The sequence below is a fragment of the Aricia agestis genome, chromosome 10, assembly GCF_905147365.1.
Source record: "Aricia agestis chromosome 10, ilAriAges1.1, whole genome shotgun sequence".
NCBI classification, from domain to species: Eukaryota; Metazoa; Arthropoda; class Insecta; order Lepidoptera; family Lycaenidae; genus Aricia; species Aricia agestis.
The window spans coordinates 10322022-10383970 of NC_056415.1; the positions used below are offsets into that span (position 1 = coordinate 10322022).

At 36.7% G+C, this 61949-nt stretch overlaps 1 protein-coding gene across 1 annotated transcript; it reads left to right on the forward strand.

The window, feature by feature from the left end:
• The first annotated feature begins 35095 nt into the window (after positions 1–35095).
• Positions 35096–50471, forward strand: LOC121731205. Its single transcript, XM_042120560.1, has 3 exons — positions 35096–36463; positions 46977–46983; positions 50318–50471. Exons 1-3 carry the CDS (start codon positions 35096–35098, stop codon positions 50320–50322), a joined length of 1380 nt encoding a protein of 459 aa, XP_041976494.1. The 3' UTR covers positions 50323–50471.
• Positions 50472–61949: the final 11478 nt, after the last annotated feature.

Below are 61949 nucleotides of genomic sequence, written 5' to 3' on the forward strand. Positions count from 1 at the left end.
AAAAGTATCCCTTGTCCATAAACTGGACTCGAAGTATCTCCTTACCAAATTTCATCAAAATAGGTTAAGTGGTTAAAACGTTAAAAGAGATAAGATGGACAAACTTTCGCATTTATAACATTAGTATGAACTAGTATGTATTTGTAGGGTAACAATAATGTTTTAAGTGCAGAAAATTCCTCCAAAAATGTAAGCGTTCCTAATTCTTCCCACTGAGGGAATCAATTACCTGGATGTAAGACATTAGCACTGAGCATATTAATTATAATCTAGAATCAGAATAAAATACACCCAATACTCATCCATATAGAAGGACTGATATTATTATACTGGTCTTTGGACGAACCGGTCTCTAGATTGTTATTTTTGCACACTTTTTATTTGCTACTAAACTAGCAAGATTGCTTTGTTAGTATCTTGTCACTCCGGTATGTTTTCAATACTATAATTTATTGATGTACATCATATTGTTCATCATTATTATAATATTATGCGAGATGCAGATATATTATGCGAATGGGTACAGTACTTACAGTGCGAGCAATTTCATTGCGTCGAAATTTACGTATTTGCTACAAAAAAAAAACGTGTGCCACTCGAGGACTGCCATGACATTGCATTTTTTATAATTATGTAGTTTAGTAACGCCGCACCACTGTGCCGGTTGAAACGTGGGGTGTGTTAGGTTTTTTCGTTACGGAATTTCTTGATTCGGTCACCGCGTCACCGGTCGCGATAAAAGCTAGGGTTGCTGAGGATTCCTTTTCCGCTTCCTCATAATAAGGAAGTTCCGCAATATTTTGGGTTCCTCAACCGTTACCGCATCCTCATAAATGAATAAAAAAATCCTCTTCCGCTATCGCTGCCTCAAAATTTAATAGGAATTTATGAGGAATTTCATGGCCTCGCACACGCCAGAGCCAGAGAATTCACTCATCTTTTTTTTGTGTGAGTGTGTTGTGTATGTTACTGAACTCCTCCTTAATTGCTGGACCGATTTTGATGATTCTTTATTATGTGTGTTTTGAGAATGGTTTAGATTCATACTTTGGTACACTGGAAAATTAATTTTTGTGTAATGTATATACCTAGTTATGTACATACAGACAGGACAAAGACTTTTGCGTTGGGTCCGCTAGTATTTATAATTTCCTAACATCCTCCTCCTCATCTACTTACTCTTCCGCTTCCTCATCCGCATCCTCTTCCTCAAAAAATATCCTCTTCCTCATCCGCATCCTCTAAATTTGCGCGTGGAAATTCCTCCTCCTCTTCCTCATAATCACTTCCTCAACAACCCTAATAAAGGCTATGTAATAGCATAAAACTACCGGAAAGCTTAATATTTTTATAAGTATGTAGTACCTATTGCAATTGGCTCACCTCTCAGTGATGTGTTTTAAAATAAACGTGTTTAAAAAAAAAGTGGTTTAAAATAATCGGCCGAGTGCGAGTCGGAGCGCGCACGAAGGGTTATTGTTTTTCACAGAAACATAAAATGTGAGTTGGATGTAAAAATATTACATTATTTGTAAAAAAGGGGCGGGGCCGGGCGCCATTTTTTTTTTTTTTTGGATTTCTATTTTTGACAGATGTTTGCCAGTGGCGAGTTTTGCGATTGCAGATTTTTATATAATTAATGGTTATTTAGTTGTTAATTACATTTCCGTGTTATTTTATTAAATATACCTATAGTTTTTTTTAATAATTAGTTATATCCAAAAAGTTCTTCGGGGGCTAGATTTAACAAAACGACGGGTGCAAAGTAAAAAAAGTCATCTGCAATTTTGAGTTTTTCGTTTTTTTGTAGAAACTAGCTTAAAATATCATGTTCTACAACATAACAAAAACAAAAATTCAAATATCACTTTATTTCTGGTACTTTTGTCACGTAAAAGAAGACATCTACTCCTGTTTTGTGAAATTGCACGACGTAGATGCGGATAACTACCGCTGGTCGTCTATACGCGGGACGCGCGGGGTTAATGTTATGCGGCATAAGCGGCTATCTGCCATATAGCTTTTTCTACGTTGCGATTGTGATTTAGATGTCTCAATTTACTTTTGTAAATTAGTATTGTTTGTTATGTTTATGAGTACCTTTCTATGTTAATTCTTATTGTTATTATATTAATTGACTTCTAATTTCTTTCTGTTATTTTTTACTGTTGTTTCATGTTCAGAAAGTCCAAAACAACTTTTTAAAGAAGTTGAAAGTTTCCAGAACATAAACGATAGATTTATCGAGCAAAATACTGTGTTGCCCGATGAAGAATTATTGAACTTCTATAGAAAACCTTGATGTATCAGCGATGAATACAAATGAATATAAGTTAACTTCGTAAGATAAGTCCCCATGATCTGAATACTCTGGGCCAGTCACACCAGTTCACTCTCAGTCTAAAATATAAAATGATTTTGAAAATTTGGATGTCGATCTAAGCAAATTATTAAATACGCCAACGCCCTCAGAATACAATTCATCACTTCAAGTCCGCCGCGTCCATTATCAGTATTAGATCAAAATATTATGTCTTTTTTATTAAACAGATAGTTTGATCTCATATAATCTATGACCTGCTTGAGTTTATTAACTCATATATCGAGCCATCGAGTATATTATCCCTCTCAAACTGTGAATCTTCTAAAGACAACACCATTGATACTTCTTCGGCAGTGGAGGCATCAAGTGAATATTCTACGCCTTCCTCGTTAAACGGTAGAAAAAGACGTCAGTTCAGTATTGATCTAAAGAAAAGGCGATTGAGAAATAAAGACACGTGTATTGACACATGACGTAAATTACGACAAAATTTAGGTAAACAAAATATGCAAAACATCATATTCCGGCATTTGCAAGTTTAACTGTAGCGCAAAAATATCTCGCGAAGTTTTCCTTTTAACTTATCTTTGACCGGTTTTAGGATCTCTGTGATCATGAAAAGCAATTGAGAAATCGTTGAAATAAAATTTCATTTTGTGTTCTGAAGAATCGTATACATCCCTCCGATGGTGTAAAATGTCCGGCGATGCTTATGATGTTATAATGAACACATCATGATCACAATTCACAAGTGCCAAGTACAAAGACTTACTCGTAATAAGCCTCTGCCTAAATTATAATAATTTACAACATAGTTCCTGTACTGATAATGATACTGAATACTTTTTAAATTAGTTTTAAAGTAATTAAAGTATTGACACAGAATTTCATTTTTGTTGTGAGAAATTACGATTTGTACGAAAGTAAATGAATGATTCCTAAGTATATCCAAACTAATATTAAAATGGGAAAGTATGTTTGTTTATTTATTTATTTGTTTGTTTGTCCTTCCTTCACGCTCTAACTAAGAAACTAATCGTATTGTTTTTTGGCATAAACTTATTTGAAAAGATGAAACCGCCTATGTTACTAGGCTACTTTTGGTCTTGGAATAACATCATGTTTCTAAGGGAGCTTACAGGAATATTTGCATTTTACGCGATTTTCAAATTCCACGCGAGCGAAGCCGCGAGCAAAAGCTAGTATTTCATATTTTAACTTCCTTCTAAATCGTGCACCTTCCACCGAATCGACAACGTAGAAAAAGATATCTACGCAATTATGTTCTGAACTTGGTGTTTTTAAGGTGTAAAACGGGCATTAACTACATATTTTAATAATATAAAGTGTTACACTTTACGTAGGTACTGATAATCGCACTAGTAATCGGTAAAAATACTTTTATAAATATAATTTTTAGTTCCCACGTAGAAACGACCAAGTGGTAGTTAACTCAGTTGTCATATTTTCAAGCGCAATGTAGATGCAGACAACTACAATATCTCGTAAATTAAACATAAATAGAAGAAATTAAACATACATGTAGATTAATTTATAAATAATGAAACAACGATGAAAATTTCAATAAATTTGATTGGAAATTGACAAAATGGGAGCATTTTTTCCTATTATGCGCTCTCCTGAAAAGTAGCTGTTTTGTAGATGACTCTTTTTACTTTGCACCCGTCGAAAAGGAACGGGGCTTACCCCGTCACGTTTAAGTATTAACCGTTAATATTTGGTATTACAAGCAAGTTGGAGCTGCCACATCTGCCGAAAGAGGTACGTCTATAACTCTGGCGGCACTCCGGCAACACCAAATCCACCGATGTCCGAATCCGAGGATCACATTCAATTTTTGTTGCAAGTGGAATCCATAGGGGCTGGAAACAGCTCAGGTTGGACGACATAAAAGGAAATTTATGTTATTTGACAGAAGATCTCATTGTTTTTTAACATTTGTATGTCAAAAATAAATAAATAACCAATTTATTATTATGTTGTTCTCTTACTTCCATGGTTACATGAAATTCTAACAAGTTTACTAGCGTTAATACTTACCCCGTCACTGTTAATATTTGCCCCCGAAACGTGGCAAGTTTTAACCGCTGACTTTTAAAAAAAAAATCGTCTCCCTTCGGATCCAAGTAATTTAGATGAATTTTTACTGACATGACTAACATTGTAACTTGAGAAATTTACATATAAGATGCAGGCTTAAAGGGTAATTTGCGCTAGTCTGGGCTAATCGTTTGTCTAATACATTTTTTCTTTCATAAATACAGAAAACGAAAGAGATGACATCAGAATTCACAGTAACAATTGAATGTAACTAGCCATAGCATATCATCTATAAATAAGTTTTTTTGGTATCATAACCTTAATCTTGAGTATTTAATTGTAGCTCTATGAAAGCAGCATTCTTAATTCTTATACAGTAATATGTTTATTTTGATTTCTTTGGATATAATAAAAAATATAAAAATGGGTTATGGCCTATGGCCTATGTTTTTGTAAAAAAAATAAAATAGTTGTAAAATTTGCACGTGTTTTCTCTATTTTTTTTTTTGAACTTTATGCGTTTTTTAAACTCTTTGAATAAAAAATACATTTTTTGTGTTTTTTGTTATAGACTATCTAATTACCCTTCATTTAAGGCTATTTTTATGACAATAGAACGAAACCTCGCAAAGAAATAATTTTTTTTTGTTAATCGGGTAGACTCAATAATAAAGTGCCTGCCGCATAGAGGCGAAGGGGGCTAGACCACAGTAGGGTATGTTTTTTTTGCATAACAAGTATACATATACATGAGTGTTTCAAATATCGCTAGTACCTGACCAATACACTGTATAATACAAAAAGAAAAAAATATTCCACAATGAATCAGTTAAGGACAATAAATTAATTAAAATTAATCAAGAGTGAAATAAATTATTAACACAGACTAATCTATTCCATCTGAAGACTTGAAATATTAAGCAGGCTGCAGGAATCCTCGTTACAACGTAGGCGAGTACTAAAACAGGATTGACAAGGAGATACATAATTGTATGCTGACGAAATTTCTCGAAACGGATACTTCCTAAATTAAACGAAACTCTTGAAAGAATTAGAATTTTCAGAACTCTTGTGATACGGAGTTTTTATGTTATCACGCTGTAGCCAATTAGCCATTGATTTTACAAAAAAATCCTATGTTATGTCCCGAATGTTCAAATACGTCATATATTTAAAGCCCCACTTTTTACTTACTAGCCACTAGATTTTTACCCTGACGGAATGCTATCGCACCCAGTGTAAAACAAATAATGCAAGATGGCATTTTTAGACATGTAATTCGTTAAAGTGTTGTATACCGCCACATTGTAAAGCTGTTGACTGATACCCCCTTATCAGCACGTTCCACGTTCAAAATGTATCCCATTTGAAACTATCCATTCGCTGTAAGATTTGTCGTGACCTCTTTATCTACAAATAGATTGAAAAAAATCCGTTCCGCACCCTTTTCTATTTGATTCTAAGCTATCGGCTTTGTCATACTTTGTGAGTGAAAGAACATTGTAATCTTGTTGTGGCATTGTTATATTTTATTCGTGAAAGATTATTTATATTTCTATTTATTTTCAAATCAGTAAACTTGCTTTCATTAAAAATATAGAGACATTACTTTTTTTAACGACTTTACTTTTTGTATCACTTGCACACAATATGAATCACATTGAAGGTTCAATTTCACCCACATGTAAACGCTGCTTTACAGTGAAAGTTCATGAACACTCGCTGATGAATACGGGTTTATTAAATACTAAAAGATCGCATGTGTCAAGTGATATAATAATGAGATTACGCAAACCATCAGCCATACGAGCCGCGACACAAAACCAATAATTTCCGGTATCTGATGAACGCGATTCCAATTTTAAACCTCAGTAAGCACTTTCGATCTCTTGTTTTTCCGACTGCTGTCGAGGTACGCAATTAAGCCGACGATGCATAAAGCTAATTTCACAACATATCTGTACATTATTCGCATCCCGCGCAATTTGAGCTTTAAGCTCGGTCGCGAAAGCTCAGTTTCGCGTGAACCGGTTAGATTGCCTTCTAATGATAAAACTGTACTGATGGTGACAGAAATGGATCCGGTGTTAAAAAGGCGATTCTTTTTCAGGCTGTTAGCTATATTGATTTTTGGCGTTTACATTAATATCGCGATATGGAATAATGCTTTTGCATGCCTTAAAGCAAAACGCTATGTTTGCTAGCGGCGATTGTTTTGGTACTCCGTTGCAATTCTAGATTACAATATTTAAGCCGACCAAAGACTAGACCAGTCTGTACCTGTATAATTATAGTTATCAAATAGTTTGAGTTAAGGCGCAAGTTGTGGAGTCCACAAACAGCTAAGGATCAGTCAGACGCGCACTTGGTTTCAAACTTGGCACGCTAATCTTTTGTTGATTTGATACCTGAGTTAGTTATAGTTGCCTGTTGAATATGGCCATTAAAAAACCTGGTTTCTATGATCAAGTCAGTGTGTGTAGTTTAGCAATAAAGAATATTACGCAAAGGCAAAACGCTACTAGAACAAACATAATTAATTAATTAATAAAATTAAGTAATTAATAATAATCCATCATTTTGCATACGTCATATCAAAATATTGACAGAAATGTTGTCAAACGTTTCAGCATTTTAGCATTGACAGTGAAAAAAAAACTTTTTTTCTCTGTCAATGCTGGTGGTGCCCTCTAGCATTAACATATTGCATTATGAATATGATTAATGTAAAAATAAATAATTAATGTACCTCTCTAGCCCAAACGTAACAAAGTTATATAGCTTAATAGAAAAAGTACACATACATCTCTTAAAAAACAAAACTCAACAACAACTCAACAGTAAAAAGCGGAAATTTTGCAGGTGGATTCTAAACACTTCCGGCACTTCCGCACGTATAGAATCGGTCTTTTGCCGCGCACGTGTTTATATTGTGTTAATAAAATATGGTAAATATTATGTACGTAGAGGTATAATGTATATCTAGACGGTGTTAATTTGTGTATCATGCCACAAAAAAATTACTTATTGAGTTATGAATGCAGTACCTATAGTATTAGGGTTGCCATGTGAGTTCCAAAAAATTCCTCAAAATACCGGACATTGTTCTGTCCGGTATGACCGTTTATTTTTTACCGGACAAGCCTCGAAAATACCGGACTGTACGCTTAAATACCGGACATCTGGCAACCCTTTATAGTATACATTTTACTATTATAAATGCTTATATTAATATAGCTGCTAATGTTGTTTTTAGGGTTCCGTACCCAAAGGGTAAAAACGGGACCCTATTACTGAGACTTCGATGTCTGTCTGTCTGTCTCCAGGCTGTAACTCAATAACCGCTACAGCTAGACATCTGAAATTTTCACAGATTGTGTATTTCTGTTGCCGCTATAACAACAAATAAAAACAAAATAAAATAAATATTTAAGGGGGCTCCCATAAAACCAAGGTTATATTTTGGCCTTTTTTTGCTCGTAATCAATAATAGCAACACCTAGGCACTTGACATTTACATAAAGGCCTTAGTTATAGGTCTACTTTAGTAATCATAATAATATTGAAATAAAATAAAAAATAAGGGGGCTCTCATACAAAAAAAACATGGCCTATTTTTCCTCTATAATTATTCAACTAATGCACTTATTACATATTATAACAACTCGGACTGACGGCGACCATTGTTTGTGCGACGGGATAGCGACGGACGTTGCCATGATGCCAAACTTATTTTGTCACTTCAATAAAATAATATGGCCTAAATACTTTATATGGCAAAACAACATTTGCCGGGACAGCTAGTAGTTTATACAAAATGCTATATTTCCAAAGCTGTACTTGTATAACATATTGTATTAAACCTGAAATATACCAAAACGAGGTGGATGAATTTGTCAGTCGGCGAAACAAACATACCACGATTCCCTTCATTTGTCTAGTCCAGAGATAATGAATCTTAATCACGGAGTGCGCGACAGCCGCGGTGAGTAACGGGAGTGGTAGGCAATAACATCACTGTCACTGACATCTGTTCGTGTTCTGTGGTAGCAAACACCAAGCAGATACAGAGGGGTTTATGCCTATTTTGTTTTAAATAGACATAGATAATAATTTATTTATACCTATTTATTTTATTGTTATTGTTAAAGGGTTAATAGTTAGTTTAAATCATATTATATACTTTTTCTTCTGCTTGATTATAATAGAAATTGCTTAACTGTCGTTTGTTATAACGGCTCTAAGGTAGATCTATCTCTTGGCCGCTAGTGCGCGCCCGGGCTAAGAATGCTGTTGAAGACTGAGTGGAAGAACACAATAACTAAAAGTAAAAAAAAATGCCGTTTTTTGCATAATTAGAGGCTTTAGGGCCGGAAAAATTATTTGAAATAAAAAAAACATTTTATGTGTAGCCATATACATAAGCCAGGTAATGGAGTAGATAAGTTACAAAGTTTTTTAAAGTTATGAGGGAAAAAATGAGTAAATGTCCATATGTTACAAAATGTTAGTTATCGGGTTCTTTAACTCACGTCTTCAATTATTAAATACCTATTAATTGCATTCAAATATGAACATAATGAATCGAACCATTAATACTATATAATCTTATCAAATTGCTAATGTAATAATCGCTCTGCACTAAAAGAACCTTAAAAGAAATTAGCCAGAAATAGCTATAGCCTCAGAAAATGTTTTTATTTTGTTGTCGTGGTAATAGATTTTAATAGGAAACTATTACAAAAGTAATAGATTTTAATAGACATTTGTTCGAATAAGCGTTTATATATATTATGTGAAAATTGTTTTGGGCTTCTCAGGAAGCTTAAATGTTTAAATCCCAGTCCTTAACAAAGAATAAACAACTAGTTTCATAGACCTAACAAAGGGAAATTTACTTTTGATGTAAACTATTGCTTTCCGAACTTCAAAGTAATGAAACTTTTAACATAGTTCGTGCTTAAATTGTGGTGACTTTTGGACTTTATTTATTAAAGTTTGGTACTATTTATGGAAGGAAATTATAACTGGAAAATAGAATTCCAATTTCCGTTCAATGGAAACAATATAACTACTTTAATTGCATAAGTATAATTAAAAAATTGAAATAAGTTGGGATATAATATAGTATGTTAGTGTAAACACCGTTATCCTTGAAACCACCGAATGAGCCGGTCAAATTAATGAACAACTTTTTCTATGAGAACAATGCTGGTAAATCAAAAAAATGCCGTCTTCATACCCACACAGATGCCCGGATCGGCAATTTGTATGGGTATGAAGACGGATTTTTTTGAGTTCCCAGCATTGTTCTCATAGAAAAAGTTGTTCATTTTGACGGGCTCATTTGATAATACACATGATAATAAAACAAATTTTTTAAAACCTTTGAAACCTTCCAAATTCAAATCACATTGCAACCTCCACAAACACAGCTCGAAAACTCGCATTTAGAATGCAAACATTAATAAAATTTTCGAATACACAACGTCGCCTCTGTTTATGCATACTCTTTTTGTTGTTAAAATGACTTGAATGCATGTGAGTGACCCCTCTGGCTGTGATGTGTATCTGCAGTTTATGACTCTTTGTCTTTGCACTAGTCGAATTATGTCTGCCATACAAACAACTATAATTTACAGCGTTAATCTATACATCTATACATATAAGTAAAATTGGACTGTCTGTTTGTAACATTGAAAGAACCGTTTTTTACTACATGCATTTGAATCTATATACGATACATACACCAAAACAACATTTTTTACAATTCTTGTCTGTATGTCTGTCTGTCTGTCTGTTTGTTCCGGCTATCTAATCTCTGAAACGGTTGGAGCTATTTTGCCGGGACTTTTTTTGGTAGATAGCTGATGTAGTAAGGTGTAACTTAGGTTACTTTTTAACCGACTTCTAAAAAGGAGGAGGTTATATTTTACTTTTTTCATATTTGTTAGCGGACTATCCATCTTTGTTATTATACTATATTGACGCAGACGAAGTCGCGGGCAACAGCTAGTCTTGAATAAGATCTCAGTTTTGAACGTGAGTAAAACTTTGATTTTTATACAAATTAGTTTCACAATGATAAGTACTGGAATTTGTCTTTGAGAGTCAAACTTTAACATTTCGTCTTTTTTGATCCTTGAATATAGCTGGTAAATTATACAGTGTGTAACAAAAATAAGTGATAATACTTTAGGGTGTGTACGTGTTCCTTGTAAAGAGTTCACTGTGAAAGTAGCAGCGCTGAAAAACGATAAAAAAAATTCACTTTTGTATGGGCAACGGCCCGAGCGTCACAAGTTTCCCCATACAAAAGTGAAAAAAAAAATTGGTCTTTCAGCGCTGCTACTTTCACAGTGAACTCTCTACAAGGAACACGTACAGACCCTAAAGTATTATCACTTGTTTTTGTTACACCCTGTAGACAAAATTCATGTACGACATGATATTAATAATTTAATATTATTATTTATGATGATACACAAATATTATGTTAAGGTAACTTATTAAAAAGTTCTAAAATTCTTGACTATTTTCAAGTTCATATCTTTTGATTGTTTAATGTTTATTTATAACTTAAAAGCTTAAATAAATAAACGAGTTAATAAATAAACATAAGTGTGCAGCTGTGTTTATTTATGAAATTTTCATAGCAATTTTAGAAGTTAGTTTGTTATTTTTAAATTATTAATAATAGTTCAGAAATTACGACCTTGTCGTTTGATCTGGATTTAGTTATTAAATCTATCTAGATCTAGCAAAAACATCACAATAAATAATTTCTATTCCAATTTTTTAAGAATTAATCCGGATTATGGCTATATTTTTATTTTTTATATTGCTATTCAAGGCAGCAGCTGTTATATTATAACATTATATGATATAATGGAAAATAGTATGCACAATGTGAACATGACCTCATTCAAGAATGCAAATATTCCCTGTATCTTAGTAATAATAATAATATATCCTAACATTTGTAGTGTAAGTTTAGCACGAATACGTTATGACTAAACTTGCAGAAGACAAATCCTGGAAGTTCTTAAACAGAAAATACTACTATTGTCACAGAAATTGATGCTAGACTGTAAAGTTAGGACGTAGCCTAATTGCTAACTTCCGAGTGAAGTTGGTCTCAGTATGATTCCCTGGTTGACACCGAAAGATGCTTACAAATTATAATAATAATTATAACCTTTAATTTTTAATTTGTACTTATGTAATGATAAGTAAATAAAACAACTTGAAGGTTTTAGTGGGTTTGCATCCCCATTACCTAACCTGGCAAAGGGCCGGGACACAAAAACACGATATGACGACGCGACGTCGTTTAACGATGCGACGTCGTGTCGTGGCAATCTACGACGCGCGTCGTAAAAAACTACGACACGACATCGTACGATGTCTTACGACGTCGCGTCGTAGAAAATCACGTAGAAATTCAGTGATGACTAGCACTTGCTATGAATAATTATAATCTTATTTACCTTAAATTGAAAATAATTCTATCGAAGTTTCTATTACCTAACTCAGTTTCCTCTTGAACATAATAAGACGATAAGGTAGCGATATTGCTACCAACTCCATTGCTATCAACACCATTGCTAAACACTTTTTTGGCAAAAAATATTATCACAGATCGTCACTATTTTAATATGGCTTACCGCTTAACACCTTCACTGCGGCAAGTAAAATCTGAAACCTTCGTCTGCAGGTGCGGCGGCGGGCCAAAGTTTGCCCCCAATGATTGTTCAGCCAGTGCGTGGTAGGCCTCTCTCGACCCACCAGCACAAGGTTAGATTAAATAACTATAACATTTCGAAAACATAATGTAGGTGTACAGTTTTTGGACTATTGGAATAAACTTAAACCAAACTTCGCCCCAGGATCTTCCAAACCGGAAATGAGAAATAAACCAGGGAAAGTGGCGGGTCGATATCGACCTGAACCGCACTAGAAAGTATTTTTAGCAGTGATAGGAAAGACAAAAATATAGGGATATTGAAAATATATTTTTATGTATATATTTAAATGCTTGTATTTTAAACACAAAGCACACAATTTTGTTTGAAAACTCTGCAGAATGTTTTAATTTTTTTTTTCTTTTTTGCTTTGACACTCCTCATGGTTTCCCGCAGTTTTTCATAGCACCCCGTACAATTTCACCGTTTAACGTTCATCTCAAGGACATGATCTTTTGTTTCCTGCTATCGTGCGTTGTTAATTTTATGAAATGAACAATTGTATTTTAAAAAGATAAAACCGACTTCAAAATTGTACGTAATTGAGAATCAAAATTCCCTATCTTAAACACTACTGAACCGATTTTGATGAAACTTGCAGTATTCCCTAAGTTAAACAATACCCAGTACAACAAAAAAATAATACTTTAATCGGGCTAGTAGTTCTGGAAAAATGCGAATACAACAACATAAAAACATACATTCATACACTTAAGAAATTTGACACATTTGTTCAGATGCTGATAAAGACCATACCAAAACTGGGCAGTTCTGGAAATAATACATATACTTAAAGGTCGAATTGATAACCTCCTTTTTTTGAAGTCAGTTAAAAAACGTGACGTGCGTCAGTTACGATAGATTGCACAATACTAACTGGCGAGGCGGGCGCTCGGTGCGGTATAGGGTCGCCAATCGCCTGCTTGGACGGCGGGCCGCAATAGGCCCACTGCCGCACCGAGTTGATTTTTGACATCATCAGTGCGTGGTAGGCCTATAAAGACCTGCCGTGATGTTTTTATAGGGAATACCTATAATTTCGAACACAATCTCGAATATATATTTGTCTCTGTCGTACCTTTACAAACACCTGAAATAATCGTTCTGCACCGAGTGAGAGAACATAGTTTTCTTCGTCCGCACCAGCTGAAATTCCGCGGCGGGCCGATTTCGGCTTAATCCACAGTGAAGGTGTTAACTTAGCTATCATATCGACTAATATAAGAACTTCATTTAATTCTAAAAATTTAAATAGTAAATGCCTACATAATATATAACATTGATTTTACAACGTTTAAAACAAACGGAAAAAGAAATCTCCCGGTTGAAACGCTCCGCCATTCAATCCTCCCGGGACCGGAGCGTTGAATATAAAATTCTTTTGGTGTTTTAAATAAAAAGCTAAGAGTTCATGAGCGATTACGTCATAAAGGATGAAAAATGAGTGAAAATCCGGCCACCACTCCGCGGCACCTCGCCGCACTCAAGATGAATTGTTGAAAATTGACGTGAATGATCTCCCGTAAAGCGGCCATTTACAATTTCCACCCAACTTTAATGACGTGAGAATTATGAACGTTATGCTGCAGAGTCAACGGTGTAATATAGCTAATGTATTGTTAACAATGGAAATCTTTCTCGTTAAACTTGGTTGTGAGCTGGTAAATTGTTTTAATATCTTTGCTTTGAAAGATAACAGATTTTTGTGTGCCAAAGGCAATATAATATTATGCTGTATAATATGATAAATATAAAATAATCTAGTATTCTTCGTTGGTCTCGACGGCCTAAAATGTTAGCGGCAAAAGGTAGAGACAAGGATATAATTTTCTCTACTACATAGCGCTGGATGACTATTCTCCCGCCATCTTACGAATGTTCAATCATGTCAACTCCCGACGCGAGTTAATTTATACGCTTCCCAGAAACAACGCGCGCCGCCAAGAAAGCTTCAAAAACTTCAAAAACTCTTCGCAAGTACTTTGTTGATACACACTGCACACATTTTGAGTCACGTGAACAAGCTATTGCTATGTCATATACTAGGCTATTCTATGTCTTATACAACAGGCTATTGCTATGTCATATACGAACACTATAGGGTTAATGTAATTGTAGCTGTGGAGGCAGTCTGTCTGCGGCTACTATCACATTCTCCAGTCATTAGCGAGCACACAAATCATTAATGGACATCCAACATTTGTCACCAGACCCGATAACAGATACCTCCCGACAAATTACACCTAATATGAAGAGATAGCACAAATATTTCTGTGTGTGTAAAAACAAATACAGAATAATTAATAGATCCTTCTTTTTTGGTAGTAGGTAGGTTCCGTGCGATTTATAAGCGAACCTTAATGAATGTATCAGCTTACTGAAATACACTTTTTCTCATAAATTATAAGTTAAATGAAAACGTTACCAATTTACTACTATTACCTTTTAATTACATATTTTAGTCTATTTATTGTTACTTACATGATAATTGATCAGTTGAAATACAAATACACAATTACAAGTAAATTATTGTATAATAATTGTAATATTAGGTGCGGAATAGCAACGGATCGATTTTCAGCTTCATTTAGAACTAAAGATATTATTATTGTAATAATGCGTCTGTTAATCTATTTACTAACTACTTTATTTTTACATTGACTAACATTGTAATGTTAGTCAATATAAAAATAATTATTGGTAAAATCTTGGTTGATCGTATACCTAATAAGAATAAGAACCAATAAATTAACATTTTAAAGGATTATAATATTATGTACCTTTGTGCGAATCTAAAAAAATGCTCAACAAAAATAGTATAAATTATTTCTATAAACGTTATCTCTTTTTTATTCTATTGAGTAAATTAAAAAGATAAAACGGATATTTTTTTTAATATTTAGAAAACATTATTTGTCGCTAACTAGATTATAAGGACAGAAAAATAATATGCATTATTACTTAATAAAATGTGTATTTAAATAATTTTCAAAGGCTTATAGTTTATACAATAAATAACATAGAAAACAAATTGAGTGGTGCTCTAAAGATGCAGCAATAGAGACTTACCTGAGAGTTTTATAAAGGCTGTTTATAATTTATATAATATTGGTCCAAGAAGTTAATATCTTTTTTAAATAATATTTTGATGTCACTCTTGATTCTTCTCGTACTTAAATCGTTTATTTTGCAGTAATTTAAGATTAACCTAAGCTGTTCTTTCACGTCTTTCACAGCTTTCATCCGAACTTATTTAACGGCATAAGCTCGAAAACAGACAGACACATCTCGAATTTACTTATAACATTAAGGATGCTGAAGGGAGAAGGCTTTAAAAAATGAGAGGCTTAAAGTAGAAGCCACAAGGTGAGACCTCTGAGTTTCTGAAAGTATCAAAATTATGTTTATGTGGATTATAGGCAAAATATACTACGTCAGACAGAAATTGGATTACTTAATACATATTTATTTATCAAGATACAGTAAAGTTTAGTGTAAAGTGGTTTAGTTATGATTATATACGCTGACCGTCAATTTACATAGAAACGTATTTAACATGTAACGCCAATCTGCGCGAACAATTTCAGGACAGGGCCTGAATAAATTATTTCATTTAAACAGAATAATAAAGTAGCTAACGACCTGCAAATCGCCTCCTCAAAATATTTTCAAGAAAAAAACCTCGAAACAAAAGATAAAACAAATTTTAGACAAATTAAACGACCTCATTCTTTTACTCTTGACGATTTATGTGCTCGATGATGATGACTATTCAGAAACGAAATTAAATAATAAAGTATACAATTGTTTTGTTTCCATTTCGCCGGGTCTTGGCGTATATTTTATTTGTTTTATTAAAACTCGTTTATAAGGAAGCCCGCAAGATATTATGGTTTATGAAAATCCCTTTTCTGATTTCGCTGAAATGTAAAAATAATGAATAATAAACTTTGTTATTATTTCCTTATGGAAACCGTACTTTTAAATACGTTTAAGAAAATTACATTACATTTCTTAATAAAGTACAGATGAAATGCTAACATTTCAACGAGTAAAAATATAACGACTAAAGAAATACAATATCAAATACGCAGAGAGAAGTTTGCTCTTACTATTGTCGCAGACAGATTGTACTTTTCTACCGATTAAAATAAAAGTTAGTTATTAACACATCTTTATATTTACTGAAGTACACTGAATTTTCACATAAGTAAGTACGTACAAATGACCCAGCGGGGCTAAAATGGTCGCTATGGAGAATCATATGATGAATCATAAAATTATTCTTTTTTTTTTTTAATCGCAAAATGCAAGTCTGCTTGCAATTCATATCTAGTAATTCGTACTAATTTGACATTTGTTAGTTTGACAGTTTTGACAATTAATTTGCTGAATTGATTGAGGGGAATTGCTAAATGTGACCATATTTTTAGCCCCGTCGATGAGTTTCTGTACAATAATTAGAAATCACGTAATCTTTTATGTTCTATATTAACATGTGCCTAATCGACGGAGAGCTGGCGACCAAATCGGTCATGTGTTTTTTTTTTAATGAAATAAGGGGGCAAACGAGCAAACGGGTCACCTGATGGAAAGCAACTTCCGTCGCCCATGGACACTTGCAGCCTCAGAAGAGCTGCAGGTGCGTTGCCGGCCTTTTAAGAGGTAATAGGGGAGGGTAGGGAAGGGAAGGGAACAGGAGAGGGTAGGGAAGGAAATAGGGTAGGGGATTGGGCCTCCGGTAAACTCACTCACTCGGCGAAACACAGCGCAAGCGCTGTTTCACACCGGTTTTCTGTGAGAACGTGGTATTTCTCCAGTCGAGCCGGCCCATTCGTGCCGAAACATGGCTCCCCCACGTTACGCAGTTTAAATAAAAAAAATTAACGCAGTTTTAATAACGGAGTTTTAATACGCTTCAGCTGTATTAAAACTCCGTTAGCTACTTCCCAGAACAATCTTTTCTGATAATCTGCGTGCTGGCAGGACGTGGGCGGTGGGTGTGGGTGTAGTGGGGTGGGGAAAAAATGGAAAAAAGTAGCTAACGTCGTATGACGTCACAGTAGGTATGAAAAAAGAGTCACGCTCGTGCTCATACAAATTGGAGCGACATGGCGCTTCTATCTTGGTCTATTTCTGTGGTTTGTACGATAGTCGGCCAACTTGAAATTGTAAGTCTGCGTGTAGACTTACGGCCGTTCCCAATATTTGATCTATCTCTGGTTTTGCCCTACTAGAGATAGGAATAGCTCACAATTGACATAAAATATATGTCCCTAATGTCTAATGTGAGCTATTCCTATCTCTAGTAGGGCAAAACCAGAGATAGATCAAATATTGGGAACGGCCGTTAGTCGATAATGCCTAGGACCACAATATCCACATATCTTCAACGCTAAACGTCATTAGTATGTCATCGTAGTACATATCTACATCATTAGGTACTTATATTAACACTCTAGCCGCTAAACTAGGTGAAACTTTAGTTCAAATTTCGATATTAATTTTACTAGCAAGTTGTATTTGCTTTCGTAGCGAGACTTATTTCAACTTTTTTTTCTGTCTTACTTCAACAAGATTGTAGTACTCGTATAATGCTGTAAAAGTATATTGAATTATATATTTTTTTAGCCTATAGTGTCCCACTGCTGGGCAAAGGCCTCCCCCAGGATCTTTCACTGTTCTCGCTCCTGCACCACCGATAGCCAGCCTGGCTGGTATGCCTCCAGCTCGTCACTGCATTAAATAATATTCAGGTAAAATCTTACAATAATGGCATAAAGTTAAAGTTCTCAAAAGAATGAAGTCATATAAAAGACATATTTTTGTGAAAAAATTACATTACACTCGGAGTTACAAAAATACAGTCTTTGAACCAAACGAAGAAGGTATAATTTGTAATAAACAATAAATTGAGAGTTCTCATATAGCAGCGAATAAACCCTGTGTAGTAACATCTCCCACGTTTATGTGACAAGGAAAATCAAGATATTAATGCCTTAAGGGGTTTTTATTTCGCGAGCTTTACATAACATTAGGGGAAGCAACTTCCAAGTAATGGTATAAGAGATAAGACGAACGTATGCTCACAATAAAACACAACAACAATTTATATCTGTCCATGCTTGTTATTATAATATTAAAATAAAGTTAGAGGGTCATCATCTTATATATAAAATTCTCGTGTCACAATGTTAGTCACCGTACTCCTCCGAAACGGCTTTACCGATTTTTACCAAATTTTATTTGCATATTTAGTAGGTCTGAGAATCGGCTACTGGGTACTTTTTATATTGATAAGTGCATTTGTTGAATAAATAATAGAAAATTATTACAACTCGAGACTGACGGCGACCATTGTTTGTGCGACGGGATAGCGACGGACGTTGCTATGGTAATATACGGTACTAATTTAGTCACTTCAATAAAATAATATGGGCGAAATAGGTACTTTATATTATGGCAAAGCAACGTTTGCCGGGACAGCTAGTATTAAATATAAAAAACTTTATTAATTTTAACAAATACTTTATTACTAATTATTTCTTTTTGAATTAATAGGATGTTGTTTAGCAGTTTCACAGTGTGTTTGGAGATGATTCGGAGAATCTATGCCATGGGACGCTGATGTTCTTGGCATTAAGAAAGGTAACTGTAACGAACTGCGGGGCTAAAATGGTCACATATTTTAGCAATTCCTCTCAATCAATTCAGCAAATTAATTGTCAAAACTATCAAACTGACAAATGTCAAATCAGCGGGGCTAAAATGGTCGCTTTGAAGAATCATGATATGAATCATTATATGATTCATTTTTCGAAAATCGCAAAATGCAACTCTGCTTGCAATTCATTTCTGTATTTTTGCACTGATTTGACATTTGTCAGTTTGACAGTTTTGACAATTCATTTGCTGAATTGATTGAGAGGAATTGCTAAATGTGACCATTTTAGCCCCGCAGTACAAAAATACAGAAATGAATTGCAAGCAGAGTTGCATTTTGCGATTTTAGAAAAATTAATCATATTATGATTCATATCATGATTCTTAAAAGCGACCATTTTAGCCCCGCTGTACTAACTGACCATCTGACGAATTCTCCTATAGTTATGAAGTTTAAGGATTCTAAAGAAGTGACACAATGCATTTATAATATTGTTACACCCTATATTATTACGTTAGGGTAACTAGAGTGAGTGTTCATAAATAAAATCCTTTTGCTAACTGGATTACGTTTTTTACGCAAGCGACCACTCGGGTTGCTGCACCAAGAACACTCTGATATTTTACATGTTAGTATATCAACGGTATTAAATTTATTGATTAATGTCTACGAATAATAAAAACTAAGGAAGAGTAATTGTGAAAAGTTACGCTAGCTACAAAATGTGTACCGAATATATGCATACTTTACGCGAAAAGAGACAATACATGCAAGAATTTTGTGTAATTAAAGATGTGTCAATTATTGTCAACGCCTTTATTTCATAAATTTATTAATAGTTACGAAACACTAACACTCAAATTTGAGTGTTAGTGTTTCCTAACTATTGTCATATTTTTTGTGTGCGAAAAGGAACCAAATTCAAAAGGCTTGAAGTATGGGACTTACGTTTCCTTAGTTGTTATTATTCGTAGACTTATGTCCAGCTACTATGGATTTTAAATTGAGTTTATCTACTAACTAGCATTTTCGATTGGCTGACGCTAAAATATAAACCAATCAACAACACTGTTTATAAAAGATAAACTATCAAAAAACCTTAGATACCGTGCAATAGTAAGGCTGCGTTTCCACTGAAGCGGAGCGGAGCGGAGCTTAGCGGTGCCGAATTGACCGACGGGGCCAGACTGACGTGGTGTGAAGCGTCTATAGATATTATTATATAGCTACGTGCCATTATGGCTTTGTGCCATAAGTTTTTCCTATAAAATACGACCGAGGCCGATCGTAAATAAATCAAACGATTAGACTGAGCCTCACACAATGGCCGCTGAAAACTGTACCAGTGTCGCCGGTCACTCACAAGTCACAACTCATAATTTATAACGCTACATCGCTGCGGCGTGTAAAACCTCATTTTTCTGCCAGACGCATAACATTCATCAGGTTGTAACTTTGTAGCTCCAACAATATGCTCGAGCCTTTACTACGTTTTCATTCTGAGTCCGTGTTTTTTTTTTGTAAATATTTCTACAAATTAAAATAGATATTAAAACGAAAGTATACTCTATAGAACTTGCTCTTATATGGTGAAGTTTACCTATATATTTTTATCCATTTTTACTTTTTGTACTCCGATCAGATATTTTTAGATATCAATAATACCTTAACAATTTAGATATCAAGTATACTTTTATGGCTTCATGTCTATTATATTATACCAGTCGACCGCCGCGAACAATCAACGTTTTATTACGTTACAAAGACGCTTACGTGAAGTCTTACAAATTGCAACACCTTTAATAATATCTATAAAGTAATTTTAAGTGGAGTTCGCGAGGAAATAATTTTAGAGCAGACGAGCACGAGGAAAATGAATAAAGCGGGAAAATTTTATACCTCGGGACCTTTACCGGGTTATAATTTTTATTATCTTATTAAACTGTCAGAAAGGTAAAGATTGCGAGGTTCCCGCGTATAATGCCGGCCGCCATGATTTACGTGACAAAGCTTTATTATGTTAGTGGAGTTTGGGCGGGCAGCTGTTTTACACTTGATATTGACTTTCATTGTCTTTTATGTGTTTTATGTTTTACATTGTTTTGCGGTTAAAGTGTTAAATAAATTTTATAATGTTAACAAAAACCACAGATATCGATCAAGATAGATATCGCATCTGTATGTACTTCTCGTGCCATATTATCGCGTTCCCAAACGACGAGCAATGCTCGTCTTTCGAAAGTCTGTTCTTCAGTCTGCTATCGGAATCGGACGTCAATTGGAATTTTTCAAATGCCTAAAAGTGCCGTATTGAGCTGTATAAATTCAAATAGAAACGTTAGCCTAGATAATGGACACGTTTCTTATCATCGGTACGTCACAGTACGTAGGAAAAAAGTGGCACTCTCGTTTTCATACAAATGGAGCGACATGCGGTATCTATCTTGATCTATGTCTGTGACAAAAACCTTAAATTCCTATAATATGATAATATTCATTTACTTACAGTACTTTTTGTAATTAAAATATTAATGCATGTATTTTATAGAATGTACTAAATTAATGAGGTTTTGACCCATGTGAAAAAATAATATTATTCGCCGTAATTGGTTATAATTAACACACCTATAATACCATAAGTACTTACATACAATACACACGATCTGTTCGAAATGTAAATCAACAAACGGGTAGCTTCTTTATTAAGTCAATAATATGGTAATTAATCATTACAAATTGGGTCCCAATTATATTTAAGTTAAAACTCATTATTTGAGTGTAATAAAAATTATAACTACCAGTAAAACAAAATTAAAATTCGTTAGACAATGTACATATAAAAAGTGATGTAAAATTGCAAAACTTACCTATTATTGCTATCGGCAAATCAATTCGTTTAGCACCGTGAACCGTACAGGTAAATTAAAAATATCCACAGCCGAACATATAACCTCCTCCTTTTTGGAAGTCGGTTAAAAAGTTAGTACTATCTGTCACAATGTACGCACGTTTTATCAAGAACTTTAAACAAGTTTGATGAAAATCAGTTCAGCGGTTGAATTGTTTTAAGGCGACAAACAGACACACAAAACGACATACTTTCTCATTTATCGTACGAATATACCTAGAAAAACCGCAATGACCATCCTTACGCTTGCGAATTTTACAGGAAATTTTAATACACGGGAGGAATTTCATCGGCAGTTTTATTTAAATTTGTTGCGATTTTAATCTTTCATCAAGTCGTTTTTATTGCGGCACGAATATCCAATTAAATGCTAAAGGTAGTCGTAAATTTGGGCGGGAAAACCTACGGACCTCCGATCCCCTTTCATTAAATCGATTATGGCGTCTGTTTGTACCTCCTTTATAGGTGAGGACTTTGATCACGGGATCGCTTTAAAAGCAACAAATTAACCCTTGCACATACGCTAAACACGCGAGACAAATATTGTATCAACGACCATCTAACCCTAAAATAACCATTTTATTGGATAATGAGTTTTACTTGCTGTTGTTTTGGGGTTTTACGGCGTTATATACGCCGTATGACTTATTTTATTTTAACCCCGTAATGCACCCTGTCACCTGTAATGAACTCGGACCAAATAAATTATTATGTTGCTTGTCTACCTGACGTAGCTCATGTCTGTAAAATACTAAAATGTCACTTCTGGGTTTAAAGTCTTATTATGAATTTCTGCCTTAACACTTTCAATCAATAATTAAAAACCATATTATAAAATTATAAATAAGATATTAACGTATAAATTATGAATAATTGGTAGCTGAATTTATACTATGTACAATTGTTTCAGTTTAATTGCCGGATAATTTACTCACATAATATCGATATAATTAATTTATTGTGTTTAAGCCTCTTATGCCAGTAATAATTTTCACGGGTATTTCCTGTACGTCCCTTAACGAAGACCGAACCCTCCGTGAGATCATATTTCTAACAAGACATGATTAGAAAATAAAAAATTATATTAATATATTTTAATAATTACGGCAGCAACTCACGGAATTCGTTAATAGCTCGAAAATTGTACATTTTCCGCAACAAAAACTATCCTATGTCCTTTCCCGTCTCTCAAAGTATCTCCATACCAAATTTTATCTCAATATACACCAGGGCGAGAGAAGTTGAAAATAGGTATTTGAAAATGTATTGCTGTCTCACCGATCTCAAGTTTCCCACCGCAGAGCGCGATAGAGACAACACGACAAAAGTTCTAATAAAAGAACAGAAAATCTTCTATTCGTAGTCCGCTGATTCCTTCTCCAAAACTTAACCGATTTAAATACTTTTTTCATTAACAATTAAAACAAGGCTTGAGCTGTGTTCCTGTGTTTAATTTTTTTGTATATTCTAGCCAGTTCTGTTTTCTGGGTGTTTGAACACAGAGGAAAATCTGGCCATTTTTTTGGGTTTTTGGACGTTCTTATCTTTTTTAATAATAAAATTAAGAAAAAAAAGAAAACATAGGGACATGCTAATAGTGGCCATAGATATTCAGGAAAAAAATCATAACTCTACCGGCATTATCCAGGGAGGAAACAGGCGACAGCGTTTGTATGGAAAAACGGCGGTGTGGACTCCTCTTAAGGTGACGCCGCGTTAAAGTAAAAAAACCGTGTTGGATATGTTTTAGATTGCTTGTTTTCTTGGGTTCTATGAGAGGCCGGCCCGGCCGGAAAACAAGAAATGGAACAGCAAGAAATGGAAAGGGCGTAAGCGACAAAATGGTTTTTATCGCGTAATTTAAAAACCATAAATATTTTTCATAATATAAGCTATGGGAAAATTAAAGTGTATGCTTGAACTAATCTATGTACAAATTTTGGAAGCTTAAATCACTCTCGTCTGTTGGCAAAATTAGAATCCCTTTTTTACAGACGTCTTTTTAATTGATTATTCTGTGTTATAAAAGTTGACCAATCGTGTTATGCTATGGGTAATTCAAAGAAAAAAAGACATGATGAATACCACAGAAATGAATCAAGATAGAATGGCTAAGCGGGTGGAGTACGCGTTTTTCAATCTTGCACAAGTGAGCAAGATTTGTTGAACGTTAATTTAGTCAGCGCGCACGTCTCGACTTGATTACACCGGAGCGGTTGTGCAAAAATGCCTCATTGTGCAGTGTCTAATTGTAAAAACAGAAGAACGAAAGTAAATCGTAAAAAGAAGGTATTTCTTTCCACGGGTAGGTTATTTTTCTAAGTAAATGTTAAGCAAAAATTGACACGATTGATTCCTTAGCAACGCACGCGCGTCGCCGTTCTATCTTGATTTGTTTATGCGATAAATACTGACAATGAACTTTAATTTCTTAGCTTTAGTCATTACTGAGAAAAATCGATATCGCTACAGCCAAATTATCAAGGCCTTGAGCGTGAAGACGTATCAAACAGACAGACACTATCGCATTTATATTATTAAAATAAAAATGGTTTCTAACAGTGACTTCAGTATTTTACTTTTACATTTAAAACCTCCGATTCTCCCGGCGCTAATTTAAATAAACATTCGCAGTGAAAGAGACAAGTTACGCCTACGGCCACACACTAATTAGATAGCTCTAGTGGAAATCCCGGAATATCCGTAAAATATTCAGGTATATCCAGGGAGGGAAAAGAAATTCTTAGCATTTAAAACATACAGGTGGATATTCGCGGGCCCCATTTACTCCTTGTACATTATTCATGGCGTCGGTGTCGTCGTAACGAGTCGGCTCGAGACTGAACCCGCTGTCGATAATGAACTGAAGTTTTTATTGGAACATCATCATCCCTTCTTTACTCCACTCTAATTTGTAATTGGATGAATCGGAACGTGGTTTAGCATTTTCATATTTAAATTTTTTGAGTGTATATTGGATTATTCTGGGATATTTTATTTTGTTGATGTAAAAACGTAATTTAAACAATCACGTGAAACTTATCAAGACGAGCTCACTAAAATTATTTTCCATAGTATCTTTCAATTATCAAGGACAAAAAAAACAATTTTCTTGCTGAAATTCTTAAATGAAAAATGAAAGGCGATGGAGCTGTGTTGTCTTATATTGAAATTAATATAAATGAATATAAAGCTAATCTCTGGGCGGAGATGAGATGGCGGCGGTTTAGACCTCGAGCCTTACTTCCGAAACTGATACGATTTCGATTTACGTGTCCGACTCGATGTCGCTCTGGATTCGCTTCAATCTTGATCCGCACTTTAGACACAGTCGAGTCGAAATTGACATCTAAATGAGCAAATGTTAAACTTGTCAATGGTTTACAAATAGGATATGTTACTGCATTTTAAGAGGGAATAGGGTAATAGGGGAGAGTAGGGAAGGGAATAGGGGAGGATAGGGAAGGAAATAGGAGAGGTTTGGGAAGGGAAAAGGGTAAGGGATTGTTTCGCCGAGTGAGTGAGTTTACCGGAGGGGTAAACTCACTTACTCGGCGAAACACAGCGCAAGCGCTGTTTCACGCCGGTTTTCTGTGAGCCCGTGGTATTTCTCCGGTCGATCCGGACTATTTACTATTTGTGCTAGTAGCGCCCTCTGCTCCAACCTTTGGCTAATATTCCCTATTGAGCCACTGCACGATCGTGCGCTAGTGTAGATGTCGGGAGTTCCAAAAGTTGATTCGATTCTCGATTGTGTCGAGAGTAAGGGGTCTCGTGGCGCTGATCGACCTCCGACTGTCAGTTGCGGCTTCACCTGACCCCATATTTACCATAAGGGATATAAAGTGCTTTAACTCCATTCAAAATCATTGTTTAATACTAAGCTCATTTGTTGACATTGCTAGAAATAATACTTTGCTCTTTATTATTTTAAGCGTATAATATGCGAACAATAGAGGATTGAATTCAGGATCTATTTTTAATTTCATACGTGGGAGAGCCATGCTTCGGCACGAATTTGCCGGCTTGACCGGATAAATACCACGTTCTCACAGAAAACCGGCGTGAAACAGCGCTTGCGCTGTGTTTCGCCGAGTGAGTGAGTTTACCGGAGACCCAATCCCCTAACCCCTACCCTATTACATTCCCTACCCTCAACTATTCCCTTCCCTTCCCTACCCACCCCTATGACCCTATTCCCTCTTAAAAGGCCGGCAACGCACTTGCAGCTCTTCTGATGCTGCGTGTGTCCATGGGCGACGGATGTTGCTTTCCATCAGGTGACCCGTTTGCTCGTTTATTTCATAAAAAAAAAGAAAACATGGTACAGGGGAACGTTAGCCTTTTTTATCTCGCAATTTAATGTTGACGTTTAAATTAAATTCGAATCTGAATTCTTAAATAATATTTTGCATAAAACCTTTAAAATTATAGTAGTAAAAATTCATAGCAGCAGAAATTTTAAAAGTAAAACTATCAGAGATGGAGTAAGTAGGCTTTACATGTTAATGAGAAATGAATCCTACATTGTCCGCTGCTGACTTTTAAATGCACGTATTTTTGTCTTGGTTGAGATTTTTTCAAGTTTATTTTGGAGGAGAAAATTATTGTTTAGTAAAAATAGCATGCATTGCAGTATATAAAAGACATTTCGGCAAAAGATTTTCGTAGAAGATGACCATAAAAGTTGGGCCACTGCGATGTTTGGGGCCTAGGGCCACTGTGACAATAATTTATTATTATTAAATACAAAATATTTTTTTGTTTTTGACACATATTTTTTTCAAAACAATATCCAGATTATTATAAAAATCATTAAGGTTCGTTAATTGTGGCGGTCTATAGACGCATAAAATTCAATTATTCCCGATATAGGAGTATCTGTCAGATAAGTTGTGGATAGCCTATCCGACACTTATCAGGAAGTGGTGAAACACGCCCTTAGTATAATATCATTATACTAAGAATTCAGAACTCAGGATATTATATAAGTTTTGTTTATGGTTAAAATATATTTAAAACATAAATTCTAATTTGATAATAATAATATATAAATGATTATTTAAATAAACGGTTTTCATTTCTCTTTGGCGTCGACTTACAAAGGGCCAAATTGCAACCTACTAATTAATTAAACAATAGGCACATGAAAGGTTACAGGCATCGGCTTAAAACCGTAAGGGCCCTTCCACGTTTTAAATGAAGGCATATAATTCAAGAGGGTTTTCTGTCGTCTCAAATTAATAACCTTCTCCTAAGCTTGACCCTAGGCGTATTGCACCTGGAACTTAAATGTTAATATTGAGCATCCGTACACCCGAGCCTGAGCAAATTTTATTCGAACACAACCAAAGAAATATAACACGTATGACAAGGTGACACGGCTCGCATTACCGTGCATTATTTACTTTATTGCGTGATTAATTTCGTTTACCCGAACACATTTTACAACGTCTACTTTGAGTCATAAATTCTCATTACATGGGAAAGTCATTAGTTTGAGGCGCGTCCTTATAAATCTAATTATTTATGACTTTTCGCGTTATCGCTGCTAATATTGAAAGCATTTTCTGTTTCACTCAATTCTAATTAAATTAGCGTTACATCAACTTTATTTGTTGGCGTAAGGGTCTGTTCATATTGAAACGTGATTTACAATGCGATGCATTTTTAAATGAGACCTGGGGGCCTATTATGAGCTCTTAAATCCATTCACTTTACGTCCTTATACAGTCAGTATAAGGACGTAAAGAGAATGGATTTAAGAGCTCATGATAGAGGCCATTAGGAATACCACCGCGAGAGTCGGTCTATTAAATGTGTATCTTCTTAAAAGTTCTGATGTATTGAATAAATTTCAGTTTTTATATCTCATATTGAAAAATGCATCGCAACGCATCCTCTCGTCACGTTGTGAACCGGCCCTAACAATTTTCCTTGTTGTTATTTTTACTTACTAACCAAGATTAAATCATAATATTTTTGACGTGGAAGAGCCATGCTTCGGCACGAATGGGCCGGCTCGACCGGAGAGATACCACGTCCTCACAGAAAACCGGCGTGAAACAGCGCTTCCGCTGTGTTTCGCCGAGTAAGTGAGTTTACCGGAGGCCCAATCCCCTACCCTTTTCCTTTCCCTACCCTCCCCTATTTCCTCCCGTACCCTCCCCTATTCCCTTCCCTACCCTCCCCTATTACCCCTTAGAAGGCCGGCAACGCACCTGCAGCTCTTCTGATGCTGCGAGTGTCCATGGGCGACGGAAGTTGCTTTCCATCAGGTGACCCGTTTGCTCGTTTGCCCCCTTATTTCATTTAAAAAAAAAATTTACTTTATCGCGATTCACGTCTAACAGGCGATGACAATTAGAGCCACTACTACCTAGGGACACCTGCGATACTAATAGAATTACTGCTGTGAATCTATAGAGGAGATAAAGTACCATGCAAGAAATTTATTTATAGGGAGGCGGACCTATAAAATTTGGTTGTTTTGTGTCAAACCTAGCCAGCAGATTACCACTAACATTGAATTGACATAACCCGGCAAAATGTGGGAAATGACCTACGTGGTTCGTCATATGCTAATGAATCAGTTTATTCGACGGTCTACGAATAATAAGAACGGAAGAGTAACTGTGTTGTTCCATGAGCTGCAAAAAGAGACATACATACAAATTATTATTTTCAAGGGCTTTATTTCGTTTTGAGTGTGTGTTTCGTAGCTATTGTCAATTCCGTACCCAAAGGGTAAAAACGGGACCCTATTCAGTAATAGGGTCCCGTTTAGACATCGAAGTCTAAGTAGACTTCGATATCTGTCCGTCTGTCTGTCTGGCTCCAGGCTGTAACTCAATAACCGCTATAGCTAGACTTCTGAAGTTTTCAGATTGCGTCTATATCTGTTGCCGCTATAACAAAAAGTATTAAAAACAAAATAAAATTAATATTTACAACAAACATTATTATTTTGGCCTTTCTTGCTCGTAATCAATAATGGCAACAGCTAGGCACTTGAAATTTAAATAAAGGCCTTAGTTATGTCTAGTTTAGTATTTAATAGTACCTAATATTTAAATAAAATAAAAAATTAAGGGGGCTCTCATACAAAAAAACAATTTTGGCCACGTTTCCTCTATAACGGTACGGAACCCTTCGTGCGCGAGTCCGACTCGCACTTGGCCGATTTTTATTATTCGTAGTCGACGGTACACAAAAATTCTTCTGTGTCATGCGTCATAACATGGCAGTTGTTCCATTACAACTACGTTTTATAGTACAGTGATGTGAACTATAAAACCAGAGTAGACAGAGTAGTTATGTCTATCTTATATCTTTAAACGAGCAATTCTTGTATATATATATAATTGGAATCTCGGAATCGGCTCCAACGATTTTCATGAAATTTAGTATATAGGGGGTTTCGGGGGCGATAAATCGATCTAGCTAGGAATCATTTTTAGAAAATGACATTTAATTCGTATTTTATGGAATACCGAGCAAAGCTCGGTCAAATAGCTAGTTATGATAAAACGTACAATAAATTCTCTCCCAACTAGAGATGGGCGATGGGTAAATACCCAATCTACCCACCTGGGTATTTACCGGGTAGATTGGGTATTTACCGGGTAGATTGGGTAAATACCCAAAAATGGTGGGTATTTATAATTCAGCGTACGTTTTCACATATTTTTTTTTAGTAAATCCTTAGTAAAACCTCCATTAAATAATGCAAATTTGGTCACTAGTTCGTAACTGTTCGAATAAGCCCCTTTAAGTCTTAAACTAATGTATGTTTGCAATACAAAACCATGTTTTTCATGAATTTCGGCCGCATGTCACGCTGTGTTTTTGAACTTTTTTCCTAAATTTTGGTTTTGTATGTGTGATATTAATATTCTTTAAAGTATACTGCCTTTTAATGGTGATAAAGTTTTGGGAATTGAGTAAATCGTCTTAGTGGACGCCTTCATCGTTAAGGGAAACACGCGTGCGAAATTTCAAAACATTCATCCCTCCTTTAGGCTAAACTTTGAAAATTCTAATATACATATGTTCTCGTAATTCAATATTTGTTAGTAATTGTAGGCACTTAATACGAAATATTGTTGTGTAATTGTGTCTAAGAAATTATAAGGTTCCACTAACTAACCTTGAGCCTATACTATTACAACCTCAAGGTATAAAACCTCTTTGAGGTAAGAATTTTGTGAAATACAATTATAGTGGATGCCTACTTTATTAGAGGAACACGTGTGCAAAATCTTGTCTCTTATATAACCAGTACACAATGTCACGATGACCCACTGCAGGCCACGCCATTGCCCGCCACGCCTGAAAATCGTCCGCCATCATACACCATTACTCCGTTTACACAATGGCGATGGCTAGTAGTGGGCCAGTATGGTCAATTGTGAAGAGGCACCTTTACAGTCTTGACACATATATATTTTGTACATGCAAATTAATGTATTATGTAAATGAGTACTGTTTTTGTATAAACGCAACTAATGATCAAATATAAAAAATTCTTGGCCTGTGCGTTACTTAAAAGAAAATAAATCCCTTTTAACCGTGGGAGAGCGATTCTTCGGTACGAATGGGTCGACTCCGAAATAACCGGCGTGAAACAGCGCTTGCACTCTGTTTCCTTCAACACGCAAAAGAGAATGCCGATCTTATGACATGTCCTCATGTCGTCCAACTCGACCCTTTATGATGAGGGCGGAAACCGCCAACCGGTATGGTTGGTTATGGTAACGAAGTATGAGCGTCATGTCGGATATTCGGTTTTATCAGCGCTCAGTGCAAGTAGCTCCAGTGAGTGCTCCAGAGTTGGCTCCGGTCTTTACGCGTCTTTTTTGGCTCAACTATCCTACTCACATAGTTTCGGCTTCTTGAAAGACAGCTTTTTGAGAACCCGATACTTAAAAAATGTGACCGTTCCAATTCTTCCAACAGCAGATCAATCACTATAACCTTCTCGAAGATGATGGAGTCCATCATCAATAGCCAGCCCCTTCGACACTTGGACGCTCAGGGATTACTAAGGCTCGGCTCGGCTCGGCTCTCTTTGCGTACCTAACTCATCGTTGGCTCAGGCGATTGAAACTATGGGTATTAGCTGTCAGTTTGGATATATACAATTTCACTATTATCCAAGATTCCATACATCCAAGAAATAATGCAAGAGGGTCACAAGTTTCTTAGCAGTCGTAGTTGATGGTGAATGCTCTGATACTCTATCTGTTGACGCTGGTATCCCTCAGGGCTGTGTGCTATCGCCTACCCTATTCATACAGCATATCAATGACATGTTACACACCAACGGCATTCATTGCTATGCAGATGATAGTACAGATAATGTGACTTCTCGCATATTTCTCGGGGTGGAATGGGGTAGACGTAACTCAGTCTAATTTAACCGCACCAAAACACAAGTCAGCGCGTTCACCACAAAAAAGTCACCAATGGTATATCCTTGTTTAAGGGAACCACTTTAACAATCTTCCCCAGCATGAAAATTGGCGTAAACATTTCACCAAAAATACTAAAAGAGCTACCAGAAAGTAGAACCAAATATCTCACACAAATCCGCGTGTATTTAAAAAAAAAAATGTCCCCCCGCAATGTAAAGTAGAGATTATAATATTAATCCCCAAACCCGGAAAAGATCCATAGGATGAAAAATCTCACCGGCCTATAAGTCTTCTGCCAGTGCCCTCCAAGGTCTTAGAAATACTCTTGATCCTGAAACGCATGATGCCATAAATCAGAGCGAGTAAACTGTTATCCGATCACCAATTCGGGCAAGCCAAGCGCATGGGAGTGTGGAGCAGGTACACAGACTGGTAGAAGAAATTCAAAAAGCTTTTGAAAGCAAATCTTACTATTTTTCTGGACATATCACAGGCCTTTGATCGATTATGGCATCTTGGACTGTTGTATAAAGTTCGTAAAAAGCCACCCTTAAACTTCTACCTCTTTATAAACGCATACCTCAGCAATAGATATTTCTATGTTGAGTACGGAGATAGTGTCACATGTCTCCATGAAATCGAAGCAGGAGTGCCGCAAGGCAGTATATTGGGCCCTTATCTCTACCTTCTAAACACATTAGACCTTCCAAGTACTGATGAAGCTCTGACATATACATACGCAGATGACACAGTAGACCAAACAGCCCATGGAGCATCGGCAAAATTGCAAAGAACCTTAAACGAAATATCATAGTCGTTAAAAGATTGGAGGACAAAAGCCAACGAGAATAAATCTGTCCATGTAACTTTCACATTAAAACACGAAACATGTCCAGAAGTAGAACTTAATCGGATAAAAATACCACAGTCAAACGATGTTAGATACCTAGGACTTTATCTCGACAGGCGATTAACATGGAGAACACATATATGGAACAAAAGAAAGGCTTTAGACAAGCAGCTATGAAAGCTTTACTGGCTGATAAAATAAACTTATTTTGTATAAAAGCATACTCAAACCCATCTGGACCTATGGGATGCAGTTGTGGGGCACAACCTCCACATTAACACAGAAATTCTATAACGATTCCAATCTAAAACCCTGCGTTCAATAACTGGAGCCCCATATTATGTTACGAATAGCCAAACCTACAATGATCTAAAAATCAAGTATGTAAAAGCGAAAATTAAAAACTCCCTTCAAAACTATTGTAAAAGGATAAAATGACATCCCAATATATTGGCAAAAAAATTGATAAAAACTCTATCAAACCAAACATTCAAAAGATTAAAAAGACGAGCCCCACAAAATCTTCTGTAAATAAAGATAAATAGTAAATATATAGACGCATCAATGGATGCGTGCCATACAAAGAAGAAATTCAAAACGACTAGTTCAATGTCTAGAAGTCAGATCGCTAGCAGAATGAGAAGTTAAAAAAATCAGAAGCAAATCAAAGCAAATCAGATTTTATATAAGATAGGACGTGTAATATGTATAAATAATAAAAAATTATACCTACATATTTTTTTATATAATTTCTTTAACCAGGTACTTATACATTGTCTATTTTAAAAGTAATTTTCAAGGGTCTTCTAATATTTTTTTATATATTTTTTTTTTAATATTTTTAAGGTTTTTCAAATATTTTAAATTATTAATAAAATAATAGAATGTAAATAAAAAAAATCAGCCAAGTACGAGTCAGACTCGCGCACGAAGGGTTCCGTACCATTAAAGAGAAAAATTAGGACAAAATTTGTGTTTCTTGTATGGCAGCCCCTCTTAATTTTTTTATTTTATATTAATATTATTATTAAATATTAAAGTTAACATCCATCTAAAGACTGTGTAAAAATTCAAGTACCTACATTTTGCTATTATTGATAAGATAGCAGAAAAGGCCAAAAAAAACACGTTTGTTGTATGGGAGCCCCCCTTAAATATTAATTTTATTTTGTTTTTAGTATTTGTTTTTATAGTGGCAACGGATATACATAATCTGTGAAAATTTCAACTCTCTAGCTATTACCGTTCTTGAGGTGGTTGTGACTTATTATTGAATTTTATCTACCCGCCCTTTTGGGTAGATACGGGTATTTACCGGGTACGTGAGGGTAAATACCGGGTAGATGGGTAAATACCCAGGTACGTGCCCATCTCTACTCCCAACACACGTCTAGACGAGAAACGTGACATTGTCTGTCTGTCAGTCAGTATCGAGGCAATTTAATACCTATGAAAGTTGAACGCATGTCAAGTGTCGGCTTGACGTTTACTTTTATTATAGCCCAAAAATGGAATATTTTTGCTGAGGGTTGGCTCAATGATAAATCGCACTAGTCGTATAGGCCTGCTAGGTTGTCTTGGTACGTGGAAGTGGGGGTGGGGATGCGATGCAACTGCCAATCGAAATTTACCGTGGGAGAGCCATGCTTCGGCACGAATGGGCCGGCTCGTCTGAAAAAATACCACGGGCTCACAGAAAACAGGCGTGAAACAGCGCTTGCGCTGTGTTTCACCGAGTGAGTGAGTTTACCGGAGGCCAAATCCCCGACCCTATTCCCTTCCTTACCCTCCCCTACCCTATTACCCTATTCCCTCTTAACTGGCTGGCAACGCATCTGCAGCTCTTCTGATGTTGCGTGTGGACTGAGCAACGGAAGTTGCTTACCATCAGGTGACCCGTTTTCTCATTTGCCCCCTTATTTTATAAAAGAAAAATGATGAAAGCGTGAGTTTTCGTTTCGACCACATCCAAAAAATCTGTCGATCGTAAAATCGCCACGTTGTAAAATTTCATAAGAGATTAGTAAGTAGTAGTATATTATTATTGCTATATTATAATGGTTTTTCAGTTTTCGGCCACGTGTCAAAAGAGCCTCGTAGATTTCGAAGAGCCTCGTACACTAAAGAGAGCAAACTCGATTTTTCAGGTAACTCATATTTATTTTATTATTATAAAGTTGTTACTTAAAAGTTTGTAGCTAAGACCCTAAGCTAAAGAAGAAAACTTCTTTTTAATGTACCATCGAGGAAGTTGATTCCTATGCAATTGACAGACCAACGTTATTTGGTCGAATATGTCAATTCAATGTTAATAGTGATCTGTCAGCTGGGTTTGACGTAACGCGACCAAACTACTTAGGTCCCCGATTTGCATAGGAATCAACTTCTCTGATAGTACATTGGGTTATTATAATATTCCGTTTAATGTCTATGTATAATATTAAGAGTTAAGACTATGACTGGCTGTCCTTCGCTGCGTTTACTCTATATTCTAAAAACCTTAGGCTAACCAAATGTACGGTTCACTAACACGTACAGTGACTTGTACGGCTCGGCATGACATTGAACCGGCACGTTTGCTTACTCATCATTAAAACTTGTACGGATCGGTATGACATTGACCGGCACGTCTGAACTTGTATAAATTTATGCATTTACGCAGAACAGCAGCAGAGTTATAACAGAGCAAGAACAGAGCAATAACAGAGCATTATCAAGCATCAAGAGCGTATCATTTAACACCTATCATCAGCATCTCTATCAGTATCAGCATCATCCAGCATCCAGCATCCATCAACTGTAGGAGACAACCCCTACATATGGTCCTTCGAGCAAGGAATCAACTGTAGGACACAACCCCTACATTTTGGTCCTTCGAAAGGAGTAAGAATCAACGCATCTGTGGATCATCAGGAACATCACCTATCAACATGAAGCATTGAGAAGAAACTATAAGGAGAAACATTGTTACTGCGAGGAACATCACTTATCATTTGGTGTATTTTTTATTGTCATGATATAGCGAATCGGCTCAACCGGTCTCCCACAAGCGGGTCGCCCCGGAAGAGTTGAGACAGAACGCACATACTGTAAAGACTCTTAACACACTAAATACATCCTTCATCATCATGCAGGAGCTACTGGCACGTCAAAGCGCTATAATTAAGGAGATCGAGAACATCCACATCAATTATAAAAAGGACTCCGCAATTAGAAAAACGCCGGAATATTTTGAAAAACGCATCGCAGCAATAGATAACTTGTGGGGTGAATTTGAACAAAACAACAAAACACTGCAAGGAGTCGAAGACAAATCATCAGAATATTTCAAGAAAAACATCTACTCCGAGGTAAAGCATTTTTACACAACATTCAGAGCCACCGTGACAGTGGATTCAGAAAGGCCTGCGACACCAACAATCTCGCAGCTTTCAACTCCCTCGACTTCCAAGGAAAATGCAGGAACTCAATTTCAAATTCCAAAAATTTATTTTGAACAAGTCAAACCTCGACTGGACTATCAAGATATTTTGGTACAGCAGTACGCCAATTTTCGGGCACTAGAGCGGCAATTAAAACGTATCAGCGAACAAAACATCGAAGAGAAATGGGAGATCGAGGACGAGCTGCATAACCTTCAACAGCGATGGCGTAACATCGACGAACTTCACCTGCGCATAGACATTTTATCATCGGGAACCGATACCGATTACGAGGAAGCATTCACCGAAATAGAGTCAAAATATATCACCGCGAAAAGAAGTTTAAATCAAAAATTATGCTCTAACGCACATGTACAACAATCTTTGCCCCAGATAGATATACCAATATTTACTGGTAATTATGAACAATGGCCAACATTCCACGATTTATATACCGAAGCAATACATAATAACAAATATATCACTGACGCGCAAAAAATGCAGCATTTAAAATGTAAAGTTAAAGGGGAGGCGGAGCGCATAATTCAACATCTTCACATATCAGCAGAAAACTACGAGATCGCCTGGGAAATTTTAAATCATCGCTACAACAATCCTCAGCTGCTTTTCACCAAACAAGTCGAAATCCTTCTCAGTCAACCAACCAGTCACAAACAGTCATCTTATGAACTGAAGAAGCTCTACGACACCACTACCGAATGTATTCACGCCATCCATAATTTGGGAGTGGATGCTAACAGCTGGGATCCGCTATTGGTCCACATTCTTTGCAAAAAGCTGGATGTGGACACCTACACCAACTACCAAGAGTCCCGCAAGGAGCCACGGTCTATTCCTACACTTGAAGAGTTCATGACATTTATCGAGAGCAAGTTTACGGCCTTAGAGCCTATTCAGCACAGGGAAAAGGAAAATAACATCACAAGCAAACAAGTTTATCAAGCACCGAGATCGTCAAATTATAACAAAAACTCGACATGGTCGCAATATCAAAACGAACATTCCCAGAAAGGACAATATCAAGCCTTTGTAACATACAGACAAAAATCATGTGTTGTATGATCTCTACATGTGTACAACATTTTTTAACCTATCAGGCAGAGAGCAAATAGAGATTTTGCAAAAACATAATATCTGCATAAATTGTCTCTACAGACATCATAATAAACCATGTATATCAACGCGGCGTTGCAAGCAGTGCAATGGACCGCATAACACGAAAATTCATGAGTCAGTCGTGTACTCAAACAGCAAACTGCAAACATCGCAGAACGTGGACGTGTGGCGGTCAACATCGAGTACATCGCTTTCAACAACAGACGCTCCAAATTCCAGCAAAACACCGAAACGTCACTATTCATATGCAATATTAAAACAAGAAGAAAATGTATCCAAGAACTGGGAAATCAAGAACAACAGCAAAGAGTCATCAGATAGCCTCAAACAGTTTATTCATCAAAATGAGTCACTGGGTCACATACGTAAAGAAAATGACACCACAAACAGCATTATTGTCCCAGGTCAGGACTCAACTGTGAAAGGAGACACCTTTACGTTGCTGGGACGTCACAACTCGAACAACATCAATATCAAAATGCAACATCAGCAAGGAATTATGCTACCTACAACATCAACATTGAATAACTTTATTAATACATCGGTATCCATACCTAGCACAAAAAGAGACGATGGAGTGTACAGGACCATACAGCAACAGATTCCTGGTCCAAAGAAAGCGAACATCAATGACCATCGAGCAATCGGGAGACGCCGCCAGAGGAGCCGACGGAGCTGACCAGTCCCGCGCCCGCACCCCCCGTCTACGCGCTGCCCGCACGCCTGTGTCGGAGCGAGGAATGCGCCTCCACAGCGACATCGACGGTCACATTCCCCAGACTTCCCCGGATAGACTAAATCTTTCCTTTTTAGTACTTAATTTGTTAAATGTTTAGTTTTCGTTACCTCTTAAATTAATTTGCGTTTATATTTTTTAGATTCTTTCTTTTCTTTTAGAGTGGCAAGATGTACGGTTCACTAACACGTACAGTGACTTGTACGGCTCGGCATGACATTGAACCGGCACGTTTGCTTACTCATCATTTAAACTTGTACGGATCGGTATGACATTGACCGGCACGTCTGAACTTGTATAAATTTATGCATTTACGCAGAACAGCAGCAGAGTTATAACAGAGCAAGAACAGAGCAATAACAGAGCATTATCAAGCATCAAGAGCGTATCATTTAACACCTATCATCAGCATCTCTATCAGTATCAGCATCATCCAGCATCCAGCATCCATCAACTGTAGGAGACAACCCCTACACCAAATAAAAAACTTAAAAACGAAAACACAGTGCGGAACGAAACAGGTTTTTCCAGAATAATTGTACGCGGTACGTGAATCTAGATCCGGCTCATACAATCAATTCCGGAAAAAGTAGAGCTCCAATCAAGTTCCAGTAAATTTTCAGTCGATAGATTCAATTCTGCTGAATGTTGGTGCCACTTCAATATCGCCGTTCGCATATACACTTCACACTAAGAGAAGTGAAGTTATCTTGAAGTGGAAAGAATATTACTGTTTATTGAGTGTGATCCACATATTAAGGCTAGTCGCAACGTTTAATACAGTGAATGGAGTTTGTGACTCTTCTTGTAATTTTTTTTTGTGGTAGTAGTAGCTGATATTGATGTTTATTGCTTATTGACTGTTTAAAGGAAGATGTTTTAGTGTGTCAATTATTTTTCTGCCTAAACATGTTTAATGGAGATGACTGTATTGCAAGCTATTTGCAACGATAACATTATGACTGTTGAAAAATTCAAAATATTATATTCATCGATTTTAGAAACTGACTGTATTTACTTTAATTTTCCAATTGTCTGATTTAATTTATGCGCTTAATTTAAATCAAAACAATTCACAAAGCATTGTTAGCCACTTTATAAATATTAAAGTGGCTCATTAGCTACGGTTCATTTGAAACCAAAATTGAATAACGTTTAATATAACACGTTATTCCATTACATTATTAGTTTTACAATACATTATGGTAATTAGATTTTAATATTCATTATAAAATGTAATAGCTACAATAGCTACAATATCCGTATTATACTAACAGCCGTATCGTTCGAAATTCGAATCGTTGTTTTTAATAAATTTTAAAAATCATAACTTTTTTACACATATCAGATACATAACACAGCCAAAGTAAAAGACTTTAAAATGAAATCATACAATGGAATAAAAAAAAATCATTTTATTATAAATCAACAGAGTATTTTTTTTTATAAATCAACAGATGAAAAATCAATAGCCGAACGTTCCTATTCCTAGCAATTTGGCAAAAAATATGTTACTAAATTATCATATTTTTTTTAAATAGACATCAAAATCAGCAACCAACTACAATCAATTAAATAACGTTACACAGTATACCGGTAACTGCAACGTCCGAAGGTTTTTGTAAAAAGATACCGCTGTCTAACGGATAGACTCAATCTAAATTTAATTCCCGGCTAAGCGCCCCGTACTTTCCTTAATAGACTTTCCCGTCGGGTTCTTTTCCGCAACGTTCCGACTCAAAGAAGTAATCTTCGGCTCACGCACTCGACACCGAGCGAATAATTAAAGCTGTAATTTACAAGTATTTACACTTAGCTAACCAACTTACAATTTTGAGTTTATTTTTAACGCGAGATTTCGTTGTTGCTGAAGTTTGTTTTTAGCAATTACGAAGTTTATTTCTTTATTTCACTTAAAATTTACGATTTATGAAAACCTGAGTTCTTCGCACTTACTTTCATAATTTCGATAGCGCACGATCTAAATTCAATTTATGGAATTTCTAGTTGCATATTTTTTTAATGTTGTGAAATTGTTTTTAAAACTCTAGTGATAAACTCCTTTCCAAAACCTCAGAAACCCTGGACTAGTGACAATGTCTTCAAATTTTTTTTATAATATAATGATATAATATATATGGGCGCTTCACACCACGTCAGTCTGGCCCCGTGCTAAGTACCTGAAGGAGTTGTGTTACGGGTACCAGACAACGGAAATATATTTAATACTTTTATACTATACATAAATTTAGGATTTTTATTATATCATACACATATTTAATACACATCCAGACCCGGGAACATTGAAAACTTTTTGTTCCGTCGGCGGAATTCGAACCCGCGACCCCCGGCTTGAGCTACTCGTACCAACGCGCTCACCACTGAGCCACAGAGGTCGTCAGAGAAAATTTAAGTGGATATATTTAATCACGCATTTAAATTGTCCTATCTACAGTGTGTAACAAAAATAAGTGATAATATTTTAGGGTGTGTACGTGTTCCTTGTAAAGAGTTCACTGTAAAAGTAGCAGCGCTGAAAGACGAAAATTTTTTTTCACTTTTGTATGAGCAAGGGCCCGAGCGTCACGAGTTTTCCCATACAAAAGTGAAAAAAATTTTTGGTCTTTCAGCGCTGCTACTTTCACAGTGAACTCTCTACAAGGAACACGTACACACCCTAAAATATTATCACTTATTTTTGTTGCACCCTGTATATTGAATACTGAATACTGTGATATAATCATTTATCACGGAGCTATTGTTTTAGCTCCGTGGATATAATATATATTAACAGTCTCAAAAATACCTGCGACTACAGCTAAATATTGTTATGCCAATACAGCATAGATGGCATAATAAGCTTTTTATATACAGCTATTTGTCTCGTGAAAATACAAGCATAGGACAAGAAAGTGGGAGACATTTTAGTGATGTAGTATGGTTATATAATATGAAGGAGAAAATAATAACTTGTCGCGTCTTTGTGAGCCTGACGTATACTCGGCGAGACACAGCGGGGAATTTTATTTGTATGATAACATCTAGAATTTTCGTGACTTCTAAAACTTTATTTGACATCTCGTCCACAGCTTATAGTAACATACAGTCAAGTGCGAATCATTATAGAGCATAATTAGGCCAAAATTAATATTTTTGTATGGGAGCCCCCCTTAATTTTTTATTTAATATTAATATTATTATTAAATATTATAGTACACATAAAACTAAGGATCGTGTGAAAAAATCAAGTACCTACCTATTGTTATTATTGATATAGAGCAAAAAAGGCCAAAAAAAAACAAGTTTATTGTATGGGAGCCCCCCTCAAATATTAATTTTATTTTGTTTTTAGTATTTGTTGTTATAGCGGCAACAGAAATACATAATCTGTAAAAATGTCAACTCTCTATCTATTACTGTTCTTGAGTTACAGCCTGGAGACATACAGACAGACAGACGGACAGACAACGAAGTCTTATTAATAGGGTCCCGTTTTTACCCTTTGGGTACGGAATCCTAAAAACGAATTTTTTAGTAGCGAGCAAGATACTCTCGATCATGCTAGAATACTCGGTCATCGATCGTTTATGTCTTCTCTATTGCGGAAGGTTAATTACGTGTATGCTACAAGTGATATTATCAAAGTAAGAGATATAATGTTACTAGCGTCCCACCCTAATTTTATAGAGGTTCAATAGGGATACTAAATATGTACATTGTACATGCTTAGTACCCCTATTGAACCGCTTCTCAGTTAATCCTTCAAGCCCCATAAGGATACCGGTGACCGCGACAACAATAAAATACAATAGCATTTCCAAGAATCCCCGATCGAAGGAATTATATGTTATTATCAGTGTTTTCCTACAATTTAACGTGTCTCTGTATCCTTCGCCTTGTTGCTCCTAAACAGACAATTTCGATTAAGTTGATCAAAAACACTAAAGTACCTACTTCATAGCAATAATTCTTTATCATAAGTTCGCAACTTAGAAATTCAAGTAACTTATTTCATTCCGTCATTATTAGCAGTCCATTAAAATTACAATTACAGTGCACGGTGTAACAAACATCGAGCGAGCCGGGGAGTTGACAAGATTAAACTGCTGTACAAAGGCCCGGGTCCCGGACACGATTATCTTGTTAGTTCACTTTGTTTTCTTTAGATGCTTTAAAAAATTAACTTCCCATCGCTAAACGTTTTAAAAAATTAGTTAAGCGTGTTCCGTGAAGCTTTCAGTTCAACATTTAGCTTGAGTTTTGTTAGTGAAACATTTTATTTCCTTGTGTTTTTATTTTAACATTAGAACGCCGTTATTTAAAACCTTGTATAAAATTTGACGCATTCAGATAATATCTGTTCTACCACTTTAAATTCTTAGGTAAAAGTGACCCAAAATAAAAAATTATTTCAGTACATGTTCAAAATTTTGTTTATTTATAAGTGCCAATATCTAAATACAATTCTCTTGTCCCGTGTTGCCAAACTCCTCCGAAATAGCTGGACTGGTTTGATAAAGTTTTAATGCTCTTATCGGGTAGTTCCTACAATCGACTAACATAACTTTTTCTTACCCGAAATAACGCAAGTATAATATGGCAAAGCAACATTTTCCGAGTCAAATAGTAGTTATATAAAGTACACAATACCACCTTTTATAAGACAATGTCAAAAAGATCCGTGTAGAAACTTCTTCATAAAATGTTCTGGTCAAATAATACCGAAGGGAAAGTGCAAAATCAAGTAAAGTGTCACACCTAACTTAAATGAATAGCCGACAGCGAGTCCGATGCAAAAAAATAATTCTGTGAAGACAATTGTACCATTAAATGCGAACTTCTCAACTTTGCTGGGATTCATTTAATATACCTATTATATTTTTTCATAATTGAATTTCAAAACTGTATATCATAGTATTAAGGTCTAGAAGGAGCAGATATTATATTGAAACACTTGAATTAGCCCCCCTAATTATTAACATAGAACGCTAAGTTATTTTTTGTGTTGTTTTTTGTTGTGGAAAACTTGAGCTAGATTATTCTAATTTCTAAAAGAATAAAACGATCAACCAAAGCACTAATGAGCTACTTATAACAAGTAATTCAACAGAAAACAATATCTTATCTTTTTAATAACCCTCGAACGCATGAATAATGACGGCGCGAAATTAAAAAAGTGAAATATAGGCAAGTTAAAAACCAACACCTAGCAAAAGTGAAACGCGGTGAATATTTTTAAGCTTTTTGAAATATAGCTTTAATAAAATTTATGTTACCGTATCAAATAATGTACTTACCGCGGCGACACTTAATTCACTTAACGCTTACGAAATGAAAAAACCGTGAAAACATTCCGGTAAACTGCGGGATACGGAATAACATAATTACCGCGGAATTGTGCCGGGCTCGTGACGTCACAATTGTCTACCCTTTTATTACTACACTTAGGGTAATGCGGATTGTGCGGATTTTGAGGCTGAACATTGGTGTTTGGTGTTATGCGGTGAGCAACACAAGTGTCATTAAACAATATGATAACGGCCTGGTTACGTGAAGCAAAACATTGTGTACCTTTTTTACAAAACGTATGTAAGGTTAGTAAGGTTAGTAAAGTATAAGAAATCTTATATCTTTACACGAGCAATTCTTGTATATGTATATATATATATAATTGGAATCTCGAAATCGGCTCCAACGATTTTCATGAAATTTAGTATATAGGGGGTTTCAGGGGCGATAAATCGATCTAGCTAGGAATCATTTTTAAAAAATGTCATTTTATTCGTGTTTTATCGAATACCGAGCAAAGCTCGGTCAAATAACTAGTAGTATATGAAATGTGGAAAACTTAAAGTCATACAATTTAATGTATTCTACTAAGATTTAATACTATACTTCAAATACTCGATTTTAACTTAAACGACAATCTTTCTACGCCATTTACTTTTCAGATTTCACTTCACAAATCCTTTGTATCCAGCAAAAAAGTACAAAAGCATGGAAACTTTTTAATTTAAGTAATGAGAAGTTCTTATCAATATTCCATCGTCTTTGTCTTTAAGCGAGTAATCAACGATGTTTCCTTTTCATCAATATTAATTAACGAATTCAAAATCTAAAGGTTTTTTGAAAAGCGAGCTTCATTATCGTCGGACTAGACGCGACGTTGTTGTGTTGTGTCGCTCCGACGGCGACGGCAATAAATTCCGAACACTGCAGTAGGGATGAGCGATGCTGACGAAAAAAAAACCGATAAGGATGTCCGGTACTATCGAGACATCGACTGAAAAATCGATTAATGTATTAATCTTAGTAAATTTCCAATAACGCAAAAGTATATTAAAATGAGCTTTAAACTCGTAACTCTAATAAAGGAAACATAATGACTTAATTAGTTATTAATAGCTACATTACGAGTAACACAACTCTTTGGTTTAATACAGTATTACTTATTCTTCTTTCGGTGATCCCTCAAAACACCTTTTACCTTTTACCTTATACTAATACGAGCTTTTGCCCGTGGCTTCGCTCGCGTTAAGAAGTATCATTATATACAAACGAACCCTTTTTTAACGCCTTGGGGGTAGAATTGATCAAAATCCTTTCTTAGCCTACGTCATAACAGCTACCTGCATCCCAAATTTCAGCCCGATCCGTCCAGTGGTTTGGGCTGTGCGTTGATAGATCACCATGTCAGTCAGTCACCTTTGAGTTTTATATATTTAGATAATTACTTTGTTAACCACTTACTCCAATTTTGTATGTAAGTTTTTTCTGTTTATCTGTGAAAACTTGTAATTGACCTTCATGTTTGTGTAATTTGTATTTGCTCTTGTGTTTAGTCGTAAGTTTTCCGAATTTCATAAAATAAAATAAAACTAGCTATTTGACCGAGCTTTGCTCGGTATTCGATAAAACACGAATAAAATGACATTTTCTAAAAATAATTCCTAGCTAGATCGCCCCGAAACCCCCTGTATACTAAATTTCATGAAAATCGTTGGAGCCGATTCCGAGATTGCAATTTAATTGGTCGTTTAAAGATATAAGATAAAACACCTATTTAGGTAAGATAGTTAAACTTCACTATAATTAATAATTACCAATAACTTACAATAAATCCTAAAACAGTGTATAATTTATTGAATAACGATACTGGCTTCTATTATTAGTAATGAAATATTGAATCCTAGATGAACATCACTAGGCTGCAGTCGAGTTTAGGCACTATGCTCATAGATTACCTAATAACGCATAACATCAATCTTTTAAGGTAACACGTTGCAAAAAGTGTACGTTGTGCTAACGTCAGTACTGGATTGTTTACGGCTCTCTAGTCAACATAAACCTTTAGGGTCATTTTCCGTTGCAGCGTGATAAGGCGTTGCGTTGTTAGCATTTTTAAATGTTCCATTCGAAACTGAACTTTATTTACGATACAAGAATATACTCGTACGCATGAAATTGACAAACTTGCTTCCCGCGGTGTGGGGCTGCCTATTCCAATTTTGAATATTAATTAATAAAAAAATATCACAGCCGAACACAAGACCTCCTCTTTTTTAAGTCGGTAAAAATGCATCGCTTTGTCATGTTGGGAATGTGAACTGACCCTTAGTTTCAATCTTTATCACGTTACTTCTCTAAGGTTTAATACGAATTGCCAGGTGAAGCGAAACCAATCTATTTTATGTCACTAATCTCATTAAAACGCGACTGATATTCTCAAAAACTGCTCAGTTATTTCTCTGCAATGAAGATGAATCGGCAAAGAGGAAATATAATATTCTGAGTATCATCTACATATTTGACTATCGCGTAGCTATGCTCATGCGAAGGTACTCCTAGTAGCATACTGAATCTTTAGCGATTGTCTCGAAACAAACTGATATTTGACATTCCGGACAAAGAGATATAAAGAAAACCATGCACTTGCGACTTTAGGAGTTATCACACGAGACGAAAAAATGGTTATTGTGTATTTTTTATTTTCACTCAACTATTGCGTCTTTTCCGATCTGGAGCCCCCCGAAACTGCTTTTTACATATAAATAATATAAATATCGTAAGTACTTTCTCATATCTATCATAATAAGTGAATTAGCAGTAACTGTTACATTCTACATGTGAATTCCTTGTTGAAGAAGAAGAAAAAGGTAGAATGACCCTATCATTAAACCCTGTTTAATTACAGTGACACCTATTGTAACTACTTGTACATTGTTTTGGTGATTGTTGTACTGTGTACTTTCTACGAATTAAATATTTATATTCTTAAAACAATCGCACGTATGTATGGCCCCTTAGATATTGGACTAAATCAATAGCTGTCTCAGCCCGGCTGGTATTACTTCTTGAGAGGGAAACATTTGCATTTTAACGTTCCACCGATGACGTGCAATATTCGGCATAAAGATAAAGTATCACGAACTTATCGAGTATTACGGGGTATTTTTTGATGGACGGAATTTTTCGATTATAAAAACGCTTAAGCAAAAATTCTTCTTGTGTGATGTATAGGGTTTAAGCTAACTTAAGATAATTTAAGCACAACCTTTATAAATTAATATCATAAAAAACGTAATAATTTAATAAATCAATGTATTTAATATTTATCCAACATCGATAAGTACATTTTAAAAAGTTCTTAGTTTCACAAGTTTCAAGTAAATACTTACAGCGTAGCACGTAACCCCGCGTAGCTCATCTAAGAAGACCGTAGCACTTAGGGTTGATTCAGACCGCAACGCGACGAGGCGAGGCGCGGCGCGGCATAAATTTGTATGAATTTGATAAGTTTCAATTGCGTGAGACGTCTTGCAAATCTGTCAAATCCATATCAATTTACGGCCATTCCCAATATTTGATCTATCTCTGGTTTTGCCCTACTAGAGATAGGAATAGCTCACAATTGACATAAATTATATGTCTCTAATGTCTAATGTGAGCTATTCCTATCTCTAGTAGGGCAAAACCAGAGATAGATCAAATATTGGGAACGGCCGTTAGAAATGCATCTACGCGTCGCGTTGCGGTGCGAATCAACCCTAACGCCTCTAGTCCACAGACGCAGTTCGCTGCGAAATCGCGGCGAAACAAATGCAAAACAGGAATTATAGAGCGATAAGCAATAATAAGCATTGTCGTGTGGCAGATGAGACAGTAAATCGTTTCGCATTTGTTTCGCGGCGAACTGCGTCTGTGGACTAGAGGCGTAAGTACTAAGTGCTACGGTCTTCGTAGAGGAGCTACGCGGGGCTACGAACTACTATTACGAGAGGTCACGATATTTTTGGTAACGATATCCAAAATTACTTACATTGCATTGACAAGATAAAAAGCAACTCTCTGATGCCAAATATGTCGGTCTGCCTGCGTAAAGTAGTTGCGTTCTCTGTATAGGGCGCCTGAAAACCCAGTTATCATGACCAAAAAAACTATGCCATGCCATTTACCTTATCAATTTTTTTTGGTCATGATAACTGGGTTTTCAGGCGCCCTATACAGAGAACGCAACTACTTTACGCAGGCAAACCGATATATTTGGCATCAGAGAGTTGCTCTTAATCTTGTCAATCTAAAATAAGTCATTTTGGATATCGTTACCAAAAATGTCGTGACCTCATTGTATTTCATCATTATTATAATTTATAAGTATTTCGATGCCAATATAAAACTCAGTCCACTTAACGTACTATTTTCATTCGCCTACAGCGTATAAGTTCTAAAATATTTCAACCACGCGCTAGCCTCTCGTCCGTCGATATCATATTCATTACGCGATTTCGACTCGACCAAGCACGGCTATAAAAATTTAAGCATCAATCATACTATCAGTGTGTACGGAACTTTTTTGAAAATCAAACTAGCCCCGTAATAAATTAGGTTTATATTCGTGTGCATGTAAAGTTGTCCTGCATGCTGGTTCAGTGCGAAAGCCTTTTTATTCCTTATCTCTCACATACTGACGGTACGAGGAAATCTATATATAAAGCATTCAATAAAATAAACAGATAACCCAAATGAACCTATTGTAGCTGAATTCGTTTATCCAATAATGGTTTCAATTCGACCTCGTTATAGCATTACCTTTGTTAATGAATTGGTTTATACTGTTTTATAAAACGGTGAACATCATGTTGGAAAAATACTTATAAAAATAAAATAAGTTATTTAAATAAGAAGAGATCACTTGACGTTAACATCTACTTTAGCTCTTAAAGAAGAAGAGGCTAGCTCACTCACAATATAGTTTATTAATGTTTATCAGAGAAGGTCCGTCAATAAAGAATACAGGCGACAATAAACATACCTTAAAACATAAAATACTTGATAACGCCCGCAACCTTGCACCAAAATTCATTTATTGCGCCAGAACCGTACATTTTTGGGGGATAAAAAGTATTCTATGTTTTTTTTTATGAAATAAGGGGGCAAACGGGCAAACGGGTCACCTGATGGAAAGCAACTTCTGTCGTCCTTGGACACTCGCAGCATCAGAAGAGCTGCAGGTGCGTTGCCGGCGTTGAAAGAGGGAATAGGGTAATTATAGGGGAGGGTAGGGAAGGGAATACGGGAGGGTAGGGAAGGAAATAGGAGAGGGTAGGAAGGGAAAAGGGTAGGGGATTGGGCCTCCGGTAAACTCACTCACTCGGCGAAACACAGCGCAAGCGCTGTTTCATGCTGGTTTTCTGTGAGCTCGTGGTATTTCTCCAGTCGAGCCGGCCCATTCGTGCCGAAGCATGGCTCTCCCACGTCCTTTTCCAGGACTGATAGTATCTTCATACCAGCTTTCAGCAAAATCGGTTCAGCTGTTAAGGCGTAAAGAGGTACCACACAGACACACGCGTTTATAATATTTGTATGGAAAAGTAATACCTACCTTATCAAAAAGATACTTACGAAAGTATCTGGCAGGCATTTACGCTTTAACGCTGGTGCAGTTTACAACTAATTATACCATTTACGCCATCATAATAAATAATAAAAAAAAATATTAAAAGATTGATGAAAAAGGACAAATGACGTAATTTTGCGGCGTTGGCGACACGACACGCGCGACGTTGACAGCATAGCAAATTAATGCACTGACCTGAATTGTATGTTGTATAATATGCTGACCGAAATGCAATAAATAATAATGCAATATTGACTTGAAAAAATGTCATGCCTGTCATGTCACTAAAATTTTCTCAACAATTTCTTTTCAAATAAATTAATAAAATCCAAAACGTTTCAGCTAAAAGCGGGAGAAAATACTTTCCCAAGTGTTCTCTCCACCGCCGATAATAATAATTGATCAAACCCCTAGAGGGAAAATTGTCAGTATGTGAACCCCATTGTGAACCGATATAATTTCTCCATACAACCACAAGGACTGCGATTTGCGAAGTTATAATATACTCCGAGAAGAAGTCTGCTGTTATCCGAGCCTATTGACAGGATATTCCGTGAAAGGTGGAAGAGCGAAATTTTGGACCTGTATTAAGATTAAATGTACCGACCAAACTATTATGTTTACAAGTATACGCTCAAGCAACAAGACTTTATTAGCGCGTTGGCTGCTTCGACAGGAGTAGTAAACCATGAGGAGCCCTTCATAGTACGGCCACAGAAAGTGAAATTCGCTCCTAAAGAGACGTCCGTTTCAAGTTTCCTTTTGATCTTCTTAGTTTATATTTCTATTCTATAGTTTTATTGTTTTTTAACTATTATTATCGTATAGTTTTATTCTTTTTAGCTTTATTTCAGGCTATTTTAAGAACGTTTTTCTTTTTAAGTTGTAAATGTTAAGCAACAGCCAAGATGCAGGGACGTCCACTGATGATGCGATCGTGCCGCTTGAAATCTTAGTGCAGTGTACACAATGTCCCCAACCCCGATATTTCCGAAGTGAGAGGGGCCTACGTATTCACAGAGGTAAGTGCCATAAGGAGCCTTTACTCTCTTCTCCTTCGGATGCTTCAGTTTCACCTTCCCAGAACTCTACCGCACGGGAACCCTTTTGGCAAACAATATCCAAATTAAAACAATCTGTCCCAGTGCTTAGGCGGATCCCTAGGGGTGCTAGAGTAGCCGTAGCCCAGAAGCTTGCCGAAACTATCCACAAAACGGTAAATGAAAACTCGAGGCAAGCCTGGGAAAACCTCTTGACGTTTCCCTACCGCACTCTTCACGTGACTAGGGATCCCCAAAATAATACCTCCCTCACTTCCCGTGTTAAAAAGAACTGCGCCTCTGATATTGTTTTGAATCAAAATTTTCCTTTATGTTCTTCAGGCAAAAATAATATTGTTAAAAATGTTGAAAATAAAATTAGTGAGGGGGATATTAAGGGCGCTGCGCGGCTGCTCTTTTCCAGCGACACGATTGCTCCGAACTCCCCAGAAACCGTTTTGGCCTTACAAAAGAAACACCCCCATCAACTGACTTCTCAACACATTTCTGACGCCCATGACGGAACACCACCTCTTCAAACGACAGTCGACAGTGTTCGTGGAGCCATCATGTCTTTTCCTCCGGGTTCAGCAGGCGGTCTCGACGGTATCACCTCTCAGCATCTGAAGGACCTCACCAGCGGTTGCTGTGGGGATGCCGGAGAGAAACTCCTGCAGGAGGTCACGAATTTGTGCAACCTCATGCTTCGTGGTGAGGTTGCTTCAGATATCGTAGACATCCTGTATGGAGCAAACCTCTGCGCGCTGAGGAAGAGAGATGGTGGCATTCGACCGATCGCTGTCGGCTCAACATACCGGCGCCTCACTGCCAAGATAGCCTGCAGGTCCATAAAATCTCTGTCATCATATTTCCAACCCAAGCAACTTGGTTTCGCCTGCAAAGGTGGCTGTGAGGCAGCCGTTCACTCTTTTCGCACTCATGTTCAAAATTCAAAAAATAGTATATATTTAAAGGTGGATGTTTCAAACGCTTTCAATTCTGTAGACAGGGTCGCCATGTTAACACAGATAAAAACCAAAGCCCCCACCATTTTACCCTTCATGTTACAGTGCTACCGAGATCCCACTAAACTCATTTACCAGAACCACTTAATACAGTCTGAAGTTGGCTGTCAACAGGGCGACCCTCTAGGTCCAGCAATTTTCAGTCTAGCTATTCACCCGGTCATCGAACTCCTAAATTCCAAATTCAACGTGTGGTATCTAGATGACGGGACCCTTGCCAGCGACGCATCTACAGTTCTTTCGGATTTTCAGACTCTGATTCGCGAATTCAAAATTATAGGCCTAGATTTGAACCTGGGGAAGTGTGAACTTTTTGTCCCTGATGATTGTGGGGATAGAGATGAGATAATATCCAGTTTCAAGGCCGTCGCCCCAGAATTATCAGTGATTGAGAAGAGTGCACTTTTTCTCTTGGGTTCACCTGTTCTAGCCGATTCTTTTCCGGACTATATAAATGAAAAAACACGGAATTTTAGATCGTAAAGTTTAGATCGTCTTCTCCAAATTAACAGTCACATGGCATTTACTCTGATTCGATATTGTTTATTCGTTCCAAAATTTACGTATGCTTTGCGGTGTTGTCAGCTCTGGAAGTTCCCAGAACTTCTCCATAGCTTAGATGACACCCTAAAGCATACGCTTTCCACAATTTTAAACATAAAATTTGATGAACGTTCCTGGACCCAAGCTACACTACCAGTAAGGTTCGGTGGCCTGGGAATACGAAAAACATCGGACACAGCTTTACCGGCGTTCTTGTCCTCGGTCCACGCAAATCGCGCAGTAATAGCCAAAATCTTAGAGCCCTCATCTTGCCCATTCGTCATTCCCTTTGCGGACGAGGCCAAGGATGCCTGGGACATTGCTAGTGCCGGCAGCGAGGTTCCCAAGAACACATCTTCCCAAAGGCTCTGGGACGAGCCCATCTGCGAACTGGTGCGTAATAAACTGTTTAACACGTCTACCAGCGCCGTAGAACGGGCTCGACTTTTGGCCGTGGAGAGGTGGGAGTCGGGAGCTTGGCTGCAGGCACTGCCATCTAAAAACACAGGAACATTGCTGGACCGTAATACATTCCGTCTTGCCACTGCCCTGCGTCTTGGTGTCCCCCATGTCGTCCCCCATCAGTGTGTTTGCGGCGCGCGCGTTGACAGCTATGGTCACCACGGGTTGTGCTGCTCGCGAAGTGCCGGACGCTTTTCACGGCATCACAACCTGAATGACCTCATTCGTCGGGCTCTTGTCACTGCCGGCGTGCCAGCGATACTGGAGCCCTCCGGTTTGGCGCGCGACGATGGCAAGAGACCCGATGGAATGACCCTGGTGCCCTGGAATGTGGGTCGGGCCCTTGTGTGGGACGCTACTTGTGTCGACACACTGGCCTCGTCCCATATTCAGAGCACCTCGAGCTGTGCGGGCGCAGCCGCAAACCAAGCAGAGAACCTCAAGCGGCGCAAATATGAGAACCTCAGCGGAGATCTTATATTTGAACCGTTTGGGGTGGAAACTCTAGGCGCATGGGGTCCGGGGGCACATAAGCTTTTTAGAGGAATATCTAAGAAGCTTGTTGAAGCCACCCGAGACCCCAGAGCTGGGAGCTACCTGGCGCAGCGGATAGCAATTGCCATCCAACGTGGCAATGCTGTTAGCTTGCTGGGCACTCTGCCAGATGGGGACGACTTGGGCAAGTTTTTCTTTTTATAGTTTTATTTTTAAAGTTTGTATATATAATATATCTGTATATTTTAGATAGTATTTTAGTATGTAATCTAATAGAGTTTTTTTGATATAATAAAATGCATTTGCGAGTACCGTTTTAAAATTATTGACTTATATTACAATTTATCATAAATAATATAGGTTATATGTTCATATAGTGGAGTTCTATTATTATACATATGTATGTTTGCATTAAATGGCATTAAGTTGGTTGACCGCTTCTGATGGGCTTGAGATGGACTAATATAGTGTAAAACAAAGAACCGATGCTTCTTTTTAAGTGCAAAGTATCCGTTTTTTGTAAAGACTGATAAAATATGAAATTGGTGAATAATATGATTTTCAACCTAATAATATTATATTAAAATACCAATAACAAATCAAAACACACATGTTTTCAACAATATTCTTAAATCCTGTCGCATAGAACAGCAATCAAACTTAAAGACTCGAGCAGCAATATGCAGAGAGCACTTTATCTTAGAACAGCTGCAACATAGCAATTTTAATCCCACTTTTAAAGGAACCCGGTACATCGAACATACGGAAAGCCCCCAGATTATATCTTAGGGAGCGCGCAGACGAGCGACTGATTACACGCTCCTGAAATACAATTTTCTTGTCACGATTTTACGTAGACGGCTACATAGCAAGTATATTATGTAAAATGTTTAAAAGCTACAGCCAGCAGTCGCTAGTTGCGATTGTTGGAGCTCGTCTACGCCCAATCTTAATCTTACTCGGGTCCATACAACTTTGATTCAATAGCTTTTGTTAGCGACTTCGACATGTTTTCAACATTTTAAAATAATTTTCTATTTTTGTTTTTTTTTTCAGTAAACCTGGATTTCCTTCCGAGTTTGTTTCTCCCTTATTCTTTCATGGGACCCTTTTAGATATGGCCTATATCTTTAGGGTGGGTTGCACCGACTTACTTTGACTATAACTTTAACCATAACAAAATGTCGAATGAACTGTCAAATCCCTAGTAATAGTCCATAATGGACGCTATATTTGACGATAACCTTAACCTTAACTCTACATACGCCTGTGGTGCAAACCCACCCTTAGTAATCTTCTCCATTATAAGAGATGATGATACAGGAACCGGGAGCGAGTAAAATGAAAGACCCAGAGGAAAGGGCCTTTGCCCAAAATTGGGACAGCACAGGCTAACAAAATAGGTACCTAATAAAAAAATACATGTGGCACTCGGGGACTGCCGCGGTAAAGCTATTGTGTAGTATTTTATCAACTTATGCAATTATAATTCGCATACGTCTAGTCGCACGCACGCAAACACCGTGCCGAAGTCAGGCAACGCCCGTCCACACCATTGTGCCGGTCGGAGTTAGGTTTTTTTCGTTAAGGAATTTCTTCATTCGGCCGCGTCAAAACCCACAATAAAAGCTATGCATTAGCATAATAATAAAGAGATTATCTCTTAGAACTTCGGAAAATAACCACAAAATATTCCTTTGACTATTCGAGCAATCACGTAGCGAAGATAAAATTTCCGAAATTGCAACTGTCGAAACGTTTGGACGCGGTTTATCACATTCGTCATGATCATCATCATTTGTTGACAAAAGATACGTTATTATTAGAGTTAAAGTCATATAACTCGTAACTATATCTTAGTAATAATATTTTATTACATACTAATTGTACTAATAATGCTACAAAATATTTATTACATTACATCGCGAAGGTGTGTCTGTATTTCTGTTTATCTATCTGGGCTCGTGATGTAATTGCAGATATATTTTGTCTGTCGGGAAATAAAATACATTTTATTCCGGAAAAATGTACCAAAAACGAACATCGTGGCAACAATAATATGGCCAACATCTAGTGTTATATATTGCGTGGCTCGCGTAACTAGAATTCTTCGATTAAAAATCAAGAAAATCTTTTGCTATTTTCTATATCTTGTCGTGCAAAATTAGCTTTCAACTTAAAAGAATTGAATTGAGTTCGCTTCATTGAGCACATAGAGATTATTGAGAGCCGTAGAGCTAAATTAATCGCTCAAGATAAATTGGAAAACACGGATCTTCCGACTCGCTTATACGAGCGATTTAACACTGCTTAAAGATACGAAATAGCGATTGACTGCTACGTCGCGTCTGTACTAACAATACATGCACGTTATCTTTGTTCAATGATTAATTATTAAATACGTGGTAAAAATAACTTTAAAATGGGCCGGCTCGACCGGATAAATACCACGGGCTCACAGAAAACCGGCGTGAAACAGCGCTTGCGCTGTGTTTCGCCGGAGGCCCCATCCCCTACCCTATTCCTTTTCCTACCCTCCCCTATTCCCTTCCCTTCCCTTCCCATCCCTACCCTCCCCTCCCCTATTACCCTATTCCCTCTTACAAGGCCGGCAACGTACCTGCAGCTCTTCTGATGCTGCGAGTGTCCATGGGTGACGGAAGTTGCTTTCCATCAGGTGACCTGTTTGCTCATTTGCCCCCTTATTTAAAAAAAATGTTATTTATTTATACATACTTCCATTCTTTACTAATATTATAAATGCGAAGATGTATCTGTCTATCTGTTACCTCTACACGCTTAAACCACGGAACCGATTTTGATGAAAAATATTATAAAGATACTTTGAGTCCCGGGAAAGGACATAGGATACTTTGCGACCAAATGTACGGTTACCGCGTGATAATCAAATTTCGGTGCAACGGAGTTGCCAGCATTAACTAGTTTTATAATTTGTTTTTTTTTTTTATCATTTAGTGAATGGAAAAGCTCTGTAAAGCTATTTATGAAATAGTTCGTATGCCGATTTGGTTTTCTCTCAACTTCTCCTTAACTCATCACTTGATGTTTCAGTTGCACAGAAAATTTGTTCATTGGAACCATTACATTTTTCGAGATAAAGTTTGTCCTATGTATCTACGAAGCAAGTTTCATTGAAACCGGTCCACCGCGGTACCGATTTAAATGTGTAAACGTGTCAAACACACTCGCATTTACAATAGAATTACAGATTACTCTGCCTGACTTCCACTCAAAGATGGGTATAATCCAGGATAGTTGATAAGTAAATAAATCGATCGAAATAAAACGTTGAAAAGCGATATCCTCAGTCCAACCAGCTAGAAACGGATAGCCCTATTTGTAATAAAACATGCGAATGTGAGGAATTCGTATTTATCTTTTGATGTTACGTCATATTGATACCCATAAAAACTACCGAATGTCTCTGTACATAAAATATATGAGAAACGTTACGAAAATACTTATTATTTTCATAGCTTTCATTAAATGAGAATTATTGTTTGACACACAGTGCCATCTAGCGTCAACGTTTCACTAAGAACCACTCGGAGAATACAGACAACATAAATCCCCTACTCGATAATAGATGGCGTTAGGTGTACGATTACATGCGCGTATTTTCTAGAAACGTTCAACCCATGTTTACGCGAGTCAGATACATTCTAGAAACGAACTCTCTGGAATATTCTGGCACTCGCCTCTGCTCATATTTAAAATAGCCGTAGTCAGGCGGGCCAGTCAATCGGTTCAGTTTGAGCTTTCCTCAAGGCGACTTCGGAGTCAAAATAAGTGATCAACAGTGATTCTAGTGAAACCTACGACCTAGGACAATGTAGACCTAGTGCTAGTAATTAAAGTCTTGAGAAAAGTCAGCAGGTCTTTCTCTCCAAATCCTTCGAGCCCTAGCATGTAACAATATTGTATAAGTAACTATAACGTTTGTATAATAGCGCCACCAGGGTCCAGTTTCTAAGAGCGTAGCTTTTGACACGGAGGCTGTGGGCTACCAGAAGTTAACAACATACCATCGGCATCTAAATAATTATCTAAAGCTGTTATGAAATGATTTTTGTAAATGTATCTTATAAAAATAATTTCATATCTATTTTGGTTTAAATTTTAACCACCACATTTACCTGCGGTTACCATTAAATGAATGAAATCTAATTCTAACCCAGTAAGCGCACATTCATTTTGGTGTAAATATCCATCCTTATAGTTTGGAGAGCAGTCAATATTTTACGGACTCAGCCATAAATAGAGGCGGAAGCGTGGCAGCATCTGGACGTAGATTTAAAACTCTATAAGCAGTCAGAGCTATCTGTATGTTTCGGCGAGATTTAGGATTATAGCTGCCACGAGAATATCCGAGTATAGGGCTCCCACACATAACTGCGAATTCACGTCGCAAATTTCTGCGACTAAATTCATAATATAAATGAAAATGCCGATGCGATGCGAATTCGCAGTTCTGTGTAGGAGCCCATAGACGTAAAGCCATATTGCTCCGTTGCTTTGCGGTTCGCCACAGCGTTGACGTGACGCACATTTTATGTGGGTATCCGTCTTGTGTTGTCGCGCGTCGCTGCAACGTAGCTAACTAGCTATGTGACGTTCGTTCCGACGACGTAACGCAAAAAAGTTGCAGAAAGAGTGTTTAGCCGCATAAGGTAGAGCATTAAAAGAAAAGTAATCTAGTTATGTACCATCGAGGAAATTGATTCCTAGGCAGTTGACGGACCTACGACGTTTGGTCGGCTTGTGTCAATTCAAAGTTAGCTGTGAATTGTGATCGGTCGGATGGGTTTGGCTTAGCGCGACAAAATTACGTAGGTCCGCCATCTGCCTAGGGATCAACTTCTCTGATAGTATATTAGTTTACGCATATATAAATATTTCATGTGCCAATTGGACACGATATTTTTTCAACTTTATGCAATGTTATATAATATAGGTACTTAATATACTGCCCGCTAAAATATTTCTATCATAATATTTTCTCATACTTATGACACTAAAGGTAGAGAAATTGATTCAAATGCAGGTGTACTTACTATTATTACCTTTTTTTAACATGCTTTACGCATCCCCGTCAAATTGGGAATATCGACCGGGGTATGTGGGACTCCTGTAGTCTACCCACTAAAACCCCATGGTGCTCCACTCATCGCTAAAGGCAGAGTTGCGGGTACGATAGAACCTACCACAATTAACGTAGATTATTACCTACGAGTTAGTCAAACCCCGCTGAATTATATTGACTTGACATAACTCGACCAAACAACGTAGGTCTGCCTATGAATCAATTTATTCGATGGTACATTAAATATATTGAATAGTTCCAGTCGAATATCGACAGATCTAGTTTGTATAAATATGGAATTCTATTTTCGGCCAGTCTCATGCCAAGTATTGATGGGTTTTGGCACTATTTCCGTACTTTTTAGGTCATCTAAGATAGACGAGGTGTGGGCCATAAGTGTTACATGACAGGGTGTATCTATTTACATTGCTTCGAGATTTGTTCTCAATAGATTATTACTAAAACATTTCTGAGCACAAAGAAATATCTAAAAACTATCCAACAGAAATCACAATAGTATTATAAATTTTGTTTATTATTTCTTTACCCAAAAGATACAGAACATAATTTGATCATTGTCATCTTAGTAACTTTTGCTCTAAAATAGCAGTACGCGGGATTCTGTTCATCCCGGAAAAGTGCAGTGTTCCAATTTAGGATGCTGTAATAACTCTAAAGCACAAAATAGACGATAATTCAGCATTACATGTGTTACGGGCTGCCATGCACGCATGATCGTTTATATTGTATTGATTGATGTGAACGACATGCAAACTACGTACTGTACATGATTGACAAGTTCTTTAAATTTTCGTCCTGGAATATGTGCATTACATGCACGTGTGAGGCACCACCTGCTTTGCTCAAAATAAAGATGAATATAAATGACTATTATTTCAATAATAAGAATTTCAAGTTAAATAACAAAACCATTGTTACCATTATACTTATATCATTTTATTTATAACTATTATTGAAATAATAGTCATTTATATTCATCTTTATTTTGAGCAAAGCAGGTGGTACCTCACACACGCATGATCGTTTCGCGATCGGCATGTCATACAACAATTAATACTGTCACGTAAATGCATGTAATGCTGAGTGTTTTATATATAGTAACGCACATGGCGCGTCGATTTAAAAGCTAGTTTCATAAAATCTACCATTTTCAAGTAACGAGCTCAGTGATGTACAAAAACTATCGATTGTTTCGATCGCCAATAACATATTAAACGAGTTTCAGGGGAATTGCGTCGTTAGGAATTCACAAGCCATTTCTCAACGTCAAGCAACTTTTATTATTTCATTTTTGAAATTTTCCAACAATAACCTGATAATCGCTGCACCATCGAAGATATTACTAAATCATGTTAAAGCAAAAAACTTTACATAATCGGTTTTTATCAAAGGAAATGTTTAATCAAATTACCTTTATCTAGTATTGCATTGATTGTGTTTAGTACGTAGATATGCAGTATTACTAATTTAGTATGAGAGTGGTGCGTCCCGTCGTAGGTATACTGGGTGTAACAAAAATAAGTGATAATACTTTAGGGTGTGTACGTGTTCCTTGTAGAGAGTTCACTGTGAAAGTAGCAGCTCTGAAAGACGAAAAAATTTTTTCACCTTTGTATGGGTAAGGGCCCGAGCGTCACGAGTTTCCCCATACAAAAGTGAAAAAAAAATTTGGTCTTTCAGCGCTACTACTTTCACAGTAAACTCTCTACAAGGAACACATACACACCCTTAAGTATTATCACTTATTTTTGTTACACCCTGTATATCTAATACATAGTTGCCACAGATTAGGTACGCGTTGAAAGTTAAGTTGAGTTAAAATTAAATAAACTGTGTGAAAGTATTTTAGAAGCCTATTCAATGCAAATAAACTGTAGAAAAATAAAGAAACCTGAACAGGAAAAACCTTTTGAATTTTGCCTTTTTCATAGCGTTTAACGATTGTGCGTCCAAAGGTAAAAAGGTATAAGTGAAGCATTATCAGGTTTGAGTAGCGAAAAGGATTGGTTATCATATTCAGCTGTAAATTCAGCGGACGTAAAGCGCTTACTCGCGCACGGCTAAAGCTACTTCCGCTTTACATACACAAATAACAAATATTCCATTTTCGAAATGTAAGATTTGTTGACAAAAATACCTGTTTGTTTTTTAACGTTATTTGTTTTTATGTTGTTACAGCCTGTGAGATTTGAATTAATGTTTTTCAGCTTTTGTATGTCAAAAATTAAAATACTTTTAACAAATTTGCATATCACCCTAACAATTGTCCAAACCACAAAATTTTATCATTGGTATCATACCATGTAGTAGGTACTTCCCAGTTCGGCATTATACTTTTTAAATTATAACAAGTTTATTACATTAACTATTAAGCATGTGAAACAAATAGGAAACAATTGAAGATTTTTCTATTCCACAAGGGAGTTTAATTACATTATATTGGAGTATAAAAGACAGGAATAAAACTCCACCTCGATGCGGTCTGCCCCAATACGTGTAGGCGTGTGTGGATAATTTATTCATCGGCGGTATCTCGGCTCTCTGAAGGTGAATTTACTGCAAGGACCGCTTTTAAATTTTCAAGACCAGCCCGAGAACAAAGGACTTTATCTGACGCTAAAGAGAGTAAAATGTGTCCATTGCAGCGGCGCATAGAACGCTGTTTATAGCTTTCATCGGCCGCAGCCACCTGCCTGCTTTACTGTATCGCCTCGCAGCCAATAATGTGGTTTAGTTTATTAAGACCGTTATTTTCTGTCCCCGGTCGGACAATAATAATAAATTAGAATGAAAATTCGATCCTCCGTATTTACAGAATGTATTGTTGAGATAGTTTTATTCTTACCCTCGTAATAAAAAGATCGTGTGATACAGAAGTGAAGTATTATTTTGTCTCTGTGCGATACGTTAGAAAGTGAATTTAGAGACAAGGGACTGCATTGTATGACTAATAACTATTGTACTTTAGATTAGTGTTTATTTATTTTTAGTTCAAAACAATTTAAACTAGTAAGATTAAATTCTTCTGTTCATTATTATCTATAGTAATAGATAATGATTGATGATTTGATTTATTATTAAAAAAAAATATCCTTGTCTATCATTACCACAATAGACATAAGGACCAGTAGTTCGACTGCAAAGAGACGGACAGGTTTCAATATCTGTCAAATTCGTCGGGTTTCACTAGGATTATAAGCGGAATGTGCCTCGCGCTGACTGGTATAATTTATTTTTAAATATTTAAAATAAAGATTTCAAAATTGCATTCTGACAATTTTAATCGCATGTGCCAAAACACAAACAATAATACGACCAAAGAGGAACACGTCCACCGAATATGTCATAGTTTTAAATTCGTAGGTAACAAGTTAACAACCCTAGCGACGATTTTAGTCATAATACGTCAAATTTAAAATTTCAACATCAGTTCTAAGGGTATGCGCGCACGGGCAACTTAGTTGCTCGGCGATTTATTTGTCTCTTGATGAAGTCTAGGAGCTAGTATGAAAGTGCGCGCACGTAGCGACGCAACTCTGGGCATTGCCCAGAGCCCGCGACGCAACTGTCTCCTTCCCTATTGGTTTCTATGCAAGTGCGCACACGGGCAACAAAAAAGTTGCCGATCGGCCAGTTGCCACTCGACTGCCGCTGCGTGAGTTTGTGTGTACTTGCAGCAATGAGTTTCTAAAATACTAGAGTAGCAATAGCAACGTCTTACAAAATATTCTCAGAAATGCGTAACCACTTGATAGCTCAAAAGACAATGTCAATTCATAATATTGTTATTGTGTCATTATGTAGGTCAGATATACCTGCAGACATCTTCGAAGTGGCAACGCGTTGCTGCCGTAAACTGCCAATCTAGTAAGATTCTGCACAGTTCATCGAAACTTTCGACACTCAGTCTAAAGTAATTAAAATTTTTTTTTGGGTATGCTCTCAATTTCATAAAACTAGTATAAAATTTCCCGAGAGTCAGCCGATCGCTCCATAGTGGATGCACCCATCATTCTATTTTTCGACGCTTTCTTCGGTTTTTTATAGCGAGTGCAACGACCACTGCAGCCGTCTCGACCAAATCCATGTTGATGACTGTCAAGAAAAAAACTGAAAAAAGTCGGGTTGCTGTCGCTCTCGTGCGCGCACCCCGACGACATGGCAATTATTTTTTCGAAAGAGACAAATAAATCGCCGAGCAACTAAGATGCCCGTGCGCGCATGGTCTAAGTAGGCATACTCTATCATTCTGTCTACTCTGTCATTACTATGTAACGACTTTTGTACTCGTATAAGAGATAACCAAAGGATAAAGATTATGGTAGGTCAAAAACAAAAGTCAAAAACAAGTCTGTTCATTCTGGCACTTTGGTAGCTACGACTGGTTTACATCGCAATTGTATCCCGTTGAAATATTTTTTAAATACAAAATAATGATGTGTTTAGTGAATAGTGATAGACACACTTACACTATTGTACTTCCAACTAATATCAACTGATATGTATTCTGTGCTAATATTATACATGCGAAAGTGTGTCTTAAGTCCCGGAAAAGGACATAGGATACTTTTTACCCCGGAAAAATGTACGGTTACCGCGCGATAAACTAATTTAGGAGCAACGGAGTTGCGGCCGTGATCTATATCTATATATATAAAACTCAACTCAAGGTGACTGACTGACATGGTGATCTATCAACGCACAGCCCAAACCACTGGACCGATCGGGCTGAAATTTGGCATGCAGGTAGATATTATGACGTAGGCATCCGCTAAGAAAGGATTTTGATAAATTCCAACCCCAAGGGGTTCAAATAGGGGATGAAAGTTTGTATATAATAATACTTCTTAACGCGAGCGAAGCCGCTTGCAAAAGCTCGTAATATATAAAACTCAAAAGTGACTGACTAACATGGTGATCTATCAACGCACAGCCCAAACCACTGGACGGATCGGGCTGAAATTTGGCATGTAGGTAGATGTTATGACGTAGGCATCCGCTAAGAAAGGATTTTGATCAATTCTACCCCCACGGGGCCAAGATACGGGATGAAAGTTTCTATATAATAATACTTGCTAACACGAGCGAAGCCGCAGGCAA

What these genes read in the sequence shown, in the direction of transcription:
- LOC121731205 (XM_042120560.1), top strand. Translation starts at nt 35,096, where the DNA reads ATGCAGGAGCTACTGGCACGTCAAAGCGCTATAATTAAGGAGATCGAG.